The sequence below is a fragment of the Coregonus lavaretus genome (genome assembly GCF_964263955.1).
Source record: "Coregonus lavaretus genome assembly, chromosome: 3".
NCBI classification, from domain to species: domain Eukaryota; kingdom Metazoa; phylum Chordata; class Actinopteri; order Salmoniformes; family Salmonidae; genus Coregonus; species Coregonus lavaretus.
The window spans coordinates 50596079-50666745 of record NC_139990.1 but is presented as its reverse complement, the minus strand read 5'-3'; the positions used below and the strand labels follow the sequence as shown (position 1 = coordinate 50666745).

The 70667-nt window shown below is 43.7% G+C and overlaps 5 protein-coding genes across 6 annotated transcripts; 4 read left to right on the top strand and 1 right to left on the bottom strand.

Annotated features, from left to right (window-relative positions):
• Positions 1-3627: 3627 nt before the first annotated feature.
• On the top strand, positions 3628-22464 carry LOC311126481 (leukocyte receptor cluster member 8 homolog). Of its 2 annotated transcripts, none has more exons than XM_084158526.1 (15): positions 3628-3953; positions 8885-9017; positions 15259-15417; positions 15701-15757; positions 16362-16830; positions 16980-17136; positions 17407-17577; positions 17736-17981; positions 18195-18359; positions 18743-19034; positions 19132-19233; positions 19348-19416; positions 19560-19689; positions 19822-20029; positions 20156-22464. In XM_084158526.1, the coding sequence occupies exons 1-15, from the start codon at positions 3913-3915 to the stop codon at positions 20316-20318; spliced, it is 2562 nt and encodes an 853-aa protein (XP_084014652.1). In that variant the 5' UTR covers positions 3628-3912; the 3' UTR covers positions 20319-22464. The 2 variants fall into 2 exon arrangements, with proteins under 2 accessions (XP_084014652.1, XP_084014651.1); XM_084158525.1 differs by having other exon boundaries at positions 15674-15757.
• Positions 22465-32316: 9852 nt separating this feature from the next.
• On the bottom strand, positions 32317-43979 carry rbfox1l (RNA binding fox-1 homolog 1, like; the record flags this gene model as incomplete). The annotated part of the gene is made up of 12 exons (XM_084152974.1): positions 32317-32361; positions 32552-32633; positions 33376-33443; positions 33546-33585; positions 33709-33847; positions 34091-34150; positions 34546-34603; positions 34848-34940; positions 35067-35120; positions 35258-35437; positions 39057-39287; positions 43893-43979. The coding sequence occupies 12 exons, from the start codon at positions 43977-43979 to the stop codon at positions 32317-32319; spliced, it is 1137 nt and encodes a 378-aa protein (XP_084009100.1).
• Positions 43980-45752: 1773 nt separating this feature from the next.
• On the top strand, positions 45753-47656 carry LOC311108957 (small ribosomal subunit protein uS4). Its single transcript, XM_084151738.1, has 4 exons — positions 45753-45890; positions 45991-46113; positions 46442-46628; positions 47403-47656. Exons 1-4 carry the CDS (start codon positions 45794-45796, stop codon positions 47578-47580), a joined length of 585 nt encoding a protein of 194 aa, XP_084007864.1. The 5' UTR covers positions 45753-45793; the 3' UTR covers positions 47581-47656.
• Positions 47657-53473: 5817 nt separating this feature from the next.
• mboat7 (membrane bound O-acyltransferase domain containing 7) lies at positions 53474-59761 on the top strand. The gene is made up of 9 exons (XM_084158633.1): positions 53474-53598; positions 54277-54356; positions 54624-54753; positions 55269-55395; positions 55506-55662; positions 56164-56359; positions 56720-56872; positions 57155-57331; positions 57591-59761. The coding sequence occupies exons 2-9, from the start codon at positions 54281-54283 to the stop codon at positions 58000-58002; spliced, it is 1428 nt and encodes a 475-aa protein (XP_084014759.1). The 5' UTR covers positions 53474-53598; positions 54277-54280; the 3' UTR covers positions 58003-59761.
• A 1286-nt stretch (positions 59762-61047) lies between these two features.
• On the top strand, positions 61048-68407 carry LOC311115789 (transmembrane channel-like protein 7). The gene is made up of 16 exons (XM_084157340.1): positions 61048-61227; positions 61548-61731; positions 61925-62073; positions 62591-62746; positions 63139-63224; positions 63503-63648; positions 63789-63936; positions 64076-64234; positions 64385-64542; positions 64714-64834; positions 65036-65133; positions 65233-65416; positions 65581-65711; positions 65959-66114; positions 67173-67251; positions 67382-68407. Exons 1-16 carry the CDS (start codon positions 61188-61190, stop codon positions 67490-67492), a joined length of 2106 nt encoding a protein of 701 aa, XP_084013466.1. The 5' UTR covers positions 61048-61187; the 3' UTR covers positions 67493-68407.
• The last annotated feature ends 2260 nt before the right edge of the window (positions 68408-70667 follow it).

Below are 70667 nucleotides of genomic sequence, written 5' to 3'. Positions count from 1 at the left end.
ATCCTGGATCTAGGTCATCAAAATGCTGCCTGCTGCTGGAGGAAGACCTTCTGGTTGCTGTGGGACTGGAGGAACTGTCTCTCTCAGCTTCCTCTTTATTCAGTGCCATCTCACACATACTTCAGGGAATCACACAATGGTGAGGCATGGAAGTGACTCATTGTTTGTGGGATTTTGTCACCCAATGTTCACATAGCTGTGGGAGGATGTGTCCAAAGGTTAAATTGAATGGGGAGGCAAAGGGGAAATGAGGTTGAGGTACAACACACCGTAGGAATTGAATTCAATCCAGGGAAAAGTAAAGTGTCTTCTACTACCCATCAAGTCCCAAATACAACCCCTGGATGAACCAGTAAACTAACAGGAACCAGTGAAGGTGCTTGTGGTCACACTGATGAAACAGTATTGAAAAAAAATAGACATACAGTGCCTTCAGAAAGTATTCAGACCCCTTGACTTTTTCCACATTTTGTTACGTTACAGCCTTATTCTAAAATTGATTAAATAGTTTTTTCCTCATCAATATACACACACAATACCCCATAATGACAAAGCAAAAACAGGTTTTTAGAAATGTTTGCTAATTTATTAAAAAATTAAAAAATGTAATATCACATTTACATAAGTATTCAGACCCTTTACTCAGTACTTTGTTGAAACACCTTTGGCAGCAATTACAGCCTCAAGTCTTCTTGGGTATGACGCTACAAGCTTAGCACACCTGTATTTGGGGAGTTTCTCCCATTCTTATCTGCAAATACTCTCAAGCTCTGCCAGGTTGGATGGGGAGCGTTGCTGCACAGCTATTTTCAGGTCTCTCCAGAGATGTTAGATCAAGTTCAAGTCCGGGCTCTGGCTGGGCCACACAAGGACATTCAGAGACTTGTCCCAAAGCCACTCCAGCGTTGTCTTGGCTGTGTGCTTAGGGTCGTTGTCCTGTTGGAAGGTGAACCTTCGCCCAAGTCTGAGGTCCTGAGCGCTCCAGAGCAGGTTTTCATCAAGAGTCTCTCTGTACTTTGCTCCGTTCATCTTTGCCTTGATCCTGACTAGTCTCCCATTCCCTGCCGCTGAAAAACATCCCCACAGCATGATGCTGCCACCACCATGCTTCACTGTAGGGATGGTGCCAGGTTTCCTCCAGACGTGATGCTTGAATGAGACATGACCCAGCTAGCACATAACATTCTAAGAACCACATGTTTCTTAGAGCTTGGTGAGAGTGTGGTTGTCCTATGGTTATTTTGCATACAACCTTCCCACAACCTTCTAGGAATGGTGCAGGATACCAAGCTAGCACATAACGTTCTGAGAACCATATGTTTCTTAGGTGGGAATTTCAGTACTTCACTATAACGTTTACATTTTAGTCATTTAGCAGACGCTCTTATCCAGAGCGACTTACAGTTAGTGAGTGCATACATTTTAATTTTTTCATACTGGCCCCCCGTGGGAATCAAACTCACAACCCTGGCGTTGCAAGCGCCATGCTATACCAACTGAGCTACACAGGACTACGTTTCCCAGAGGTTTCCTCATGGTTCTATTTAAAGTAATGTTCTCAGAATGTTCTGAGGACATTAAGAAACAACGATCTTCTGTCTGTACTTCAGCATAAGGTTTCGTGCAGGTTTCCTCATGTTCTTAGAACATTAAGAAAACGTTCCATAAAAAAACACAAGAAAAGATTAGTAACGTTCAAAGAAAGTTCCAAGAATGTTATTTAAAAAGAACGGAAGTAAACATTTTGCCTGTTCTGGGAACATACGTTTTTAGGTTGCAGGGAGGTTCTGAGAACATTTTACTATGGTTCCCTGGAAGTTTTCGTGGGAGGTTTTATTAACGTCTGAGAACGTAAATTATAGGCTATTTGGAGGTTTTTGAAAAACGTCCTTAAAACTTTCACTGAATCCTATAATTTTCGTTCTCAGAACAAATTAAACGAACACCCCCACCTCTGTTTCATGGTAAAAAAAAAAAAAATGTTGTTGTTTTTTTGTTTTGCATAGGGCAACCAACCCATCATCAGCATCTGGCTCAGAGGCGCATTCCTCTGAGACAAGGCCATACCCCAAACTATTCAATAAAATTGACATCTGTGCCCAGTGCAGGTTGTCATCTCCGGACAGTCCCGTATCTCAGCCCCTTTTTAGGTGTCCCAACCTTTCTTTTTACAAAAAATGTATTAATTCAGGCTACAAGAGCGTAGACCCAATGACAATCGCTGACATGCTCTTGAACAGCTTCTATCCCCAAGCAATATTATTGATAAATAGCTAACCAAATTGCTTCACGGACTATCTGAGTTAACCTTGTATCTTTATTGACCTTATTGTCTCTATGTACATTCACAGGGCCCTACACACTCACACACACTGTCACTCCAACACACACAGAAACACTCACTCCATAATATGTTCACTCACACATAATAAGCACAGACATTTATACTGATTCTACACACCTGCACACCCACTCACATACAAGCTGCTGGTACTCTGTTTATCTTATATCCTGTTGCCTAGTCCCCTTACCCTTATACATATCTACCTTCATCACGCCAGTATCCCTGCACATTGTAAATATGGTATTGGAACTGACTTTTAAAAATATTCCCTGTATATTGTATGCTTACTTACTTACTTTATTGTGTATTTCATATTTCTTATTTCTTGTGTGTTTTTTTAATAGTAATACATTGTTATTGATTATTGCATTGTTCGGTTTTGAGTTTGCAAGAAAGGTATTTTACTTTACTTGTGCATGTGACATTAAAACATAACTCTTGTGAGAAAAAATAATCTTTATAATTTTGTACATTCTGATTTTTCAGGGGGCACCCTCAACATACCTACTTCCCGTGGCTATACACAGATCAATTTCCCAAAACTTAAGAATTATTATTATTATTTATTTATTTTTAATTTAGGAACTCGGGGTCTCAAATTACTGTTGAGAGTTAGAATAGTAGAATACACAAGGTGCCATTTTGAAATTTGGTTGTGGATCAGCAGTCTTTCTCTTGTTATGTCAGTCACTACACAGTCACTCAATTAACCCATGTCAGCTAACGTTTTTTAGATTGATAAATGAGTCTAGCCAGCTATCTAAACATGTAGTAATCATGGTCGAATTACCGACTGGGGGGCCCCTATTGATTTTGTTAGTCACTCACTTAGGGCCCCCAAAAGGCTAGGGCCGGCTCTGACTGCACCTGTGGGTATGGATGTGGGTACAAAGACCCACGAGTCACTGCGGCCAATCTTGATGAGTTCAGATTTTTTGTGGCCCCCACCCCCATCAAAGTTGGCCACCCCTGGTCTAGACAATCGTATCACATTCACCTTGCTTGACAGTTGTGTTGTGGAGGATGAAGAGTCTTAAATATGTATATGTATCTTTTTTTATATACTTATAACAGCTTTTCACCAGCAGGAAGAGTAAAAACATATATTATTCGGTAACAACAAGGGTTAGGGTGTTTAACAACAATAACTTCATTATCCAAGTGTAGTAGTTGTAATGAGAAGGCAACATTTACTGTGAAATCTAGGAACAAAGTTGGTAAGTATTTTCCTCCAATGAGAGGAGGCGAGGCAAAGGAAACGGAAGGCGAGGCATCCGTTTCATATCTAATGCAACTGCCATTTTGTTTCTCAAGTTGAAGATCAATTGCATCCACGGTTGTTCATGTGAAAATGGCATTATTCGACGTTTAGATATTGCTTTATATTGTGTTTTTCCTTACACTTAAAGACTGTCTTGTTGAGAAGTAGTGGATGGTAGAGTAAAAGACTGAAGGACCAACTTTCCTTGTATATTGTGATTTAATTGTTATTGTTTACGTTTGGGTCTAAAGGCCGACGACGTTCTATTAGCTTGGTACTGTAGCTAGCTAGCTATCTCGGTGGCAAAATGGCGGCGAATACGACCCAGACAGCTCCAGCTGCTAACTGGTAAGACCTTAAATTATCAAGTTTAACGTCATATCTAGTTTTCGGATATGTTCTCACTTTATTTTGACCTGTATTCTAGCTAGCTACTGTTGGACATCGATATTTAACGTTCGAAGAATGCCTGCGAATAGCCAGTGTTCGTCTCGTTCCCTTAGTTAACGTAGCTACGTTACCTAGCTAACGACAACGCGTAAGCTTACTGTCTAGTTAGCTATTCAACGTTAGCTAGCTCCTGATTTCCTTCAACTTCGTATCAGTTGGCATTCTCTACTAGCAAACACCACCAACTATGTAGTAAGTAGTTATTATGATAGGCAAGGTAATTAGCTAACTGGGTCACAGTCCAGTAACTTAACATCCATCCAAGACTCTCACTAAGTAACGATATCTTCCAGACCGGGTCACAACAACTGCTAGTATCAACACGATTTACTTGCTGCACTGCATGTTCTGCCCCATTTGACCATAGATAAAGTCAATCTGGAGAACATTGGTCCAAGAGTAGACACTTGATGACCCCTCCTGGATCTGAAAGAAATTGATGTAAACTTCACCTTGATTCGCGTAGCTTTCACCTAGGTGACACGTCTTGTCATGTCTACGATGGGTCATCAAGAACTGGTGTAATAGGGTAATGGGTTGATTCCGGACCGGGCAGTTGACCTACTCTTGTCTGACTTGTCATTGAATCACTTCTATAATATTTGGAAATGGTCTAACTAGTTGTCAGCAAAGTTACTGTCCCTTAAATATAGTCTGGGCCAGGCGATGACTGTTTTATTCTGTAACAGCAGGGGTTCTTGCTATTCTTCATGTGGAGTCAAAGCACTCTTATTTTGAGCTTGGCTAAAAATACCCTCTGCTAACAGAGACATATTTATCTCCCACCAATGAGAATGTCCCATTTTATTTAGGGGGCCACATAAATAGCAGGCATTTAATCTTGTGTGTGTGTGGCAAGGCCATGCTCAAGCAGCTGAGATGCTCCTTCAACAGGTTACCTTACTAAAATGTATTCATATACACTGAACAAAAATGTATCTAAAATGTTGTGCAAAAATGTGTTTACATCTGTTAGTGATCATTTTGCCTTTGCCAAGATAATTCATCCACCTGACAGGTGTGGCATATTAAGAAGCTGATTAAACAGCATGATCATTACACAGGTGCACCTTATGCTGGGGTCAATAAAAGGCCATTCTAAAATGTGCAGTTTTGTCACAACACAATGCCACAGATGTCTCAAGTTTTGAGGGAACGTGCAATTGGCATGCTGACTGCTGGAATGTCCACCAGAGCTGTTGCCAGAGAATTTAATGTTAATTTCTTTACCATAAGCCGTCTCCGACGTCATTTTAGAGAATTTGTCAGTATGACCAACAGCCTCACAACTGCACACCACGTTTAACCACGCCAGACCAGGACCTCCACATCCGGCTTCTTCACCTTCGGTATCGTCTGAGAACAGCCACCTGGACAGCTGATGAAACTGGGTTCGCACAAACTGTCAGAAACAGTCTCAGGGAGGCTCATCTGCCTTTATGGCGTCATTTGGGCAAGTGATTTGCTGGTGTCAATGTTGAGAACAGAGTGCCCCATGGTGGCGGTGGAGTTGTGGTATCGGCAGGCATAAGCTACGGACAACGAACACAATTGCATTTTATCGATGGCAGTTTGAATGCACAGAGATCCCGTGACGAGATTCTGAGGCCCACTGTCGTGCCATTCACCCCCCGCCATCACCTCATGTTTCAGCATGATAATGTCGGCCCCATCTGTACACAATTCCTGGAAGTTGAAAATGTCCAAGTTCTTCCATTGCCTGCATTCTCACCAGACATGTCACCCATTGAGCATGTTTGGGATGCTCTGGATCGACGTGTATGACAGCGTGTTCCAGTTCCAGCCAATATACAGCAACTTCAAACAGCCATTGAAGAGGAGTGGGACAACATTCCACAGGCCACAATCAACAGCCTGATCAACTCTATGCAAAGGAGTTGTGTCGCGCTGCATGAGGCAAATAGTGGTCACACCAGATACTGACTGGTTTTCTGATCCACACCGTTTTTTAAGGTACACTACCAGTCAAAAGTTTGGACACACCTACTCATTCAAGGGTTTTTCTTTATTTTTACATTGTAGAATAATAGTGAAGACATCAAAACTATGAAATAATATCTCCCGAGTGGCGCAGTGGTCTAAGGCGCTGTATTGCAGTGCTAGCACTGTCGTAGCCGGCCGCGACCGGGAGACCCATGGGGCGGCGCACAATTGGCCCAGCGTTGTCCAGGGTAGGGGAGGGAATGGCTGGCAGGGATGTAGCTCAGTTGGTAGAGCATGGCGTTTGCAATGCCAGGGTTGTGGGTTCGATTCCCACGGGGGGCCAGTGTGAAAAAAAATAATAATAATGTATGCACTCACTAACTGTAAGTCGCTCTGGATAAGAGCGTCTGCTAAATGACTAAAAATGTTTTTTTTAATGTAGGATTCTATATGTAAATTAGAAGTTGTCCACCAGATGGCAGCAGTGTGTGCAAAGTTTCAGACTGATCCAGTGAAGAATTACATCACTACACAATATTTTGTCTGCCAGGAGTTTCCCCAAATGTGCTGAATATGTTTTCAAGTACATAACTATAGAGAACATACAAAAATGCTATGGTAATACAACATTTTAGTTTGCACACACACAGGAATGTCATAAATGATGGATCATTACTTCCCTACAGAAAATACACTAATCTTCACACATCTAGATGGCAGGGTGGGTGTGGAGTCAGAGGTCAAACTGTAGAACCCAGTTCCTACATTCTAATATTTAAAAAATGATTTTTCAAACAAAACTACACTACATTTTATCCATGGGAACCTCAGGATGACAAATCAGAGCAAGATTACTGAATGTAAGTACATTATTTACCTTGAGGTGAATGTACCAAACCAGTTGCCGTGATGAACGTTTTTTGTTGTTGTGCACTATCCTCAAACAATAGCATGGTATTTTTTAGTTATAATAGCTACTGTTGGACACTGCAGTTTGATTAACAAGAATTTAAGCTTTCTGTCCATATAAGACATGTCTATGTCCTGGAAAGTTGGCTGTTGTTTACAACACCATTCTAGTCACATATCGCATATTGAGCAACAACCGTCCCGGATAAGGGACACCGATCCCGTAGAGGTTAAACAAATCAAAATGTAGTTTATGTTTGAGATTCTTCAAAGTAGCCAGCCTTGATGACAGCTTTTCACACTCTTGGCATTCTCTCAACCAGCTGAGCACTTGATGGCTGCTTTTCCTTCACTCTGCCGTCCGACTCATCCCAAACCATCTCAATTGGGTTGAGGTCGGGGGATTGTGGAGGCCAGGTCATCTGATGGAGCACTCCATCACTCTCCTCCTTGGTCAAATAGCTCTTACACAGCCTGGAGGTGTGTTGCGTCATTGTCCTGTTGAAAAACAAATGATAGTCCCACTAAGCAGATGGGATGGCGTATCGCTGCAGAATGCTGTGGTAGCCATGCTTGTTAAGTGTGCCTTAAATTCTAAATAAATCACAGACAGTGTCACCAGCAAAGCACCCCCACACCATAACACCTCCTCCAAGCTTTACGGTGGGAACTACACATGCAGAGATCATCCGTTCACCCACACCGCGTCTCACAAAGACACAGCGGTTGGAACCAAAAATTGCCAATTTGGACTCCAGACCAAAGGACAAATTTCCCCCAGTCTAATGTCCATTGCTCATGTTTCTTGGCCCACTACGCCTCTTCTTCTTATTGGTGTCCTTTTAGTAGTGGTTTCTTTGCAGGAATTCGACCATGAAGGCCTGATTCACACAGTCCCCTCTGAACAGTTGATGTTGAGATGTGTCTGTGACTTGAACTCTGTGAAGCATTTATTTGGGCTGCAATTTCTGAGGCTGGTAACTCTAATGAACTTATCCTCTGCAGCAGAGGTAACTCTGGGTCTTCCATTCCTGTAGCAGTCCTCATGAGAGCCAGTTTCATCATAGCGCTTGATGGTTGTTGCGACTGCACTTGAAGAAACTTTCAAAGTTCTTGAAATGTTCTGTATTGACTGACCTTCATGTCTTAAAGTAAGGATGGACTGTCGTTTCTCTTTGCTTATTTGAGCTGTTCTTGCCATAAAATGGACTTGGTCTTTTACCAAATAGAGCTATCTTCTGTATACCCCCCCCTACTTTGTCACAACCCAACTGATTGGCACAAATTAACTTTTAACAAGGCACACCTGTTAATTGAAATACATTCCAGGTGACTACCTCATGAAGCTGGTTGAGAGAATGCCAAGAGTGTGCAAAGCTGTCATCATGGCAAAGCGTGGCTATTTGAAGAATCTCAAATATAAAATATATTTTGATTTGTTTAACACTTTTTTTTGGTTACTACATGATTCCATATGTGTTATTTCATAGTTTTGATGTCTTCACTATTATTCTACAATGTATTTTTTTAAAGTAAAAATAAAGAAAAACCCTTGAATTAGTAGGTGTGTCCAAACTTTTGACTGGTACTATATCTGTGACCAACATATGCATATGTATTCCCAGTCATGTTAAATCCATAGATTAGGGCCTAATACATTTATTTCAATTTACTGATTTCCTTAATGAACTCATAAATCTTTGAAATTGTTGCATGTTGCATTTATATTTTTGTTCAGTATAGTTACTGATTTCCAAAAATAATGAATCTTATCTCTTGAGTAAAGAATTGGTGTGCTGTAAATATCGCTGGTTTGGTGGTATTATCTTCCAAGTTAACAAACCTGAATCTTAGTCACGTTATGTCGGTCATGTTAAATAGGCTGTATTCTCTTTTCAGAGTATTCCAGTGTATCGGACATTTGTTTGGTTTCCATACTGAATGACTGACAGTCAAGTGTCTCCTGTCTGTTGTAGGTCGTATGGAGCACCAGAGGCCCAGACAGTCTCGGAGAACCCAGAGTGGGAGAAGGCCAGACAGGCACTGGCCTCCATCAGCAAGACCCAGAGCGCCACCAAGACCGCTCAGGCCAACCGGACCACAGCACAGGTGTGTGTATGCTTATGTGCCCATGTCTGTGTTTTGCTTCTGGAATGTGTTTGTTCACTTACTGTAATGCAAGTTCCCTACGTTAATGAAGTGAAATTCTGCTTAGGAAAGGGGTTTCATATTTTCCAGATTTCAGTTATATCGGTCTAATCCAGGGGTTCCTAAACTTCTTGGCCCGTGACCCCGTTTTGTAATTTAATTTTTTTTGCAACCCAACCATGTAAAAAAAGTTATGTAATCAACCGCAAATGTTTACTTTTTAAATTGGGGCTATGACAGTCTTACAAATCAGTCTGACAGTACTTTTGACAGTATTTCAATCTGAAGGAAGTATGGTTCGAAGTGAATGAAATGCGTAAGAAAGGTATTGGGAAGTTCAAAAGATCATCAGGCAATAATTTTGTATGATATTCTGTGTAGAAAATAACATCAACATTAACCACGTTTCCATCCACAGTTTTCATGCAAGTAAAGTCATATCGTATAAAAAAATCACAACAGCTGTGATGGAAACATTTTTATAAATGCCGAAAGATCATTTGTTCATTCGAGGTGGGATATTTTTGTCTCGGTAAAATGTATAATGCGAGAAATGGCGGTGGAAACGTCTTTATGCGCAAATACTGATATAATAACCATCATATCGATGCAAACTTAGAGTCACACGATGATATGGTGTGTGTGGTCCGCCCACTACAACTCGGGAAACCATGCAGTTTGTTAGGCTACAGATGAAGGAAATGATTATGAACCTCACAGGCTATTGAAAGTGCACGCTATGAACTTACATTTACATTTTTTACATTTTAGTCATTTAGCAGACGCTCTTATCCAGAGCGACTTACAGTTAGTGAATACATTATTTTTTTCATACTGGCCCCCTGTGGGAATCGACCCCACAACCCTGGCGTTGCAAACGCCATGCTCTACCAACTGTGCTACATCCCTGCCGGCCATTCCCTCCCCTACCCTGGACGACGCTGGGCCAATTGTGCGCCACCCCATGGGTCTCCCGGTCGCGGCCGGCTACGACAGAGCCTGGATTCGAACCAGGATCTCTAGTGGCACAGCTAGCACTGCGATGCAGTGCCTTAGACCACTGTGCCACTCGGGAGTTAACTTGATGCTCCTTTCCAATAAATATCAAGGGTCTTATTCTGGTGACATGATGATCGATGCTTGACTGCCGTTTGACAAATACAAATATCCATAATAATCTCATCATGTAGACTGTCCTACCTGCACAGAATACCCGCACTGTATCTGCAAGCTGTTGGCTAGAGAGCATGTACCAAGACCAGAGTTGGGAAATTTGCTATTTAACGCAACAGTTTTTGTGACCAAACTATCGGTAGAGTTGAAAATGTGACGGAAACACATTGAGCTTTTGGTTTTGTGCACTACGTCATCACGCACAGATTTTTCTCCGCAACAAGTCAGTTTGGTGGAAACACACAACTGGAGGGAAAATGCGCATATTTTCTTTATGCTGATTTTAGATTATTCGCATGAAAATGTGTTGCCAATTGAATGGAAATCTAGCTAGTGATGTTCTTTGATTTAGTGCTTGGTCGTCCGTTCTGTTCTATTGAGTCCTGCGCGACTTGTGCGCATTGTAGAGGGAAACAGAATACACATATATGTTCCTGAAAGTCTTCTCTTTCAGTGATGGGGCCATAATATTTTGTAGCTTAAACCATTCCAAAAGAGTCACATTTTATAGGAAAAAAACTGAAACTACTCAGTTTATTACAACCATCTACCATCTAGCGCAGGGGTGTCAAACTCATTTTAGCTCAGGGGCCACATGGAGGAAAATCTATTCCCAAGTGGGCCGGACCGGTAAAATCATGGTATATATAACTTAAAAACAACAACTTCAGATTGTTTTCTTTGTTTTAATACTATCAACATAAAATATAAAGCTGGAGCCTGAGGACAGTGTGTCCAAAATAGTACAAGCACAACATCACTATTAATCATAAAACACCTCAAGTTTATTTGAAAATTCTAAAGAAAAAACACACAAACACACAATGCCTCAGTGATTCACAGAAGTATATCACAGATCACAGAACTATATCAGGGTGTCATTTCTCAGGCAGAAATGTAGATACAAATAATGAAATCCTGTTCCCCAAACAAGTGCAAGAACCACAGTCAAGAATAGGTTAAATATACAAATCAATTAAAAACAATAGCACATCAACATAAAAACATATAAACATAAAGCTGGAGCCTGAGGACAGTGTGTCCAAAAGCACAACATCACTATTAATCATAAAACACCTCAAGTTATTTGAAATTCTGAGGACAAACAACACACAAACACACAATGCCTCAGTGATTCACAGAAGTATATCACAGATCACAGAACTATATCAGGGTGTCTCATGCAGCACTTTAAGTGGGGTTGCATAGTTTATTTGACTCCTGATACCTGGCATCTTTTAGCTTTCACCAGCGCATCAATATCAGGCGTCACATCCTGAGTGGCAGCCAACTTCAGGATGTGATTCAAGTGCTTGTGCGTGAGCCTTGAGCGCAGCTTTGTTTTATTTATGCTCATTACAGAGAACTTGCTCACAAAGATATGTCGTTCCAAACATGCACAACCGTTTTGCAGCGAGGGCTGTCAAGTTGGGGTAACCTGGCAAGAGATTCTGATAAAATGTGTCCAAGACAGCTGCGGCAAATTTGCCCTTCAAATCCGAGTCACACTGCAAGTCTATTATTTCAAGTTGGATGCTGACGGGCAGATCAGAGGGATTCACGGTGAATGGCGAACAAAAAAACTTTGAAGTCTTTCTCCAGTTCACCAAAAATCTGAAAGCGTTGCTCAAACTCCCTTAACAGTCCCGTTATTTTATCTTTGAACCGCTTCATGTCTGCCACATGTTGGGTCGCGCACACATTTTTCAGACAGGGGAAGTGAGCTGCATCACCACCGGCGAGTTGCGTCTCCCACAATGACAGCTTCAACTTGAAAGAACGTATTTTACATTTACATTTTAGTCATTTAGCAGATGCTCTTATCCAGAGCGACTTACAGTTAGTGAATACATATATATATATTTTTTATACTGGCCCCCCGTGGGAATCAAACCCACAACCCTGGCGTTGCAAACGCCATGCTCTACCAACTGAGCTACATCCCTGCCGGCCATTCCCTCCCCTACCCTGGACCAATTGTGCGCCGCCCATGAGTCTCCCGGTCGCGGCCGGCTGCGACAGAGCCTGGATTCGAACCAGGATCTCTAGTGGCACAGTTAGCACTGCGATGCAGTGCCTTAGACCACTGCGCCACTCAGGAGTATGCTGTCATAATACTGTCATAATACTGCGTGGCAACTTTGTTGCGCCCTTGCAGCTGTTTGTTCAAGTTATTCAGGTGCTCTGTAACATCCACCATAAATGCAAGGTCCTGCATCCATTCTGCGGAATTAAATTCTAACACTGGTTTGCCCTTTTCTTCCATGAACTGTTCAATTTCTTCTCGTAAATCAAAGAAACGCCTCAGCACAGCACCTCGGCTTAACCATCTTACCTCAGTGTGGTATGGCAGGCCATAGATGTGGTCTTTCTCTCTGAGAAGGCTGTCAAACTGACGGTGATTCAGGCTTCTGGATCGGATGAAATTAACAGTTTGGATGACCACCTTCATGACGTTATCCATCTTTAATGACTTGCAACACAAAGCCTCCTGGTGCAAAATACAGTGAAAAGTCCAAAAATCACGTCCTCCATTTTTCAGATTGCACTTTCTCTCTGAACTTTGTCACAACGCCTGCTTTTTTCCCGATAATTGAGGGCGCACCATCTGTAGCCATGCTGACAGCGCGGGACCAGTCCACTCCGACCCTGTCCAGCGCGCCGACGAGTGCAGTGAAAATATCAGCTGCTGTCGTTGTATCTGTCATCGGCACCAACTCCACGAACTCCTCTGTGACGGTCAATGTGTCATCAACTCCGCGGATGAAAATGGCCAGTTGTGCAACATCTGTAATGTCCGTGCTTTCATCAATTGCAACCGAAAACGCAATAAATGACTTTACTTTTTGCTTCAACTGGCTGTCCAAATCCACTGAAAGATCGGAAATCCTGTCTGCAACTGTGTTTCTTGTCAGGCTGATATTTGCAAAAGCCTGGTGCTTTTCAGGGCACACAATCTCTGCTGCCTTCATCATGCATGTTTTTACAAATTCACCCTCACTAAATGGTTTTGAAGCCACTGCGATTTCATTAGCAATGAGGTAGCTAGCTTTCACTGCAGCGTCACTGATGTCTCGGCTGTGAGTAAACACAGACTGCTGTTTCTTCAGACCCACCAACAGTTCATTCACCTTCTCTCTTCTCCGCTGTCCTTGAAAGTTGTCATATTTGTCGGCATGAAGACTCACATAGTGGCGACGAAGGTTATATTCTTTCAGCACTGCAACATGCTGTGAACACACCAAACATACAGCTTTCCCATTCAATTCCGTGAATAAATAGAAGGATGACAATTTTTCTTGGAACACTCTGCACTCTGCGTCCACTTTTCTCTTTTTTGACAGAGACATATTGGGGCAATGAGGGTGCCAAAGCACATAATGTTAAAAGTAGAAGCCGTATTAAATATCGCGGGCAAAACAAAGTAGCTCATCCGGACTGGCTGCACTTGCTTGACCTATTTGCTCTGCCCCGGTATAAACAGTTTTCTTGCTTAACACAATTGCTATTGCGCCATCCAGTGGACACAATTGGAACAGCAGTTTATTTTATTGAAAATTTGCAGCTAATTTTTATACTTTACAAAATCATCTCGCGGGCCAGATTAAACCCGTTTGCGGGCCTGATCCGGCCCGTGGGCCGGACGTTTGACACCCCTGATCTAGCGGCTACCGGACGTTACTGACGTAACCTCGGTTCTATGAACCAAGCGCAATTGTTAATTATTTTTACTTGAGAATTTCTCCCACGACCCCATTTTGAAATGAAATGATGGTCTAATTGTTGCAATTATTGGTGCCTATTCTAAAGCCGGGTGTACACTACACGACTTTCAAAATCCTAACATCGCTGAGCCTCTCACATTAAACAACTGTCTTTCCTGTCGTTTTTTTTTGTCTTGCCAACGTAGTGGTGCGCACAATAAACGATGTGGCACAGACTGGGTCACACACTACAAGATTCTTCACCTGGTTGTGAGGATTCTCCATACCACGCTGTCTCGCCAAAACAATGATATTATGTGATAACATTTAACGTAGCTACAACGAGTTGTGGCTCAAAACAGCCTCATAAACGTTTTCAGTCAGGCATTAACAATTCCCATACAAAGTTGAAATATCTAGCATACATTTTGAATTGAATAACATTGCTTGTGAACTTCAGAGCTGTAACGATTTTAAGCTTTGGTTAAAGGCAAATACAAACACATACTAGTAGTAGTCATCGCTCCGGCTCCAGAGTCTACAAATTCTGGATGATGCAAAACAACGTCATCTCGCTGGCTTCTTCTCTGGCGAGCTCTCATTGGCTATTGCTGATCATCGTTCTCAAAACTTGTCATTTCACAGCTCACACTACAAGAACATTGCGGATTTTGTGCCGATAAAATCAAACATGTTTGAAAATATTGGGACGTCTGGAATTGCTTAAAGACGAGATCGGTAGCCCTCAGATTGAGTCTGACCCGCTCACATTAAACGAGCGTCGGTGATGGCCGCGTGCCCAGAGTAGGCAACGACATGGGGATTTTGTCTCCGATCTCCAAAACATGTCTGGGACAGCTAAATCGGGCCCAAAATCGTGTAGTGTACACCCGGCATTAATCTCACAGGCGCTTGTTATTGGATACAATGTGTTACCTCAACAGTTATCTTACCTTGACGAGCTGTACAGCATGGACCATTTTCTTCCTGATACAACACACTGTCTGATCTGGGCCCGTATCCACAAAGTGTCTCAGAGTACGAGTGCTGCTCTAGGATCAGGTCCCCACCTGTGTATGTAGTCTTAATAATTACGATTCTAAAAGGCAAAACTGATCCTAGATCAGCGCTCCTACTCTGAGGCTTTGTGGATACGGGCCTAGGTCTTCCTGACTTTTCCCCTGAATATGATTCAAATGGATGAGTAGGCTTTCGTTTTGATTTTCTGTGTTGTACACGCACATCCCTCCAGAATCCAATGTGTTTGAGGGGTGTAATCTCTCCCATCTCTCTTCACTTAGTTGTCTGTTTGTGTGTGTTTCTAGGCTGGTCAGTTTCAGCCTGCAGTAACTGAGTCCACAGCCATACAGCAGCAGCAGCAGCAACAACAGTACTACCAACAGTGGTACCAACAGAACCAGCAGCAGCCGTATCCTGGGTACACCTACCCCTACAATTACTACTACCCCATGGCCCCGGGCCCTGTAAGTGTACATATCCTCCACATTTCAGATGAACTGTAATGTAGTCCTTGGCAATGATTTCACCGACACTGATGCCGGCTTTATGCCCTATAGCGTTTAGATAAGGAATTGGAATTGTTAGATTTAGCCTACACATTACAAAAACTGCACTTTGCTACTATAAATGAACCGTTCACACAGAATGCACAACATAAAACCATTTATTGAAGCCAAGCCAGTACCACATTTTGAAGTGTGTTTTCCTCTAATTCTCCAGTATGGTGGTGGTGGCTATCCTCCTCAGGGCCAGTATGGTGTACCTCCAGGACCTTACCCCTCTCCCACCACTCCAACTGGACAGGTAACCATCAGAAAACTGCTGCTGTTGCTACTTCATCAATCACGTTTTCAGTTAACTTCACTGACTTCCTCTATTGCAGTTTATTTATGAATCATTGACTAAATTATTCACCAATGCCAGACATTTGTGTAAAAATTACTTTCTGTTTCCAGATAGAAGTGCACCATTGTATGAATTAAGATGTAATTGATGACCGGCATTTGAATAATGTTCTATTTCTACCCTGACAAGCGTCCCTAATTATCTCCCATGGTCAGGTACAACCCTACACTGTTGATTGGTCAATGCATCTTGCTGCCTTGTTGACAAAATGACAGAGCGGCACAGATTACTGTTTGATTTGAGAAGGGCGCTCCTCCCTCCCCGCTTTCGTCTGATGACGTAACAGGCCTTTGCCGGTGCCCTGCGGTTCAGCATAATCAAATCCGCCCACTGAGAATCTGTCTTGAGCTGAAGTCTCTTGCAGTTAGAAAGCTTTAATCTGCATTTCTCCTTTCATATTTAGATATTCTCAGTTTCAAGTTTTTGCAATCTCTGCGGTTTATTACCTTTCTTTCACAATAGTCTATTTTTCCCCATCTATTATTTTCCCCTACCTTCCCAGCCTCCATCCCTGCCCGTGATGGATGACAAGTCCTCCAGCTACCCCCCTCAGCCTCAACCCCCTCCGCCTGCTGCCCCTCAACCACCCCCCCAGAGCCCCACGAGCTCTGAGCATCCCCCACCCCCTCCTCCCCCAGCCGTCCCTCCCCCTCCCAACTCCCAGTACCCCCTTCCTCCAGGGCAGAACTCCTACAACTCCAACAACCCCATGCCCTACCCCAACAACGACCCCAACCAGATGAGAAGTTACAACCACAACCAGGGCAGGCCCAGCTATGGGCAGAGCTACCAGACTCAGAACTCGTACCAGCAGCAGCAGAATAACAACCAACACCAGCAACCAGGACCGGGTCAGTATGGACCAGGAGCTGGGAGAGGAGAGGCCAACAAAAACAAGAACCATCAACAACAACAACAACAGCCACAGCAACAAGGAGGACAAGGACAGCAGCTCTGGCACCGCATGAAACGTTAGTGTGTGAGGGTGTTGACGTTGTGTGTTTGTGTTCAGGTATCTTAAGCATAGTTTTTCTGTTAACTTATCTTCAGGTTTGTGTTTGTTTCCCATCACTTGGTGTTATTGTCTTTGTTTCAATGCCTTCTTTATTGTCTTCCACAGAGGCACCTGGAGCAGGTGCAATGAAGTTCAACATTCCCAAGCGACCCTACGTCATGACCAATCAGAGTTTCCCTCCTGGGGAACAACCCACCGGATTGGCTGCTACTCCTTCCTCCCCAGCTGCTGCTCCTGCTGCACCTGGCGGTGCCCAGACACGGTGAGGAGACAGCTACTAATGACACCAATATATGTCTTTACTATCCTTACTACCTACTGGGGAAGAATGATTCTTCTTAATCATGTAATTCAATGCACATCAAAGACCCTTGATGTGTTTAAAATCTCCATCCAATAGGCTTCTGAAGTACCATGTCCCTCTTTCTCAAACTAATCATTAGTCACTTCAAATTGACCTAGTACCCCCAAACCAGTTTCCTTCCCCCCCGATTTACTGTTGCGCTGCTGATTATAAAAATGTTGCCCTCAGGCCCCAGGACTGGCCCCAGGCGATGAAGGAGTATGTTCAGCGCTGCTTCACAGCCTGTGAGAATGAGGAGGACAAGGACCGCACCGAAAAGGGGCTGAAGGAGGTCCTACAGAAAAGACTACAGGATGGGTCTGCCTACACCATCGACTGGGACCGCGAGCCTCTGCCTGAGTGAGTGGAGCAGTTGTTCTTGAAAAAGCCTGATGTTTCACTGTCTGGAACTTATAAAGCCTGAATCCCATTTTGGAGACCAAATGCCTCATTTCTGCCTAAACCCTATCAAGAGGTGCTAGTCATCCTAACCCTTTCTCTCCTCTCTCCCCATCCAGACTGAAGGCCAAGCAGTCTCGCTGGGAGGCTGTATCCACCCAGAGGACTCTGGAGAGTTCCTTGGGCCGAGGTGGGGGTACAGGTGGGGCTACGCGGGGCAGGGGTGGTGGGGCCAGGCTGGGGCACTACAGGAACGTCTTCTCCCAGAGAAGCCCCTCATCCAGCTCCTCAGGCTCCTCCTCTCGCTCCCCCTCCCCCTCTCACAGCCGACACAGGGACCGCAATGGCCAGAGACACAGGCGCAGGTGAGAGACAGAAAGAGTGTGTATGTTTTGGGCTAGTCCAGTGATTTATGTTTTTTCGTCATAATTGGCCAGGTGTATTATTTGTCCCAACCTGCTTTATTATAGGTCAAATATTCCCCTTAATATAGTATAATGATAGCCACTCTAAAAAGAGAAAGTATGCTGTGTAGTTTTATCTGTTGTTGTAATGTCCTGTTTGTTCTCCTCTTCCAGTGACTCTGAGTCCCAGTCGGACAGCAGTATGTCCAGTGACCTCCGAACCCAGCTTCCCCGGCGCAACCAGAAAGGAGGGCGTGGCCGTGGGGGCGACAGGGACCGGGGCAGAGGGGGTGGAGAGAGGGGACGAGGAAGGGGCGGAAGAGGCAACAGAGGGCGGAGGTAAACAAGCATGTTTTGGCCTAAAGTAAAATTCCACTCAATGTTTGTGCATGTCAGCAATCAAGTTTTCAGGATGTATAACTTTCAAAATACAGAAATACAGCCTGTATGATGCATTTTGCATCATATTGTGCAAAACTCGGCATCATATGATGCTAAATGCATCATATCGGCTGTATTTTGAAAGTTATATATATTGACTTTATTGCTGACATGCAAAACATTCTGGGACTTAATCAACAATGGACTAATGAAACAAATACCAAAAGTTAGTTATTGGATGATTTTTTTTTAAAAAGTCATTGGCATTGATCCACATACCAATATTCACCTTTCCCTGATTCTCATTGTGCTGATCACATTTCTGCTTCTCTTCTCCTCAGAAACATGGATGACGCTAACTCCACTGTCCTGGGCAAGAAGAGGAAAGGTGGGAACGCCGGCCTAGACTTCCACGACCCCCACCGGGAGGCCAAGAAACAAAGCCGAGCAGCACGCTTCCACAACACCAAGATGCGCTCAGAGCCTCTGGTGCTGTCCATCAACAACCTGGAGCTGCCCAAGGAGGACCTGAGCTGGGACGACTGTCCCATCGTGGGCACCTGCCAGGAGATCACCAAGATCTACCTGAGACTCACCTGTGCCCCCGACCCTGCCACCGTGCGCCCCGTATCTGTGAGTATCGCCTGTCACCTGGAATGAGATGATCCTTATTTGAGACCCATCTTCAGATGTAGTGATACTCGTCTCCTAATCCCCGGTCTCTGGCCAGGTGCTGAGGAAGTCTCTGTTGGCGGTGAAGGCCCACTGGAAGACCCGCCAGGACTACCCCTACGCCTGTGAACAGATGAAGTCCATACGACAGGACCTCACGGTCAGTTTACATGTCCATTTTAGTTTTGTCTAACAGGCACTTTGTCCTCACTCTGTATTTGAGTCCTATTGTATGAGGATGTGAAAACCGGAGGCGTCTCTCTTCTCCTTTCAGGTCCAAGGAGTTCGTACAGAGTTCACAGTGGAAGTATACGAGTGCCACGCACGCATCGCTCTGGAAAAGGTGAGAGGCCATCTCCATACATTGTCCCCCTTTTAGAGACAGTCATCTGACATCATATTTGATGTCAGGTGTCGTATTTGAGTTTAAAGGTGCGGTGTCGTGCTAGATGTGCATTCTTCTCTAAATGTTTGCGTGGTTACCAGGGCGACCACGCAGAGTTCAACCAGTGCCAGATGCAGCTGAAGGCCCTGTATAAGGACAACCCATCAGAGAACATAGGGGAGTTCACTGCTTACAGACTACTCTACTATATCTTCACTAAAAACTCTGGAGGTAACTTACCACCTGCCCACACCTTCCTAATATTACTCATCAATCATTATATTTCTGCATTGGATTTTGGCTCGCATTGCATAGCATTGAGCTTAATGTCCTGATTTTTTTGGTTGCGTGTTGCCCCCCCAGACATCACAACTGAGCTGGTGTACCTGACTCCGGCGCTGCGGGCGGATGAGTGTGTGTCCCACGCTCTCTCCCTCCGCGCCGCCTGGGCTCTGGGAAACTTCCACCGATTCTTCCAGCTCTACCGGAGAGCCCCACGCATGGCATCCTACCTCATAGACAAGTTTGTGGAGAGGGAGAGGATGATCGCTCTCAGGGCCTTATTCAAAACGTAAGTCAGAGGCCTTTCATTGAAGTCCATGGTTCCTAACAATTCATCATTTTACATAGTTGTATGTAGGATAGAAATGCTCCAACTTTAAATTGCCTCTCCCTCTCTTCTCTGTGTTTTCCCCAGATTCAGACCAGACTTGCCGGTGGAGTATGTGCAGTCCAGTCTGGGCTTCCTTTGTTTAGACTCTTGCATGGCCTTCCTCACAGGCCTGGGTGTCACCTTCTTCCCCTCTGACCCCAGCAAGATAGACTGCAAAACCAGCTCAGCCTGTCTGGCAGCCTCCTGAGGGGGTGGGGGGTTTACCAGGGAGGGGGGAAAGCACACTAAAGGGAGATACTAAGGGATAGACAGGGTGAAGAATGTACCCTACAGTTCTACTGCACTGCACTTCAGACCTGTCCAATCATTATATAGAGGGAGACTAGTGGTTAGACTGAAACTACAATTAAGTCCTGTAGAAAGAGGGAGATATGCACTAGGACCCACTAAATCACTTAATGGTAGAATGCAGTGAGAATCCCACCCACAGATGCACTGCACTCACAGATATGGACTGTATAACAAGCGTGCGAGGGAGATTATCTGCATACATGCTGCACATCAAATACATTTAGAGTAGCTTAGCTCCACACATCTCTGATCAACTCAAGATATTAATTATACCATCGACTTAGAACATTTTAATGACGAACAGATGATGTTAGGGATTACTTCAATTTAAGACCCGAAGATCAAGCGCCAACTCACACAGATCAGGGACGAGCGTAGCCTCAAGGTCTCCCATCCACTATCGCTCTCAGAAGTTTTAAGCTAACAGTGTTCTGTTATGTTTTTCCTTCCCTCAAGTCAACAGCCTCAAACTCAAGCGAAGACGAGCCTTGAGAACCCAAGAGAGAAATGAAAACTAAAGGCGCTAAAGTCATCCCTCAAGCCCTCATCCAACAGGCTGCTCGTCTACTCCAAAACCAAACCAACAACCAGAGAAGAGGTTCTTCTGTTCAGGTGTTCAGCTCTAGAGACTGTGCTATCCCTTTGCTGCTTTCAGGAAGCCTCCGGTGATCCAGCGTCCAATCCGGGAGAAGAGGAGATGGTGGTTTGTATGTCCTGTCCTGCCCCCCCTTCCCCAAAGCTGTCTACGATTGGCCATCAGGTGGGGAAAGTTAGCCCCACCTCCTGTTCCTGCCTAGCCCTGCACACTTGGCCCCCCTGAAAGGTATTGACTGAGAAATCTAAAGGTTCTGATTGGCTCCTTGCCCAGTTTGGCCACAGCCATCCTTACCCCACAGTTGTCCACTACCCACAGTCCCCTGCTTCATCCTTCAACAGTCGTCACCCAGAGTTCATCAAAGTCTGACCACAAAGTTTACATCACAGTTATATCTGCTCTCCAATATAGTAGACCTCCAAGCCTGGCGTCTAGTCCCTTCTGGTAGGCATTGACTTATAAAGTGTGATGGTGGATACAGTCCCCTAGTGTTTACCAAGAAGGGCCTCTGCAATGCCTCGGTATGTGTCCAGGAGGCAGGATATCCACCTATAGTCCATCTATCCCCTGAGAGCAGGCAAGGAGGTAGTCTCCCACCCCTTAAGAGTACCAAATAACCAAGTTGAGGCTCTGGATGAGCCTGTGGTGTTTCCTGAGTTACCCGATCAACAGCCCCCTCAGCTGCAGCTGCATGGAATATCGGTGGTCAAGCGCCAAGGAGAATTCAGCTCCACCAAGATGGTGGCAAAGTCTCCACTTTCAAATGTGGCGGCTGGATCAATTCCACCATACAACAGATGGAGATGAGATCGCTGTCTGCAGATGGAGATGAGATCACTGTCTGCAGATGGCGGCAACGTCTGGGTTTGTATGCTCCACGCTCTGTTCAACAAGGCTGAGTATGTGTGGCTGGTAAGAAAAAATGACTCTTGGTGTGCTGGAAGGAGGTGGATGACAGCACGGCAAAGATCACCTGGTATTCACTATGGGCTCATTCACAAACACTAACCATTGGTTTGGATTAAGGTGTATGATATGAAGTCTATGGTAATTGCTTAACTTCCATTCACAGGTGATGATAGTGTGTCTGAAATTGTGCTGTAAAATTAAGGGCGCCAGTATTAACCCTTGGGGAACACCCTTCATTGGCAAGACAATGATAAAGCCAAACTGTCAAATTATCCAGGTGCAGATACCTTTTAAACCTGAATTTGTGTAACTATCTAGTGTAGAAAATTGAACAAACTGTCTCAATTGTAAAAGAACATTCTGCCACAAAAGGTTAATTTAGGACATTAATGTTGACTGCAAAAGCACTCCACTCTGCTTATCAAATGTTTGTAATCAAATAATCTGGTTATATATTTAAAGCTAAGAAATCACCATGTGATATGTTTAAACCCCATTGCAGACATTTTGGTTTTCAATAAAGAAAGGTAGGAGTGAAGGATTGTAGAGTAGTTATTTTGGGGTCTGGCTGGAATGCGGTTTTAACCAATCAACATTTAGGATTAGACCCACCCGTTGTATAATAGGCTACATCGCTGTGTATTCTCTTGATAAGATCTGAAGAGAGGAGACTAGTGTGGAGAGTTAATTGTAAATCAACATAATTGGCAATACATAAATATAACCTAGAAATGGAACATGAGTTGGTGATATCAGTTTACCTAACATCAACATATATACCCCTTGTTTTCAGGCATGACCTTGAAGAGTATTAACTTGATTCAGATCTTGAGCTTGAGGTATTTTAGTGCGTTCAGCCATTGCAGAGATATCACATTTTGTCACATGCGCCGAATACAACAGGTTCAGACTGAAATGCTTACCTACGAGCCCTTTCCCAACAATGCAGAGTTAAAAAGTATGAAAAATTATCAAAATAAAAAGGGAAATGGTAAAGCAATAAAATAACAATAATGAGGCTATATACAAGCTAGGACTCTACTTTCAGGATGAACAGAAGTCGGTGTGCTGTAAAAAATGTCCTGTGTGCTCATCTATAGAGTAGATGTGTCAGTATCTAATGTACATTGTTGTGGATTCAGTTGACCTTTTTTTCTTCTTCTCAGTAACTAGTATTCATTGATCATTTTGATATTTATGTTCACCAGGGTAAGTGTAATTTTGACAAATGTATATGGTGAATGAGAAGCTGAAACATTTTAGATATGGGTAATAAACAATTAATTCTAAAAGACAATTGATGTAAATATGTAAATTTTAATTACCGATCTAAAAAGTCGGATGATTTGCAATACATTGCCTATCACCTTTTTGATATTGCCGTGGATTAAAATGGGGAATTGATAGTCACTACTTTTTGTAGTGCAAACACTTGCGTGATTTCTACCCTACATTTTTGACAAGGTTTTACAGGGATTGAAAATGGGATTGCTGTATAAACCAAATATTTTCTTGCCAAATTTCCCTCAGATATGCTAACTTGGTTGACCCCTTTAATTTCTTACTCATTTTTTAAATGCTCATCTTTTGTAAACCCATTTTTTCGTATTTTTTAGTTCATGCATTTCTGTGTCATCCTTTCTGGCTATCTGTACTCATGAACCCCTTAGAGCAGTGGTATTCAAAGTCGGGATCGTGACCCCTAGTGTATGGAGGACTAAAAGTGCCACAATTAAATAAATAAATACACCATTAAATAATTACTTAAATGTGTCATTAATTAATTAAAATTAGAATTAAATACATAAATGTGTTATTAAATGTGTCATTAATTAATTCAAATACCGATTCATTTTATGTAAAATACATATATAATAATTTCACTATTTACATTTACATTTCATGGTCCTGCGTTGGAGTGCTTCCTGAATTACTTAAAACTGTCAAACTGACCCATCAAAAGTTGGTAGGCGGAACCTAACGCCTGATTGGTTACCCTCTGCATCAAGCCAAGACAAATCAATTCCGGATAATGTCAGCAGGTCCTGCTTCTACATCCTCTGCTAAGTTTAAAATGTCTCTAACCAACTCCCTGGAAAGTTCACGGAGATCCTCCATTGTCTCTATCCAGGTTGGCCTACTCTACTTCAGACCAAAGCAATGGATCAGACTAGATTCGCGTTAGCCCCGCCCACTGACTTTGATGGGTCAGTTTGACAGTTTTAAGTAATTCATGAATCACTGCAATGCAGGATCATGAAATGTAAATGTAAATAGTGAAATAATTATATATGTATTTTACATAAAATGAATCGGTATTTGAATTAATTAATGATACATTTAATTACACATTTATGTATTTAATTCTAATTTGAATTAATTAATGACACATTTAAGTAATTATTTAATGGTGTATTTATTTATTTAATTGTGGCACTTTTAGTCCTCCATACTAGTGGGGTCGTGAGGGAACTGCAGTGGGGGTCGCCAAAATGTAAAAAAATAAATGCAAAAACATAGTTCATATTGTATGGGACAATATAGAAACGTTTTTGAGAAATATCATTTGAAAAATCCAATTTTATTGAGTAAATGTATTTATTGGTTTCTTTTCATTTTGATGAGATGAACGTGTAATGAATTGAAGGTTATTTGTTGTCAAATAACCTCTTTTTTGGGGGGGTTGTCAGTAGATTTGGGGTGGGTGGGGTCATGAGAAATTATTCCGGGATAGAACATTTGGTCCTCAGAAATTCTGGTGGAAAAAAATGGGGTCCCCGCTGAACAAGTTTGAATATCACTGCCTTAGAGATAAGTAATGTACTAAAACCACCACACAGCATCCTGATGGCAAGAAAAAGGTTTGGTTGTAGGCACTGCACTCCCATCAGCCAAGAAACAAACTGTTACTGTTTGTGTTTGTGTTGCTCAAGTCTCCCATTTGTCAATTTCTTTGGAAGTAGTTTGTCATAGGGCAAACCCAGACCTGTTTCAGATTAACGGTGACTTGGCTGTTCTTTGGCTGGTGTGAGTCAGTGTTTTGATATGGTAACATATCAATATGGTAACGTCATTATGTTATTATTATTAATGATTGGATTGAGAGAGCCTGTAATATAATCCTATGACTGCAGTATCAGTTTCAATATGAATGTCTGGATAAATAATCTGTCTTCTCAGCAACCCGTCTACCCATTTATAGATGCCTTTGTTTCATTTGACTGGCAGTATTTTGTGTGTTATGTGCTCTTGTTTCGGTCACTAAGATCCTTAATTTCAGAAGTTGTACTCATGACTCAATGTGTCTCTTCTCTCCTCCTCTTCACCTTCCTATCCTCTGTCCCTCTCTTTACTTTTCCCCACTCCCATCACCAGTCCTTTTCTCTTATTTTCTTCTTGCAGTACTGCATTACAGGAGCAAAAGGAATGTGAAAAGAGAGCACCTCCTCCCCAGCCTCCAGAAGAAAGCTGGAGAGAGGGAAAAGTGTGAGAAATGCAAGACTTAATACTGCCAACTCAAGTTCAAGCCATTTTGTCGCTATGACCTGAAATGTTGCAGTGTCTTATACATGGGAGCCTGACTTGAATTGTATTATGTTTTATTTCTGAAAATACATTTTAATCAAGTCTTTTGAATGTATTTTATTTGACTATTCTTAACTCGAATCAAGAAAACTATTTTCCACTCTAGTTTGCAAGAAACCATTTTGGAACATTGTTGCAATTTCCGTCTATAGTTAGGAAGGCCTATACCTGTAAACCATCAAATGTGTTAATGTATACTGTTTGTCCAGAAACATTTGCATGTGTTTTTGTTTTTCATAACCAGTATGTTCCTTAGAAATTGCTTTATCATTATGTCAACTTCTCGAGTACAGATCAATATTTGGTAAGGCAACCTTTTTTGGCCAGTGAATTCTTGGCGTCTCTGTAACCTCTTGATGTATTTGTCAGCTGCCTCTCATGTTGTCTACTGGTAAATTAATTTGGCCACATTTTGGTATTTGTCGTAACTTTTCACCTGCCAGATACAACAGGAGTTAATTTAACTTGGTAACACAGTAATAAGTATCTCTAGCATGTAAACTACTTTTTGGGATTTCAAATGGATCTGGACATACAGCATACAATTTCCATTATATCAAGGATAATACTCAATTCCATTCTATACTTTTTTTTCTTGTCTGCTTATATTTGGCTACATTCCTGTCTGTTTTGAGTAGTCCGGTAGAAGTTGGCTCCCATATCAGAATATTTGAAATGTGTTTAACACAGGTTTGTTGACATGCTCTACTTTGATGTTAGATGGATTATGGTTTATAGTATGATTGTCTTGCTCTGTAACTTTCCTAAACAGGATGCTGTTCTGTCTTGCTTGTCACAGTTGATTTCAGACACCTCTTCAACAGTGAAGTCAAGTTTATGTAGTGTACTATCTCCTGGTCAGATTTGTTTAACATTGCAGAACCTCTCATATCTCACGTTGATGCTTTTAATTCTGATACATTCATTTTTTTGTTCAATAGCGTTTCCAACTATATATTTCCATGTAACTAAAAATGCTTCTCTTTAAAATCTGCTGCTCCTTCTCTCTCAACTGTTCCTTCTGACACCCTATGTTTTTTTTTTTCTCACACTTCTTGAATTTCTTGAAGCCCATCAATGTGTAACTCCTGCCTCCGTTTTGTCCTGTTAGACTGCACTTGAAGAATTCCCTTTTCTTACTTCAGCCTGATGCATCGGTTCATTTTTCATCTTTTCATTTTTCACTGTATTTAGTGGACTTGTTCTTTTGCTCCTTTTCACTCCTCTCTCTCTCCTTACCTGCATGTGTCCCCTCCCTCTTCCCTTTTATCAGAATCTCTTTCTCCTTTCTCCACCCTCTTCATTTTGAGAATCTGTTTGCTAGTGACTGTTTTTGCTGAGTAACTATCCATTCTCAGTAGTAAGTATTGCTTCTACACTGCTTAGGTGGTTTCTGTTGCAGCAAGCTGAAACTAAAGGATATACCTGCAAAATATCTCCTCCCCAGTCTCATCCCTCCCTGGATTGTATTTGAAATGAAATACTCCCATTTTGTAAATACTGTGTATATGCATTTTCTTTTCTTAAACCTAATAAAAAAAAAAAGTTTAGAAATAAGTATTGTTTGTCTTGAGTTATTGAAGTGACATTTTACACTTATACTTAATCATAATATGAAAATGGATGCTGAAGATTGATATTGTATCAAACCCAGAAGACTACTCACACTGAACATTGACAAAAAGGCATTTATTGAAGAAAATAACTATGATCAGAACTGAGAGACAGCAATGACGAGTGCTGCAGCAATGGACAATCAATCATATTACAGGGACAGTTCAGTGAGTTGATAGATTGACATTCATCACATTCAAAGTCCTGATTTTTTTCTCAACTCATCTGAAATTCCTGCTTTCACATCACTTGACCATCAACATGATTGCACTGTTTCTAGGGATTGGCACTGAACTTTATTCAAGGAACAATATTAAATGTCAAAAGAATATGACAGAAAAGAGTCTAAAGAATAGCTCACTATGACCAGAGAGCAGTTTTAAAGGCATGCAAAGATGGAAGCAAAATAATGAAGAGGAAATTGAGTAGGCTAAAAGCTATAGGGTAAAGAAGCAACAAGCACTGTTAAAGCTACAAGCCTAATTAGCATGTATTATAGAGAACTACAGATAGGTAGACAGGAAGTTCTACAAGATACACTACTGAAGAGAAGTTCATAATGAAGGAAAATAAGTTATAGGGAGAGAAAATGACTAGTTTGTAAAAGCACACAGGAATAAAAGGTGACAGACTTGAAAGCAGGATTTGAAAAAATACATGGAAGGGTCAATATAAATAGAGAAGAAGAGGTACACGAGAAAAGAGCCGACTTCAGAAAAAAATGAAAGCTATGGGCATAGAACATGACAGAGAAAAAGGAGAGGAGATGGAAGATGCTGACTAGACTACTAAAAGATGAAAGCAGTTTTTCAGAGCTCAGCAGAAGACAGGAAAGCATTCAGAACAGTGGAATGGAGAAGAAGAAAGAAGAAGAACAGCATAGCAGATAAAGACCTAAACAGAAAGCCTAGAGGGACAGAGAGGAGCAGAGGGAAAGAGGAGGACCTAAAGAGGGACAGAGAGTAGCAGAGGGAAAGAGGAGGACCTAAAGAGGGACAGAGAGGAGCAGAGGGAAAGAGGAGGACCTAAAGAGGGACAGAGAGGAGCAAAGGGAAAGAGGAGGACCTAAAGAGGGACAGAGGGAAAGAGGAGGACCTAAAGAGGGACAGAGAGGAGCAGAGGGAAAGAGGAGGACCTAAAGAGGGACAGAGAGGAGCAGAGGGAAAGAAGAGGACCTAAAGAGGGACAGAGAGGAGCAGAGGGAAAGAGGAGGCCCTAAAGAGGGACAGAGAGGAGCAGAGGGAAAGAGGAGGACCTAAAGAGGGACAGAGAGGAGCATAGGGAAAGAAGAGGACCTAAGAGGGACAGAGAGGAGCAGAGGGAAAGAGGAGATCCTAAAGAGAGACAGAGAGGAGCAGAGGGAAAGAAGAGGACCTAAAGAGGGACAGAGAGGAGTAGAGGGAAAGAAGAGGACCTAAAGAGGGACAGAGAGGAGCATAGGGAAAGAGTAGGACCTAAAGAGGAGCAGAGGGAAAGAAGAGGACCTAAAGAGGGACAGAGAGGAGCAGAGGGAAAGAAGAGGACCTAAAGAGGGACAGAGATGAGCAGAGGGAAAGAAGAGGACCTAAAGAGGGACAGAGAGGAGCAGAGGGAAAGAAGAGGACCTAAAGAGGGACAGAGAGGAGCAGAGGGAAAAAAGAGGACCTAAAGAGGGACAGAGAGGAGCAGCGGGAAAGAGGGGTATCTAAAAAGGGACAGAGAGGAGCAGAGGGAAAGAGGATGACCTATAGAGGGACAGAGAGGAGCAGAGGGAAAGAGGAGGACCTAAAGAGGGAAAGAGAGGAGCAGAGGGAAAGAGGAGGACCTAAAGAGGAGCAGAGGAGCAGAGGGAAAGAGGAGGACCTAAAGAGGGACAGAGAGGAGCAGAGGGAAAGAGGAGGACCTAAAGAGGAGCAGAGGAGCAGAGGGAAAGAGGAGGAAATAGATTTACAAAAAAGAGAAGAAATAGACAGCACAGTAGAGTGAAGGAAAGCAATGAGCTGAGAAATAAAGGAAGATGGTCAGAACATTTAGAAAACTTTAAAATAGAAGAGATACATAAATGACAGAAAACAGAAAAATAATAAATAGGAAATTAGTTATAGCTTAAAGCTAACAGAAAGATAGAACTCACAAGTCAGGTAAAAGAATCAGAAGGTTGTAATGTTAGTATTATGAAAGAGTTTATATTAATAGAGAAAGTAAATACCAAAGCATAGAGTGAAGCAGAATTACAGAAATGATCAAAGCCAAGAAAAGTAAAAGTGGCACAGCTAGATGACTACAAGACAGCTAAGAGGACAGTGTGTAAAAAGCAAAAGGAGAGTTTAGCAAGAAAGAGGAAATATGAAATAAAGAGAAAAGAACTGCAGAAAATCAGTAGCAGAGGAAAAGCGCAATAAAATTCAGAAACCGAAGATGGGAAAAGAAAAAGCAATATTGAGTAAATAGAAGACAGCAAGAGGAAAGATGAAGCTAGGAAAAGGAAAATAAAGCAGAAATGCTGTTGGGAAAATAGAGAAGAGGGCAGCAGAAGTAAGACGCCAGGAAGGAAACATTACAGTGAAAGAATATAGGACATGTACAATTTAGAGAAAGACATGATGACATACGGAGTCAAGATGGTGAGGAAATTATTTGAAAGTGTCAAAGCAGAGAAAGAAAGTTTAGAAAATGAAGACAATAGCATCAGGCAAGAAGAGGACAGGAAAATGTTAAGAAAGACAGAAAGGGTGAAGAAAGACAGAAAAGGTGAAGAAAGAAAGCCATAAGATAAATACAGAAAAGGTGAAACGGATAAAGAGTGAAGAAACATGAGAAAAAGTTTAGCTAAATAAGTAAAACATTGCTATTAGATTGAAAGAAGGGGACATTATAGATATGATAGCCATGCATAAAGAAAATGGAAAAAGAACGACGTGAAAGCAGAGGAGTTTGAAATAGAGAGAGCGAGAGAGAGCGAGTGTAATGTTTACTGTTCATTTGTTTATTATCTATTTAACTTGCTTTGGCAATGTAAACATATGTTTCCCCATGCCAATAAAGCCCTTAAATTGAAATTGAATTGAGAGAGAAAGAGAATGAGAGAGAGCGAGAGAGCAAGAGAGCGAGAGAGAGAGAGAGAGTAGAAGTAAAATGTCTCTTTTTCCATATTATACATTGTTACTAGGTGTAAAAAATACCCTGATGAAGGCATCACAGTCAAACCGTTGTTGAAATTGAATAATGAAATGAATCAGTAAACAAAGCAGTAAAGAAAGAGAGGGGAAAACATACAAAAACTAAAGATGAACTTTGCATAAAGAAGAGGTACAGCCCATAGGTTGAAACATGCAATAAGACCACACAGTAAAGCAAGGCAGGCACAGGGCTGGGTGTCTAGGTACTATACTGCAGCATCCCTAGAACCAAGCATACAACATTTGAGATACTAAACTCTAAAATGAAGTTACATGCGCTGATCTTAAATTAGGATTCAGTCCATACAGTACAAAGGTACTAAACCAGAAACAGTTGCATAAACATATGCAGACAGTAATTTCTGTAGTGCACTCACAACCTTCTTGCACTGGTATCAGTCAGCCTCAGAGCTTACAGTTATAGTAGAGAAAAGGAACACAGAATATAAGTTTGAGCAGAAGAAGGAAGGACTGCAAAAAGAGGCATTGAAAAAGAGAAACGAAAATTACAGTAATCAAAGAGAGGAGAGGAAAGGGAAACGTAAACAAGGTTTTATTGAGAGGTCAACAGCAAACAGACAACAGTCAATCTAAAGTACAGGATAGAGAAGGAGAGATGGAACCATAGAATTAGAACTCATCTGATTCTTTCTATGGATAGAACACAGATTCTCAAACAGAATGGAGAGATGCAGGCGAGAGAACAGGAAGAGGAAACCGGACACAACATCATAGAGTTTAACAGGACAGAGGAAATAAGGGAAAGCACCATAGAGGTTACATGCTCGTCAGGCAGAGCAAAATAATACCCAGAATGAGGCTGCCATAGAAAAATGATAGAGTGGGTTAGGGAAGTTTGGCGAATAGCTAGTATTTAACATTGAGCATTATGCAAAGCAGAGAGAAGATAGAAGCTCAACAATGAAAAATATAAATAAATGTTTTGTTACAGTTAATTTGTTGACAGAGAAGTAATGGCTCCTGAATGCTCTTTTGACAAGTGAAAAATGTTTAGAATCAGAGGTAGATTGTTAGGAAAACAAAAACAAATGTACATTTTATGCAAATTATAGTTTTAGGGATCTAGAAGCATTTATGGCCGGCAGGGATGTAGCTCAGTTGGTAGAGCATGATGTTTGCAACGCCAGGGTTGTGGGTTTGATTCCCACGGGGGGCCAGTATGAAAAAAAAATACAAAAAATAATGTATGCACTCACTAACTGTAAGTCGCTCTGGATAAGAGCGTCTGCTAAATGACTAAAATGTAAATGTAATTTAAAAAATATTACTGTGCACATTAACAATACCAGTACCATTGCTGTCTCTCATAGCTTGTGCTTTGTTAATTGAGTATTGATGTCGTCACATACTCCCACACACAAGCACACACACACACACTTCAACGTCCTCAAACAGTGCGCTACATCATTGACAAAACCAGTGTCATCAAAAATAAGTAATTTAACTGTATAAAATGTCATTGTACTCTACAATTTCATTCTTGAAATGTCGAAAGCTCAGACGTTGATAAAAAACGTTTTTTTACAAATGTCACCATGTAGAGAAACCAGTATTGTTGTGCCACTTGAGTTGCAGTATTGCACCATGAAGTCCAGCCAATGAAAAATAAAATGGCTCACATTCAACTCTCTCTGTTAGAATATTGAAAGAGTAGCTTATAAAGCAGGTACGGAGGCAGAAATCTTTACATTCTTAAACCCTGGAACAAATTAGTGGCACAAACAATACAAATGAAGTGTAAAATAAAGGTTTTAAATAACTGTCTATAAATTAGATCAGGCTCTTTATCCTATATGTATTCTCCGATAGAATAAATAGTGAATAGCTACTACAGTATTTACACGTTCAGTCGGTTGGATTTTACAGTCTCCCAAGGGAGGAAGGGGGTCAGACAGGAAGTGACACAGAGCTCAGTGATATCATAACCTGTCCTGCATTGTTGTCCTGGGACTGGCCAATCCTGGACGAGGTGGCGGGGTCACAGAGCGGCTTCCAGGCTCCCATTGGGCAGCTCAGTAAGGGGTGAAGCGGTTGTATCCTCCTCTGTACAGACTGGCCTAGAAATAAGTAGAAGATATGATAAATGATGGTGGATCGGTGCCCACTGGCGGGTTGAGGCTGATTCCTTTTTGAGGCTTGATTAAAGTCTGGCTCGTGGCTAGAAACAATGGTCTGGATGACATAGTGGGTCACATGAACACTTTAAAAGTTGGAGTGGTACTGCTTATGAGTTTTAAAGAGGCTCACCATTGTTCCGACTCCGTATGCTGTCGTGGGTCCCACTGAATGGTGGTAGGGATCCGTTGCAGCAGCATAAACTCGGCCATATCTGATGGACCAACAAAACAAAACCCAAATGAGAAAACATACTAAACCAGCCTAGACGTTACATAGAAAACAAAAATCCGGGAAACTCAAATTAGTATGATATGTTAAGTTTGGTATGGTTACATAAGACAGCAGGATACTTAAGGCAAAAATGAAAGGAGGGTGGGCGGTTCGGAGTGGATGGATGGGCGTATTACGCAAACGTCATGTTCGAATTTCATCACGGACAACGTTGCAACTACTTACTACTTTTTAGCTACTTTGCAACTACTTAGCATGTTAGCTAATCCTTCCCCTAACCCTTTAACGTAACTCCTAAACCCTAACCTTAACCCTAACCTTAAACCCTACCCAATGTTAGCCACAACAAATTTGAATTTGTAATATATCATACGTATTGCAAATTCGTAACATATTGAACGAATTGTTGTAATTCATAACATATCATAGGAAATGGATGATGGACGTCCACTAATTAATGCATACCATACCAAATGTAACATATCATACTAATTTGAGTGTCCTGGATGTTGGTTTACTATGTTAGTCCAGGTTACTAAACAGGTGTGCTAGTACTGTGTTAGAACAAACAGTGAGCCCCTATAGAACAGACTTGAAGACCACAGAACCTCAGCATCAGAGTGCTGCTTATCTCATGTTCTAAGTCCCATTTGAAGGAAAAATTCCTTCAAATCCTCATTCAAACGGAGTCACATTGTCAGTCATTGGGCGCTGCTGCTCACCCATCACTGTACGTTGCTGTGGCTGCGGATGCTGATTGGGCGACTCTGTACGCTGCAGGATACCCGCCCTGATAGGAAAAAATATATTCAGAGACAAGATAAGCTTTTAGCTAAACACAAGGCAGACAGCCTGAAATTAAGATGAAATCAGAAGAAAAACGTTAACTTACATAGACTTCAGCTCCATATAATCCATCTTGGTACACCACACTGAAAGGAGACATTCTATCATTCATACATTAAACAGTGAAAATTAAAACATTTACTTACACTTACAATGGAAATTGTTATTAATTATTCAAATATATTTTTTGAAGATAGAAATGATCTTACCCAGGGTAGGCGGGCATGGCAGTGGGTGTGGCTGCAGCAGCTGAGCGAATTGTGTTGTAGACAGCCCGGCCCCGCCCACGCAGCGGTGAGCCCCGATAGGCCAGGGTGGGAGTAGCTACGGGGTAGGGGAAACTGGCAACTGAGGAGGGAGAGAAAGAGAGAGAGCTTACAGTACCCACTAGGATATGTACTGTAGCGACCCTGCCTTCATAAGCGTGTTTATTGACTCCCCCAAGGGAGCATGCTTTCTTAGAGCCATCTAAAAGAGAGTTGAGTATCACAGATGGGATCTGAACACGGGTCTCCCACTCTGGAAACCCATGTCTTAACTATTGATTGATGAAATAATCAAACTCACCCGAAAACTCACATTGAAACTCACCGGTGTAGAGTTCAGGTGCATACATCGCTCCCATGACAGGGTTGATCTTCCATCCAGGGGCTACGAAGAGAGAGAAAGAGAAAGAGAGAAAGAGAGAGAGAGAGAGAAAGAAGGAGAGAAGGAGAGAGAGAGAGAGAGAAGGAGAGAGAGCGAGAGAGAGTGAGAGAAAGATAAAAAGAGAGGAGAGAGAGAGAGCGAGAGAAAGAGAGAGAAGAAGGGATAAGTTGAGAGAAGGAGAGAGAGAGAGAGAGAGAAAGAGAGAGAAGGAGGGAGAAGTTGAGAGAAAGAGAGAGAGAGGTTAAACAACAAGTAAAGGAGAAAAGAGACAGTGGAGGTCATGGAGAATAAAGGGAACACACAGACACAGTTCAGAAGTACAGAGTGCATGTCCAACCCCTCCCACAGGCCATGGAAAGGTGTCCAAATAACTTTAGGTATCTTACTTGAAACCTCACCATTCACAAGAGGTGTTTGGGGCTTCTTGGTAACTATTCTGGCTGTAGCATTGTTCACCTGCACAGACAGAGAGGACAATTTCTTAGACAGACAGACAGACAGACAGACAGACAGACAGACAGACAGACAGACAGACAGACAGACAGACAGACAGACAGACAGACAGACAGACAGACAGACAGACAGACAGACAGATAGATAGATAGATAGATAGATAGATAGATAGATAGATAGATAGATAGATAGATAGATAGATAGATAGATATTCAAGATAGCCATACTATAGATAGTTATTCCTCACCTCAACCTTCCTCCCCTCAACGATCGTTCCGTTCAGTTTTTCCCTCGCTCGGTCTGCCTCCATTGCGCTCTCAAAGGTCACAAACCCAAAGCCCTGAGAGACGGAAGGAGAAACATTTCTGATCGTCCAATTTGTCATTGTCTTGGTAAGGCAACAACAACATGGCAACCAGGTGTCATTCATTCAGTTTGTAATTTCTGATATTGAGTGGTCTCTCACCTTTGACCCTCTCTCATTAAAGATAATCTCCACATCCAGGATCTTGCCAAATTGCTGAAAGACAAAACCAGATCACAATCTTGTCAACAGGTTATCACTGAGGTTATAAGAGATTACATAATGTCTCGTAGGATGACATCATGTCTCGTAGGATAATAAACCCTGACATAACCACTAGTTGTGTCTCTCACCCCAAACATCTGTCTGAGGTCTGGGTCTCTGAAGCGGAAGGGGATGTTGGAGACGTGGAGGCGTTTGGGCTGAGCCTTGCCTGACACCTCCTCGTCGCTACCACTTCCTGTTCCGCCCCCTGATGACACTGACACGCTCAGAGCCTGGGAGTCAGAGGTCACCGGAACCAGGGCATCGTCCTGGGAGATAGAAGAGGAGGAGGAGAGGAAGAGAGGAAGAAGAAGAGGAGGAAAAGGAAGAATAGAGGAGATGAGGAGGAAAGAAAGGAAGTGAAGGAAGGGGAAAGGAAGGAAAGGAGCGAAGGAAGAAGAGGAGGAAGAGAATAGACAGAGGAAGAGCAGAAGAAGAAGAAAAAGAAGGAGAAAAGGGTGGGGAGCAGGAGGAGGATAGAAGGACAGAGAGCAGGAGAAGGATATAGAAAAGGTTTCAAGGGAAAGGTAGAGAAAGAATGGGGGAGATTACAGAGGAAAATAAGGACATGTTGCCAATTGGTCCATGCACTTGTACACCTCTGAATAAACAACTAATTTACAATTTAGTAAAAGGATTCTGAGATAAAGCAGATTTTTTCTTCAAATCTATCAAAACAGTTCACATGTTCTGGTACAGTGTCCAATTACAGAGGCATCACATTGCATTAGAAAAATGTTGATCATTTTAATTGAATCAAGTGATCACAACTCAGTCCAAATAAGCATTCAGCACCCAGTGATCCTTTTCAGGCAGGAGTGTGGAGGTGTGAACAGTACCTCATTTTAGTGAGGCGTTTAAATACATGCCCGTTAGAAAATATCAAAAGATATGTACACAAGAGGAGGCTGGTGGGAGGAGCTATAGAAGGATGGCCTCAATGTAATGGCTGTAAAGTTGTTTCCATGTGTTTGATGTGTTTGGTACCATTCCATCGATTCCATTCCAGCTATTACAATGAGCCAGTCCTCCTATAGCTCCGGGCACCAGCCTCCTCTGATGTACACTAATAAAATATTAGACTACATAGTCATGTTGATTCAGTTATAACAACCAGCAAATATAGAAAGTAGCAGCTCCCCCAACAGAAAGACTTTGGAGGAACTGTAACTAAATACAATATCATACTGAACATAATTGTGATGAATTATACTTAGAAATTCATAATAACTAGGTAGTTCAGGTGACATAGATTATATAGACACGTAAACAGTAAGCCTGCAGGAATACATTTTCATAATATAATCTCATTAAAATGCCCCCATGCAAAACCATACAGGATATAGTAATGTGCTTCAAAACCAAAACATTCACTATCCCACAATGCACCACGATGCCACGATGTGTTGGTCCTCCAAAAACCAAGGGATTATATGAGTCCAAACCAGAAAATTAAGATGAAAAATATTGCACAAAAAAATCAGTGAGCGAGAGCAGTGGGGGAGAGAGGAGAGAGAGAGCAGTGGGGGAGAGAGGAGAGAGAGAGCAGTGGGGGAGAGAGGAGAGAGAGAGCAGTGGGGGAGAGAGGAGAGAGAGAGCAGTGGGGGAGAGAGGAGAGAGAGAGCAGTGGGGGAGAGAGGAGAGAGAGAGCAGTAGGGGAGAGAGGAGAGAGAGAGCATTGGGGGAGAGAGGAGAGAGAGAGCAGTGGGGGAGAGAGGAGAGAGAGATCAGTGGGGGAGAGAGGAGAGAGAGAGCAGTGGGGTGAGAGGAGAGAGAGAGCAGTGGGGGAGAGAGGAGAGAGAGAGCAGTGGGGGAGAGAGGAGAGAGAGAGCAGTGGGGGAGAGAGGAGAGAGAGAGCAGTGGGGGAGAGAGGAGAGAGAGAGCAGAGTGCAATGTGAAAAAAAATAGCAAAAGTGAAAAATATCTTTCAATTGAAAATCTAAGTGAATGCAGGCTTGAAAGAAGTCAGATAAATATTAATGCAATTCAAAATACAGATCCTAATATGCAGAACTAAAAACACAGGTATTATTAGCATTATAATATAGGAAGGCTGATAGAAAGAGATAGAGAGTGCACAATGTCTTCAGAGCAACGATAAAGAATAAATTAAACAAAAAGATAAAGTGAACAAGGCAGGAACTTGCACAAAAAGCTTGGGTTGGGGTGAGGAGTGGGAGCTGGGAGGCATAGTGCTGGGCAGGGTCAAAGTTGAATGTTCTAAATGTCAGTTTGGGGTCACGGTGCTGCTTTTTTCTGCCAAAGGTTAAAGATCATTACTCAAGATTCCGAGGGGGCATGTATTAATGGGGTAGAAACAGAGGGAGGGGGATAGAGAGACACATTCACGCGGAGAGAGAGAGAGAGAGAAAAAAAGACAGAGAGAGAGAGAGCTTCACACAAACACATACAGTACATACTGTACAGGCTACTGCTGTGTTGTTATATACTGGCTTCCCATGGCAACCATAGTTAGGACAGCATGGTTCACACACACACCATCAGAGTCCCATCCACACACACACACACCAGAAACAGGCTTTGGGGAAGTGGGACAGTGGAGAGAGGGTGGGGGGGGAGTGGAAGAAAGGGTTGGGTGGGTTGGGTTGGATGTTGGTGTCATGTCACGATGCAAAATTGATTTCTGAACCTGGCCGATATTTCGGAGGGGGGGGGGGGGGAGGGGGTCACCAGGTCGGCCTCCCCCGTTGACCCCACCTCCATGATGTGTGGCGGCGTCTCAACTTTCCCCCGAAAATCAGGATGGACCTTGTAAGTCAGGGGCTCTAGTGATGGAATATATAAACGTGGCCATAAAAGTCAGTTATGACATGAGAAAGAGCTGCTGAGGCAGGGAAAAGGACTTCACAGTCACAATGCATTGACCTTTATTCACCATTCACCTCTGTCTGTGTCTAGAGTAATGACCTACAGTAAATGAAGCCTACCAGGACACTGGACATAAACATACAGTACATGTACATGTTTTCCTCATTATAAGTTCATTAACTGGCCATTGTTCCTAATGAAAATACACAAGTTCCCCATCAAATACATGTCATTTTGTGCTGTAGGCTATATGAAAATAAATACTAGGACATTTTACATTGAACCCTGATAACTTATGCCATAACATATACCAAAATACATTTCAATTATAATCCTACATTGAAATACTGTGTTGTTCCATTCTCCTGTGTTGTTAACTTTTCCTTTCTCAACTTTCTTTACCCCAACCCCCTACCAGTAACCTGATGCATGATCTTACACAGACATACTGCATGTTAACAACTTTGGGATTACCTGCTCTATTTCCAGATAAATGGGAGAGGGAACGAGAGAAGGAAAGAGAGAGAGAGATGGAGGGGATTCACTTTCAAAAACGAATCCCCTCTCAGCTGCCCCTATCTGCTCTGCTGGGTGTCAGGGGAGATTCCCCTACATGGGCACAGGAGTGGAGGTGGGGAGCTAAACATAGAAGTACTATGGTACTCTGTGTGTGTGTGTGTGTGTGTGTGTGTGTGTGTGTGTGTGTGTGTGTGTGTGTGTGTGTGTGTGTGTGTGTGTGTGTGTGTGTGTGTGTGTGTGTGTGTGTGTGTGTGTGTGTGTGTGTGTGTGTGTGTGTGTGTGTGTGTTTGTGTGTCTGTGTCTGTGTCTGTGTGTGTGTGTTCCATGTTACTAACAAAGAATTTCCTCAAACTTTGTATGACATGTTGTCGTTGATTAGAATAAAATCCCCTCCTAGAAATATGTTACAAACAACATGTGATTCCCCCCTATACACATACAGTATCTACATATCTTGATTAAAAGGTATCTCTGTCTCTCTATCTTTCCTGGACACTACTTCTATAGTCACACACCTCCAGTCTATTATGTTGTTCTTACCGTGCTATTGGCTGCCAGAGTGTCAGCCCCTTCGTGTTGTGGGCCCTGATAGACTCTGAGCTGGTGATGCTCCTGGTACTCTGAGTTGGGGTGGGCGGGACTATAGTCTAGAGGAGGAAGTCTGCCTGCAGGTGTGGGAGGAGCTTGTCCTGGTGGAGGGTATGAGGGAGGCTGTGCATAGACCTGGGGGAGGGTGGGGTCACCACTGCCGGCCTCCTGGCCTGGGCCTCCCTGTGATTGGATGAGAGAAGGGAATTGGTCAATAATCAATCAAAATAACATTGTCATAGTATCTATCCAACCTAGCTGTAGGATAAACCATATTGAAATTATAATAGTGGGTGTGACACTTGTTATAAGAAACAAATTATTCATTAATTACATTAAAATAGACCTTTTTGATTCACAGCATACATTCATTGACAATGTGTGAGTGTATCATGTAAGCACAAAGACCTCAGGCTTCATAGAAGTCATTTTCTCTGAGTCTTTGAGTGTGAAATATCACCTGGGAAATGTCTTATGGTTAAGTGGGGCTGGGCAGCTTAGATTTGCACAGCTGGTACAAAACTAGAGGCCCTTAAGAAAGATCCACACTACAATCCCATACCTACAGTACAGCTCATTGTGATGCGTATACTATTCCTTTTGAGGATTCATTCACGATTCAGCATCCTTTGAAAAAGAGTATCTGGCAAATACTCAATACTTTACCACTTATGCCAAAGCAGTGCACCTACAAACACTTCATGTAATGAAAAAACAACTCAGCACGGAACTGATTCCAGACTAATACCTTCAACGTCATCATAATCATCTAATCAATGTACCAAATCCATTCCAATCCATTGATTCTTCAATGTACCAAAACCAACAGCAAGTAAGCAGAGAGTTCACACAGTGAAGTGACCAATTATCACACAATGAAAAGTGATGGTGGTGACACAGACACACAATAGGAGAATAGATGATTGTCTTACCCCGTCACTGCATATCTGATGCTCTGGTACATTGTCCAACAACTGCCACATGTTTTAATGCCAGCTTCCACCCGCCCACTACACCATAAATTCGACTCAACCACCAATCACATCACAGGAGTGCTGGGGGAAGGGGGAGCAGGGGGGGGCTATGCCAGCTGTGGTCATTTGTACCTGTCAATCACTTTTAACCCCTCCTTCCCCTCCTCACAGAAACACACACTAAAAACTCAGGAGAGCTACCCACAAATCAGGAATTTCTACATTTAAAAGCTAATACTGTAGCCGTATTTCAACTTGCCCACTAAAAGGTCACCTCTAAGAATACTATCCTTATTAATACCCTGTTATTGCTGACATATTGCCTTGTAGACATTCCTATGCTTTGTAAATATTCATATCATTCCAATACCTTCTTTTTGACCAGACTCTTTGAAGAGACAAAAACAGGTGGGCAACATTTGAGTAGTTTTATATCGTTCACATTATAACACAGTAATAAACCCTTATATCTCTACTCTGAAACCTAGGTCAACCAGAAGATCGGCAAAGCCATTAGTAGATTTTTGTGTTGTCCTTTACAGTTGTAAACATAGTTAGTGTCACAAGGTCTAAAGGCCTATATATCAGACTGGCTGTAATTTAATACAGATTCATGTTGTTCTCTCCAACCTCTTCTCCTCCTCCCACCTCTCTCGCTATCTGTCCATCAGCTGTTGCACTCATCGGATGGGGGGAGATAGGACTGATTGTGAAATTGAAGAAGGCGAAGTGGAGGGAAGGTGTGAGAGCTGAACTGATCATTTAAACCTTGTATGATAAGCCGATTCTGATATGTAACCCAAGGAGAGTGTCCTACATTCTCATAGGTCTAATAAAACAGTGTGTCTACTGCAGGTAAAACAGCATCATCAAAGGTCTTACTATACTAAGATATGAACTAACACTCGCACTTGTCTTTTCCTAATAGTACTGACTTTGCTGATAACTTCATTTATTGAAGAAAAATGTAGTTGCTATGATTGTGATATGTGGTTGTCCCACCTAGCTATTTTAAGATTAATGCAGTCGCTCTGGATAAGAGCATCTGCTAAATTACTGAAATGTAAATGTAATGTAAAATGTAAGATATACTATCTTAGTTCACTATAAGTGGAACAGGAACACCTTGTCTGTGTAGGTCTCAGATTCTTCCTATCAAACACTTTCAGTACAAAGGACACGATTTCTCTTCACAGACCACACATGTGTTCCTCCTTTACCTCTGAATTCTTAATTTATAAGTTCCACTGGGAGATGGTCAGGAGTGAGACTGATAACATCTTGAGTTTATTAGGTCTCTAGAATAGATTTACAGACATATCATTTACAAGGTTAGTCATTTAGCAGATAATCTTATATAGTGTTTTCAAATGGGCCGAAACAACAACCATATCAAAAAACATCATAGTAAAACCTTAAAATATAAAATTGTATTTACATGTACTACTCTGCATCCGGTCTGCTAATATTGGAAGGCATGGGTGTTGTATATTTGGGTTTATTCCAGGGTTGGCGCATAATAATTCAGCAAACTGTCCTTTTAGCTTTCACATGGCAGGTCCTGGCGATCATGTTTTAGTACACACAGTAACTGGGCCATGTTAGAGGACATGTCAACACAGACACACATGCCTGTATTGTGTCCCTCGCCCCACCTCACCCCCAATATCTGACCTTCCCAAGCTCACACCATACATGGAGAGTGCCAGAGAGGGGGTAGATAATATAATCTATTTGATACTAGCATTGGCCAGCTTCACACACACAAACTATCTCTCTTTGTCTCCCACTCCCAGTACAGTATTACATTGTCAGTAAACAAACATTATACACAGTATCTCTCCATGTGTCTCAACATTTTTCCTTGCAGTCTTTTTTTGATTGCCATTTGTTCCCCTCTGTCCTTCCTCCCCCTATTCAGCTGTCAGGTTTCAGGGTCAAAGGCTCTGAGACAGGTGGTTGCTGGGACAGCTGCTGGAGGATTTACACTCCGAAGACGACATCAAACTGCAGATGTGCCCTTTAAGAGGGCTCATATAGCCGAGGATACAAACGCACGGACAAAAACATACGCACACACCCTATGGCCTACTATATTCAGTATGTTTACAATGAGTGTACAAAACATATTTCCATTACATAGACTGACAAGGTGAATCCAGGCAAAAGCTATGCTACCTTATTGATGTTAAATCCACTTAAGAGTGTAGATGAAAGGGAGAAGACAGGTTAAAGAAGGATTTGTAAGCCTTGAGACAATTGAGACATGGATTGTGTATGTGTGCCATTCATCAGAGGGTGAATGGGCAAGACAAAATATTTTAAAATATTTAAGAACGGGGTATGGTAGTAGGTGCCAGGTGCACCGGTTTGAGTGTGTCAAGAACTGCAACGCTGCTGGGTTTTTCACACTCAACAATTTCCTGTGTGTATCAAGAATGGACCACCCCCCAAAGGACATCCAGCCAACTTGACACAATTGTGGGAAACATTGGAGTCAACATGGGCCAGCATCCCTGTGTAACGCTTTTGACCCCTTGTAGAGTCCATGCCCCGACAAATTGAGGCTGTTCTGAGGGCAAAAGGGGGTGCAACTCAATATTAGGAAGGTGTCCCTAATGTTTTGTACACTTAGTGTATATTACATACAGTATACAGTAATATGGAATAGGTAATATGATCACAAACACAGATCATCAGACATTTTACTCCGCTGGTATGTTCTGATCATAGCACAGTACACTGGTCCTCATCCCCCTACTCAGGCTACACACTATCAGGATATCAGGATACCCCCTTATCTACAGACTGCATGACAGGGCAGCCATCTCTCTCTGTGTTAATCTACTTTTCAAGGAACAGGCTAAAAATACAGGGGCTGTGACACAGAGAGACAAGGAAGACAGTTTCCAGACACACATCATATCTGTGCTGGCATTCACCAACGGGTTGTCAGGGACTCACACACACAACACACACACACACACACACACAAAACAACCTGTTGGCACCACTGAGACCTGCAGACTAAATATAACTGCCAGTATGTCCTTGCATTTGAAACAAATGGGTTTGGCGCTATCAACAGTATTTAGGCCTAGATGCAGCTGTTTGCAATCTCATCACACAAATATATGCTGGCAACCAGTTGCTGTGACCCACCACTACATTTTGCTGTGAACTACTCTGAAATAAACATAATATTTTTTTTTTTTTAATCCAGTTCAATAAACCACTTTGCTATCATCATCGCGACAAACACAAACAGTGTTATTTATATTGCGTAATACTGTGCCTGAATACATTTCATCTGAATGTACCTTTTGATTTCACAGGCCCTCCAACCTGTTGTTTGTGTCATGATGACATGTCATTCCACGGGCCAGTGATTCAGCATATTCAGTGATTCAAAACCATACTATCTCAATGACGCTTGAAATGAGAGCCATGTATACAGAATTAATAATAATAATATGCCATTTAGCAGACGCTTTTATCCAAAGCGACTTACAGTCATGTGCGCATACATTTTTACATATGGGTGGTCCCGGGGATCGAACCCACTACCCTGGCGTTACAAGCGCCGTGCTCTACCAATTGAGCTACAGAGGACCACATTCAATGGGGGACATGTTTGCACCAACAGCTATGCAGTATAGTTTGCTGATCTCTGTATGTGGTTCTGGGTCTACTGACAGAGTACCAAGAATGACTTTCAATGCTAGACGCCAGACCTAAAACATGGTAGGAATAGGGAGAGAGAAGGAAAGGGAAAACAGAGGGATTGAGAGAGAGAGAGACAGAGGTAGATTACCTGTACTAGGCTGGGGTAACATTGGGCACCCTGGGGATAGACGGGCAGTCCGTAAGGCTGAAGAATCACTGTAGGAGAAGAGAGCATGGTGCATAGCCTGAAAACCACCAGGAGAGAGGGAACGGTGGGGAGATGGGAGGACAAAATAGGGTGAAAGGGAAAAGGATGGTATGCTCAGAGGAGATGAAAAAACAAGGCAGGAAAATCTAATAAGAGAGAGTAGAATCCAAGTGAAGAAAACACAGAAGGTCCAAGTGAATGAGAGGAAGAGCAGTAAAGTCAGAAGGATAACTGTCAACCATCAACCTCTCAGCTTTGAAAAAATAAAAACAAACTCCCTTAACCAAGAAACAGTCAGCCCATCTAGGTAGGAAGACAGGATATGGCAGAGAAATTAGAAAGAGCACTGCTGTGTGTCTGTCAGCCTGTCAGTTGGTCGGCCTGACAGACAGAAACACATGTAAAGGGTCCCGTTTCAGGGTGTTATAAATAGTCGCTGTCTCTCTCTCTCTACCACCTCAACCCCCCTCTCTCAATCTGTCAATTAGCTACTAGGTACCATATGCACACTCTTCTGTTGTGAGTGCACATGCAACATGTTGTTTGAGTGTGTGTGCTGGTTAGTAGGCTATCACTATTCTAAAAGCATTAGCTACCCTTGCAAAAAAAAAACGAATAAAACAACACACTCAGACTGGTCCATTTGTTGTGTGTAAATCTCTGCTCTCTGTCTCCCAGTAGCACTGACAGTGGTGGCTGTCAGAGATTTATGTGACAGCTGGGTCTCACACACACACACAGCCCTACATAGGATGCCGGGCTAACACACACACACACACACACACACATTTTTGGAGACATTTTCTAAACAATGTTCAATATTCGAACATAGGCCTACACAAAAGCTCACATTTACATTTTAGTCATTTAGCAGACGCTCTTGTCCAGAGCGACTTACAGTTAGTGAGTGCATACATTTTTTCATCACAAAATAATACATGGTATACCTAGGTGATCCAACGTTCATTCCGTGTAGTACACTAGACTAGATAGTTGTTTGAAAAGTTCGTTGTTCTTGTTCAGCAAGTGAACAGAAACGGTTTTGGTTTAACTAACAAAGTCGTAGTTTTAAAGTTGAACAACAGAGGGAGGTATTTCACCAACTGCTGCTTTGAAGTGGGTGTCGTCACATATTGATGGGACATGTAGTTCGCGGGATCCCTATAAATACAGGAGAAATCCAATTTGACTTCCTCTTTATCGCACTAGCCTGTGGAATACAGGTAATAATGGACTGTGTTCTTTAGTGTCTGTATTTCCATAGAAGTAGGGTCGCAATGTTGTGAAGTATTGAATGTATACGTTTAGTTGTGCATTTCGGTAACAACGACGAACATCTTTTGTATATTTTTTGGCATAACTTCTGCCTTATTCGTTCATGTCAGTCGGACACGCACTTTACAACGTGGTTAGCACGCTAACGTTAGCTAGCTAGCAAGAGTGACATGGCGCCGGTGAGGCCAAACGTTACTGTGCCGTAGTAGTCGATACATCTTCTCAAAGCAATCCTTAGACGCTAGTTACTTGGCTAGTTAAATAGCTAACATGTTCCCAGTGTTGGTTTCAACGGATTAGTTACACTACTTACTTAGTAACTACAAGGATAACCACTAGCGGAGCCTGTCTCAGTAAACTGACCATGATCCATACAATTACATCTACTTATATCTTGCTAATAGCATAACTGCCTTATTACACGTGCTAGTATTAATGGGTGTGTGACTTATATGATGGTCTGCAGACTATTTAACATGGGTAGAAATTCAGTATAGCCACTTGTGTAATCGCTATGTGGGAACTAAACAGCCATATCAATTATTCCTCAGGCACGTTGACCAACCATGCCCGTTGCCAGGAGTTGGGTTTGTCGCAAGACATATGTCACACCCCGCCGCCCCTTCGAGAAGTCTCGTCTTGACCAGGAGCTTAAACTTATCGGTATGTGTGCAAATAGCAGGTTTTGATTCATATTTATATTGAAACTGTTGGTCTCTAAATACCTTTATCTTTATTAAGTAAGTTAACTTTAATCTCTCAGGGGAGTATGGTCTGAGGAACAAGCGTGAGGTGTGGAGGGTGAAGTTCACCCTGGCCAAGATCCGCAAGGCCGCCAGAGAGTTGCTCACTCTGGATGAGAAGGACCCCAAGCGTCTCTTTGAAGGTACACCACACCTAGATTGTGCTTTGAGCTATATTTTGACTGCTCATAGAAATGCTTTGAGCTGTTAGCTAGTAAGACATCGGCCAATGATTAAAAAAAATTGATATTCAGATTGTCTGTGGTGTCAAGAATTCCTCGTGAATGAGGCCGTCAGTCAGATTTCCAGATGCCCTAAGTCAGGGTTATTCAGATCATACCCTACGAGGTCCAGAGTACTGCTGGTTCTGTTCTACCTGAATTAATTGCACCCACCTGGGGTTTCAGGTCTCAATTAGGTCCAGATGTAGTTGAGGGCCCTACCTTGTGATTGAAAATGGTTGTCTCCTAGGTAACGCCCTGCTCAGGCGCCTGGTGAGGATCGGTGTGCTGGATGAGGGCAAGATGAAGCTCGATTACATCCTGGGCCTGAAGGTGGAGGATTTCTTGGAGAGGAGGCTGCAGACGCAGGTGTTCAAGCTGGGCCTTGCTAAGAGCATCCACCATGCCCGCGTTCTCATCCGCCAGAGGCACATCCGGTAAGCTGAGGGAGAGGGTCACTAGATTGCCATGCTAGAAAGGACAAGTCGGTAGATCATTACACAGGTCTGTTACTTTGAATTTCGTCTATGATACATTTGTGACGGGTTGGTGATAAACCGTTTGTAACATGTATTTTTCTAAAATGTTGTCTTTCTCACATGGCTACACTAACCGTTCAGGTGACTATTGTTGTGAGGTGACTCAACTCATGGGATACTTTCTCAATCCTTAGAGGGCCTCCCAAACGATAGCGCATCACTGAGCGTAGTTTAACGTTTCAGCAAGGTCAATTCGGTAACAAACCGTATACCTTGTCTATGACTGCCCAGAGCCAATCCTGCTGATCAAGAGTGGGCAAACAGTTTCAGGAAGGTCAATGCAGTAACAAACTGTATACCTTGTCTATAAGACTGCCCAGAGCCAAGCAAGAGGCAGACTGCTACCATGGCTTATTGGCTGACAGGTAATGTATGGGGGATTGCACCTCGGGCAGATATGTGGACCAATGGTCATGGCAAACTCAAGTGTATGCTGTGTATTTGACTTGTAAGGCAATTGCAGGGTCTTCAATTGAGTTTGGTAAGAGTAGCTTACTCATCAGGCAGGCCGATGATTAAAATGAATATTCAGACTTCCTGTGGTGTCAAGAATTCCTCGTGAATGAGGCCTGTCATTGATGCCAAACTATTATCCCCATCTAGATGGTTATTTGTTTAGGCTATTAAATGGGGGTGGAACATCACTCATTCATCTCTCCTTTCTCCCTCCAGTGTGCGCAAGCAGGTGGTGAACATCCCCTCCTTCGTGGTGCGCCTGGACAGCCAGAAGCACATTGACTTCTCCCTGCGTTCACCATACGGTGGTGGACGCCCCGGCCGTGTCAAGAGAAAGAATGCCAAGAAGGGCCAGGGTGGTGCTGGAGGAGCTGATGAGGAAGAGGAGGATTAAAATGGAGGCTGACTGGGGGTGTTCGTGTCTGACACTTCCTGTTTTTCAATAATAATAAAAATTATTTGACCACAAATTGAAGTGTCATTTTTACTTGATATGTGGTGGAAACTGACGCTAGTTTTACAGCCTCTGCAAAGAGAATTTTTTAAAAATCAAAATAACTTCACAGATCTTCATTGTAAAGGGTTTAAACACTGTTTCCCATGCTTGTTGAATGAACATAAACAATTAATGAACATGCACCATACCGTAGGCAATTAAGGTCAGTTATGAAAACTTAAGGACACTAAAGAGGCCTTTCTACTGACTGATACCCAAAAAAAAGATGCCCAGGGACCCTGCTCATCTATGTGAATGTGCCTTAGGCATGAGGACTGCAGATGTGGCCAGGGCAATAAATTGCAATGTCCGTACTGTGGGATGCCTGAGACAGGACGGACAGCTGATCGTCCTTGCAGTGGCAGACCACGTAACCACCTGCACAGGATCGGTACATCCGAACATCACACCTGCAGGACAGGTACAGAATGGCAACTGCCCGAGTTACACCAGGAATGCTCAGACTGTCCGCAATAGGCTGAGAGAGGCTGGACTGAGGGCTTGTAGGCCTGTTGTAAGGCAGGTCCTCACCAGATGTCGCCTATGGGCACAAACCCACCATCGCTGGACCAGACAGGACTGGCAAAAAGTGCTCTTCACTGACGAGTCGGGGTTTTATCTAATCGGGTGATGGTCGGTTTTGCGTTTATCGTCGAAGGAATGAGCGTTACGCCGAGGCCTGTACTCTGGAGCGGGATTGAGGTGGAGGGTCCGTCATGGTCTGGGGCGGTGTGTCACAGCATGATCGGACTGCGCTTGTGGTCATTGCAGGCAATCTCAACGCTGTGCGTTACAGGGAAGACATCCTCCCTCATGTGGTACCCTTCCTGCAGGCTCATCCTGACATGACACTCCAGCATGACAATGCCACCAGCCATACTGCTCGTTCTGTGTGTGATTTCCTGCAAGCCAGGAATGTCAGTGTTCTGCCATGGCCAGTGAACAGCCCGGATCTCAATCCCATTGAGCATGTCTGGGACCTGTTGGATCGGAGGGTGAGGGCTAGGGCCATTCCCCCCAGAAATGTCCGAGAACTTGCAGGTGCCTTGGTGGAAGAGTGGGGTAACATCTCACAGCAAGAACTGGCAAATCTGGTGCAGTCCATGAGGAGGTGATGCACTGCAGTACTTAATGCAGCTGGTGGCCATACCAGATACTGACTGTTACTTTTGATTTTGACCCCCCCCCCCCTTTGTTCAGGGACACATTATTCAATTTCTGTTAGTCACATGTCTGTGGAACTTGTTCAGTTTATGTTTCAGTTGTTGAATCTTGTTATGTTCATACAAATATTTACACATGTTAAGTTTGTTGAAAATTAACGCAGTTGACAGTGAGAGGGCGTTTCTTTTTTTGCTGAGTTTAGATGTTTGACATTTTATGGGAATAATGTAATTCGGTCCTTTGCTCTGCGTTGGATATTGGAGTGACAACTAGTCTAATTTTATTTGTCACATGCTTTGTAAACAGGTGTAGACTAACTGTGAACTGCTTACTTATGGGCCCTTCCCAACAATGCAGAGAAATAGCTGAAAAATAACACTAGGAATAAACAATAACACACTGACTAACCATAACTTGACTAGAGACACAGGGTACCGTGTCCATGTGCAGGGGTACTAGGGAATTGACATAGATGGTAAGTGACTAGGCAACGGGATAGATGAACGGTGACCCGTCAAGAGGGCAAAAAAGGGTCAATGCAGATAATCTGTAGCTATTGGTTAACTATTTAGCAGTTTTATAGCTTGTACTCTCAGGTACAGCCGGATATAGGGAGGTCGTTATTTGCAGATGATGGGGCATTATGGAAGAGGGGAAGAAATGTGCCATACATAGTCAGATGAGGTAGAGCAGTGGGCATTAATGTGGAGATTCAGGTTCTCTGTAGAGAAAACTCAAACAGTGTTCTTTACCAGGAGGAAGGTGGGAGATTAGGTATGCTTGAGGTTATATGGGAGAAACTTGGAGAGGGTGGGGGCCTTCAGGTTCCTTGGGGAATACTTTGACACTAGACTGACCTGGGCAGAACACATTGAGAGAGTGGTGGGAAAGTGTAAGAAAGTGCTAAATGTGATGCGCTGTCTGACGGTGAAGGGCGTTCCTCATTGAAGACCATGTATGTTGCATTGATCCGATCTGTAATAAACTATGGCAGTATAGCATATGGTTCGGCAGCCCGGACCTCATTGGAAAGACTAGATGTCATACAGGGGCAAGGACTCAGAATATGTAGTGGGACGTTTCGGACGTCCCCAGTGGCTGCATTACAGGTGGAGATGGGGGATATGCCATTGCAGATTAGGAGACAGCAGCTGGAAATGAATTATTGGGTCAACCTACAAGGACATGGGGTGTCTCATCCTGCGAAAGGGATTTAACAGGCATGCTGGGAACATGAGCGAAGACAGAACACGAGCTTTGGGTGGTTGGGTAATACCCAGGCGAAGGAGATGGGACTGTATGGAAGGGAGTTTAGTCCAACGGTAGCTATTTCTGTAAATCCACCATGGCTACTCCCGCCTCTAGTAGTTGATCTAGAAGTGTTGGAGAGACTACAGAAAGATAGGGAGAGTGTTGATCCATCTGATTTGTTTAAGAGACATCTGGATACTGTGTATCAGGATTTTGTGGCCATTTACACAGATGGTTCAAAAGATCCAAGGACAGGACGTACTGGGTCAGCATTTGTAGTGCAGGAATGTGGGGTGGAAGTCAGGAAACGTATTACAGATCATCTGGCTGTATATACAGTGAGGGAAAAAAGTATTTGATCCCCTGCTGATTTTGTACGTTTGCCCACTGACAAAGAAATGATCAGTCTATAATTTTAATGGTAAGTTTATTTGAACAGTGAGAGACAGAATAACAACAACAAAATCCAGAAAAACGCATGTCAAAAATGTTATAACTTGATTTGCATTTTAATGAGGGAAATAAGTATTTGACCCCCTCTCAATCAGAAAGATTGCTGGCTCCCAGGTGTCTTTTATACAGGTAACAACCTGAGATTAGGAGCACACTCTTAAAGGGAGTGCTCCTAATCTCAGCTTGTTACCTGTATAAAAGACACCTGTCCACAGAAGCAATCAATCAATCAGATTACAAACTCTCCACCATGGCCAAGACCAAAGAGCTCTCCAAGGATGTCAGGGACAAGATTGTAGACCTACACAAGGCTGGAATGGGCTACAAGACCATCGCCAAGCAGCTTGGTGAGAAGGTGACAACAGTTGGTGCGATTATTCACAAATGGAAGAAACAACAAAATAACTGTCAATCTCCCTCGGCCTGGGGCTCCATGCAAGTTCTCACCTCGTGGAGTTGCAATGATCATGAGAACGGTAAGAAATCAGCCCAGAACTACACGGGAGGATCTTGTCAATGATCTCAAGGCAGCTGGGACCATAGTCACCAAGAAAACAATTGGTAACACACTACGCCGTGAAGGACAGAAATCCTGCAGCGCCCGCAAGGTCCCCCTGCTCAAGAAAGCACATATACAGGCCCGTCTGAAGTTTGCCAATGAACATCTGAATGATTCAGAGGAGAACTGGGTGAAAGTGTTGTGGTCAGATGAGACCAAAATTGAGCTCTTTGGAATCAACTCTACTCGCCGTGTTTGGAGGAGGAGGAATGCTGCCTATGACCCCAAGAACACCATCCCCACCGTCAAACTTGGAGGTGGAAACATTATGCTTTGGGGGTGTTTTTCTGCTAAGGGGACAGGACAACTTCACCGCATCAAAGGGACGATGGACGGGGCCATGTACCGTCAAATCTTGTGTGAGAACCTCCTTCCCTCAGCCAGGGCATTGAAAATGGGTCGTGGATGGGTATTCCAGCATGAAAATGACCCAAAACACACAGCCAAGGCAACAAAGGAGTGGCTCAAGAAGGAGCACATTAAGGTCCTGGAGTGGCCTAGCCAGTCTCCAGACCTTAATCCCATAGAAAATCTGTGGAGGGAGCTGAAGGTTTGAGTTGCCAAATGTCAGGCTCGAAACCTTAATGACTTGGAGAAGATCTGCAAAGAGGAGTGGGACAAAATCCCTCCTGAGATGTGTGCAAACCTGGTGGCCAACTACAAGAAACGTCTGACCTCTGTGATTGCCAACAAGGGTTTTGCCACCAAGTACTAAGTCATGTTTTGCAGAGGGGTCAAATACTTATTTCCCTCATTCAAATGCAAATCAATTTATAACATTTTTGACATGCGTTTTTCTGGATTTTGTTGTTGTTATTCTGTCTCTCACTGTTCAAATAAACCTACCATTAAAAGTATAGACTGATCATGTCTTTGTCAGTGGGCAAACGTACAAAATCAGCAGGAGATCAAATACTTTTTTCCCTCACTGTACAGGGGAGCTGATGGCCATACTGTTGGCCTTGCAGTGGGTGGAGGAAGTCAAACAAGACAGAGTAGTTATTTGCTCTGATTCATGTGCAGTGTTAATGAGTCTCCAGTTCTTTAGCTCACATAGCAGACAAGACCTGCTTTATGAGGTGCTACAAACCCATGGCAGGATTAGACAAATGGGTATAAAGATAAGATTTACTTGGGTCCCAGCCCACGTGGGGGTGGAGGGGAACGAGGCAGTAGATGTACTGGTTAAACAAGCACTTAGTAGTGGGGATGTTGAAGTTGAAGTTTCAATGAGCAAGGCAGAGGCAAAAAGACTGATATATACAGTGATGGTGCAGAGATGGCAGGAGCAGTGGAATAGAGATAATACGGGAAGGCATTTATTTCAAGTACAGAGGAAAGTCGGGGAGGACGGCAGGAAGGGACAGAAGAGAGGAGGCTATTTTTACAAGATTAAGGGTGGGACACAGCCAGTTGAATAAGACATTAAATGTGATAGGAAAGCATCCAACAGGAAAGTGTGATTATTGTCAGGAAACAGAGACCGTGGAGCATGTATTGCTACAGTGTGGGCAGTATCAGAGGGAAAGAGAGAGGATGAGATCTAGTATGAAGGAGAAGGGGATACAGGAAATTAGTTTAAAGAGTATATTGAGTAGAATGTCATTAGATATAGTCTTAAATATTTTGTTATCTTTTTTAAGAGCAACGGGACTGGTAGGTAGGATTTAGATTCTCCCTGTCTCTGGCCCACACTCCAGTACAGTAGGTGGCGGTAATGTACCATAACGTTGAATGCCAACCACCGATAAACCCCACTGAAGAAGAAGATGCTGGATATTGGCGGGATCTGGTACACGCTGTCGTACACATCGATCCAGAGCATCCCAAACATGCTCAATGGGTGACATGTCTGGTGAGTATGCAGGCCAAGAAAGAACTGGGACATTTTCAGCTTCCAAGAATTGTGTACAGATCCTTGCGACATGGGGCTGTGCATTATGCTGAAACGTGAGGTCATGGCGGTGGATGAATGGCACGACAATGGGCCTCAGGATCTCGTCACAGTATCTCTGTGCATTCAAATTGCCATTGATAAAATGCAATTGTGTTCGTTGTCCGTAGCTTATGCCTGCCCATACCATAACCCCACCATGGGGTTATGGTATGGGCCACCATGGGGCACTCTGCCACCATGAGGCACTCTGCTCACATGTTGTGTTTACATTTTTGTTCAATGTATACTATATCATTGGTTACGACAGTGGAACTAAGCTTATGAGACATTAAGTAATATTCCTCAAAAATCAATGGGGTTCGCTGTATTAATATAACATTCCAAACCATTTCAACCAAAATGATTGGTTCTTCTTGGAATGTACTGCCTCATTTATGGAACTGGGCAGTGTCCATGGGCGGGGTTTTGGTTGTGAATGACGCGTTGTTGCGGTAGTAGGAAGTGGGATTTACCAAATCATCAGTGCTGACATAAGATTCAAGATTTGTTCCAGGGATTTTTAACTATATTGAATGTCGGCCTGATTTTAAACGTGAGTACATGTTTACTCTAGAAGTTTAGCTTCATCCTTTGAACACAGATGTACAGCTACTGGGAATACAATCATTGAGCTAAGAGCTAACGTTGGCTGCTAGCAAATTAGCTTGTGGTCCTGGGGATAGCTAGCCACATTTTTGCGTTTCTAAAATGAGTAACTTATCGCCTATATAAGTTCCAATAGAACGAATATCTGTCTTCTGTCACTGCAGTACTTGCTCTGGTGTCACGCAAGGCTGCAGTAGCTAACTAGCTTAGCGTGGTGCTAACATTTGTAACGCGTATGTTGCAATTCTGTGATTACTCCATCCATGGCATGATCAGGCGAGCTCTAATTCAGCCCACACACTAGCTCTTATCAGTGGTGTAAAAATGAGCTCATGATGTTCTGGCTGTTTAGGCATGTGTATGATATTAACTATTTATTATACTGATTACTAGCTTGTACCACTATTTGTGTATCGAGGGACCAACATGCATAGCAACGTGGAATAGAACATACATTACTTTGTCAATCACAGGCTCTCTCACTTTCATAGTGGTGCTGTATGCAAACTGCAGTCAAATTCCTCATAGCATTTTTCCATGCAACACAGAGGGCCTATTTAAGTTCCCATGATCATACCGTGTGTGTGTGTGTTGTGTACCTTTGTGCAACTGTGTGTGCGTGCAGAGGAATGTCTCCTGATGAGCTGGTCTACTTGGGAATTCTCGCTGCTTCCATCCCCATCGGGTTCCTATTCCGGTACCTGAGTGAGTATTCTATCTGGGCCGTCAAAGAAATTCACCTAACCTACACGGTATCTCCTAGAATAGATTAACACTGAAAAACACAATGCTTTCTCTGGATTTTTTCTTTTCAAGACATTCTGGTAACAAGCAGGACAGAAGAATGAAAAGGCAGTTGCAGTCACGATAACATGTCTACAAAAATGTTAACACATGATGTAGAATAGGCCTATCTGCTCTGCTCTCAAGGTTTATTGTAAGTGTTGTGTGTGGGTGTTATTGTTGCTGTAGGTCCTCCAGTGAAGCAGGGGGCAGCGTTGCTCTTGGGCCTCTCGATCACCATAGCAACCTGTCAGGTCCATGCGCTCCACTCACTGGTGACGGTGCTCGGAACATGGATCATCATCAAGAGCAGCTGGCGGTGAGAGACATTAGCGATGGGGGGAAAAATCGATACAGTTACATACCGAGATATTATTTTTGACGATATATCGTATCGTTTTGACAATATCGCAATATTATTTTTGCGCTAGTTGGCTGTACCTGCACCAAAACCCCAGTGTTTTTCCTTCATAGCTTGTTCTCCATCTTCTTTTTAAATACGGAGCCAATTTGTTTTCAGCACTTTTATTTCTCATGGCTCTCTCTTGTCCCTTTGCAGCAAACATATGGTGAGCAGTATGTTTGGAACATCCAATCGCAATAAAATCACAGTATCGAATCGCAATACATATTGTATCGGCACCAAAGTATCGTGATAATATCTTATCGTGAGGTCCCTGACAATTCCCAGCCCTAAGAGACATTATTCAAAATATACAAATTATATATCAACAGACACCGTAGAACACTCCTGTGTCTTAATGTTGTGTCACTATTTAGTGTGACAGTCAGGAACTTCTCTCTCTCACCCACTCCCCTGTTTACCTTCCTCAGGAGTGCCCCAGCTCTTTCTCTGGCCTGGACCTTCCTCTACCTCCTCTTCTTCAGACTGGTCACATGGTTCGGCCTGCCGCCGCCAACACCCTTCGCCAACGCCATCCAGCTACTCCTCACTCTGAAGGTACATCTACAGGAAGAGATGGAGGACACACACATACACGATTACTGAAATGCAATGGCATTATGCATCATGATGTTGTTTACAGTAACAACCCACTTGTTTTCATTCAGATGGTCAGTCTGGCCAATGAGGTGCAGAGTTTTCACATAGAGAAGAAACAGGAAGTGAGCTCATTCTCCAAGTCTCCTGTGGTTGGTGGACTGTCCCAAGAGCCCTCCCTCTATGATATGATAGCCTATAGCTACTGCTATGTGGGTATAATGACAGGTAAGGCTGTCTAGCCCCATTCCCTAGTTTGTTTCATCATACAGGGCTACTGTCAACATATCCACAGTTCACCCATTTCTCTGGATCTCTTTTTGATATGGAGACAGATGAATGACTTCAGTGTGTATGTGTGTGGTGTAAATGTATCATGTATTTAGTATGATTTGCCACTAATTTGCTTTTGCACCCATTTTAACTGTTGTTGTTTCTCTCTGTCTTTCTTTCTATCTGCCACTAGTAAAATATTGTGTGAGTCTGCTTACGTTTTCTCTTCCGCTACACAACCTTCCTGTAACTCTCCCTCCTTTTTTTACTCATCCCCTTCGTCCATCACCCAATAACACTCCTCCTCCTTACAATCTATCCCTTTTTTGTCCTCCAATGATCCCTCTCTCTCCTCATTATGTTTTCTAACTCATACCATCCCCTTTGTCTATCCTACCACTTCTCCCTCAATGCTCTCTCTTCATCCCTTCATTTTATCCCTGCATCTCCCTAAAGGCCCGTTCTTCCGGTTCCAAACCTATGTGGACTGGCTGAGGCAGCCCAGCTCCCTGGACCTTCCTGGCCGGGTACCCTGCATGCTGAGGCTGAGGTTGGTGCCCGTCTACGGAGCTCTGTTCCTGACCGCCAACGCGTACTTCCCCCTGGCATACGTCCTCACTGAAGAGTTCCTGGAACATCACTTCTTCTTCAGGTAGCAAAACAGCACTCCTGATTTTGGGAAAAAAATATATAGTTGTTTGCATCAAAAAAGGTTGATTTATTTTTCATGTATTTCTTTCTTTTGAGTTGGCATAACAAAATTGTGAATTCATTCACCGCTGTCTTTCTCTCTCCAAAGAGCTACGGGATTTTAAACCATAAAATAATAGAGGGCAAAATGTCTCTGAATGATTTCCCAGATGACTGAAAACAATCTAAGGACAAGCGCCAATTCCAGTGAAACAGAATGGAGACAGAACTCTCTCTGTTTAGTATTGCAGACCAACAGCCTTTCACTTGTAGTTATATATTAATGAGGTCTCTCTCTCTCTCTCTCTATCCCCCCCTCCAGGTTGTTCTACATGACGGTGGTGTTCTTTGTGTTCCGGATGCGGTTCTACGCTGCATGGTGTGGGGCAGAGGCTGGTTGCATCAGCGCAGGACTGGGCTGTTACCCAGAGGGGGCGCTCTCCAAGCCGGGAGGAGGTCCCACTGTCAACTACAGGCAAGTCTCACACATGATATTCAGTCCAGTTGGGGAAAACAGTAAAGTACATTAATTCATAATTATTTGTGTTTAATTACATTTTAGTCATTTAGCAGACGCTCTTATCCAGTGCGACTTACAGGAGCAATTAGGGTTAAGTGCCTTGCTCAAGGGCACATTGACAGATTTTTCACCTAGTCAGCTCGGGGGTTCGAACCAGCAACCTTTCAGTTACAGGCCCAATGCACTTAACCGCTAGGCTACCTGCTAATCTTGGTTTTGATTTTTCTGTCTCTCTAGCCCTGACCCTGACAGTCCGGTTTTGTACGACTTCAAAGCCATCCAGAACATTGACCCATACAACACTGACTTCTGTGTGAAGGTCCGGCACGGGATGCGCTACTGGAATATGACTGTGCAGTGGTGGCTGCATCACTACATCTACCCCAACTCCCCCTTCAAGGCTTACGCACTCAAGTAAGGGCCCTATTCAGGTTCACTAGAGAAGGCATGTGTATTGTGTAAATAAACTGTCTCATAGCAGTCTGTTAAAAACTACAAAACTACAGTCAACTTTCAATGTATTTGTAACTGCCAGATAAGATGTCCCCTGAATGTCATTTGATGCATGTTTCACAGTACTACCTCTCTCTCTCTCTCTCTCTCTCTCTCTCTCTCTCTCTCTCTCTCTCTCTCTCTCTCTCTCTCTCTCTCTCTCTCTCTCTCTCTCTCTCAGGGCTGGATGGACCATGTTCATCAGTGCATACTGGCACGGGCTTCATGCTGGCTACTACCTGTCTTTCCTCACCATCCCCCTGTGCATTGCGGCTGAGTCGGCCATGGAGTCGTCGGTCAGGGCCAAGCTGGGGCCCCGGGGCCAGAGTGCCTTCGACTGGGTCCACTGGTTCCTCAAGATGAGGGCCTATGACTACATGTGTATGGGCTTCGTCCTGCTGAAGGCCAGCGACACCGTCCACTACTGGACCTCCATCTACTTCATCATCCACATCATCGCCCTGGCCTGCATTCTGTTCGGGAGGCTGATGAAGGGAGGAAAGAGGGAGGGAAAGAAGAGTGAAAAGGAGGAGAAAATTGAGGGGGAGAAGAAAGAGGTGAAGCAAGAGGACGTGAGAGAGAAGACAGAGTGAGAATGGATTGATGGGGGGAGATGGGAGGATGTCCTGTATGGGGAGTATTAGTTTACTAAAGAACTACAATTCCCACAATGCACTGTCTGTCACTGATCTGTATGGGTCACTTTTGTCAGTTAGGTCCAGTGATGTCTCACCTGGTAGAGAAGAGTTATGTTCAATCCCGAACTGACCCCTAGACCCTACTAGGGTTTGATTTGGAGTTGGGAGGTAGAGTAGATTAAGTTGTAGGATTCCTATCCAGGAGACATCATTGGACTGTTAGCTGAATACAGTGAATCCTTATGAACATTGTTGTAACCCAGTAACAGTTGCCATGTCGATATTATATTATAAACCACGTATACATACAGGTATAATTGGGTGAAAGAATGTTTGAGCTTAATGAATGTCATTTCTGATGCGTGAGTGGCAAAAAAGTTCAGGGGGAATGTAGATTATTCAGCTACTTCACTTGTGCTTATGTATATATGTGTGTGACTATTGCAAAACACAAAGCCAATTTTCATAATAAATATACTTAAATTAGTTTAGAGGACACAACATTGGATGTTCTAAGGCTGTAGGTTCAAGATGCTGTCTTGAAACAGAATAGAAAGTACTGTAAAGCCACATCGGCACGTCACTTGAATCCATTCATAGAGCAAGGACTGAATTTGAACTGGGATCTAAGTATGTTACTCGGAGTCTGTACTTTTGCCTAAATCTCCAATCCCATTGATATCAATGCACGATTTACTCAAAGTTAAATACAAGTTACGGGCATTTATCTCAAGTCATGACCAGAGCAACAATATATTATTTTTCCGGGGCAACAAGACTTTCCGCTTCTTTATATTTTCACGTTTTCATTGATCAGGTTGTTCCTATGATACGTTATTATAGAATAGTGCAGAAAACGTAACTTTGGATGACCATGAGCACATACTGAGTTATACTTGTCTAGTTTTAAAACGCATATCACTCCCAAGTGGCGCAGCGGTCTAAGTTACTGCATCTCAGTGCTTGAGGTGTCACTACAGACCCCCTGGTTCGATTCCAGGCTGTATCACAACCGGCCGTGATTGGGAGTCCCATAGGGCGGCGCACAATTGGCCCAGCGTCGTCCGGGTTTGGCCGGTGTAGGCCTTCATTGTAAATAAGAATTTGTTCTTAACTGACTTGCCTAGTTAAATAAAGGTTAAATAAAAAAATATATAGAGGATCCATTCATAATGAATGTGGCAGTTGTACATGTTCTCTTATCCTCAACATTCTTATTATGTTCTGTGTTGTTTTGTATTATGGTAAGAAGATTATAATTTCTCCCTTAGCTCCAAGTTGAGAGGAAAACAAATGCTCTGTCATTATTAAGTGGAACCATCCTCAGTGATTTATTCTCAGAGGAATGCCATGAAACTTGAAATAACATTCACTGTGTCGAGGAGGGGCTACTGGAACCAAAAAGACCAGTGCAGATTTCATAATGGAATTATGTGGTTTAGAAAAATACATGAAAATAACTTGAGGCATTTGCTATGTTGATTTGAATCTGAATGTAATTTTCAGCATTATTTAAAATGTTGTTTTGGGTGATCTTCTGAAATGTTCTCTTTTGATTTGACTTGGCCTGTAAATGAGCATTTTACTCTTATCTTATCTCTTCTTCTTTACAAAAATGATCTGTCCTGCATTCCATAGTCATTATTTAGTTATTTGATTAGTAATCTCTTGTGGACAGATGCACGTAACATAAATTGAGCATCTGATGCAATTATGCGAGAATTGAGTTCTGGGTGTCAGAGATTATTTGATTAGAGATGTAATTCTATACTGTATAGTGAATATTTATTTATTTATTGTTCTTAATTGTTGTCAGTGTGTCACATGCTAGTTCTCAAATGACACCCGGCTATTCCCCATACAGTGCACTACTTTTGGTCAGACCTGGGCCAAAAGTAGTGCACTATATAAGGAAAGAAGTTCCCACAGTCAGTCTATTTTGGCAGTGACTGAGGACTGACTGCTAAGGTAAGGTTGTAGACCAAGCTACTACCTTACCGGTCAGTCCTCAGTTACTGCCAAAATGTTTGACTGCCATCTTATTATAAATGTAATGGTATTACTATATAATTTAAAAAATATATATTGTGCTGACAGTAGAATAAAAAAAGTTATTTGGAATTATATTTATTGTAATTTAATTTACAAGTTAGCATGGAAGCATTTTTGTTATGATTGTTTACCACAATCTGATATAGCCTCCATTGTTCCCACTGTTTCAGTCAAACCCTCCCTCCTTTTCCTTGTGCCAAAACCCTAGCCCCGAAGAAACAACTCCCTTGTGTTTTTTATCAGCCAACTCATTTCAATACATGACCAGTATAGAAAACATTCCTTGATGGTTGCTTCTCCATCTTTCTCTCTCTCTATCACATGCAATATTTTGTTTTCTTGTGTATTTTGTTTGTTTCTAATTGGTTTCACCTTGATACTATGATGATTGTAACTCTCCCTGCCTTGTAACAGTTCACAGTGTTACCAACGGAATACATGTCTCAGCGATTCAACACGTCTAAAGTCTTGTTCCTTATTGATGTTTTGTTCATGGATGTTGGCTGTAGTTTTTTTTATTAGTGTACATTTCTCTTGCCATTTCTGATCTGACATGGTTCATTCTATGGGCTTTACTTACTATAGGAAAATGGTCAACGTTCCCCTATCCCCTTACACATGCTCACACGCACAGCCACAAACACACAAATCCCACTGTTCACTGGCTTGCCTCTATGGTTACCTAACAACATGTCGCATCAGTGCACAGACAGGTTTATGAACTGAATCACATACAGTAAACACTCATACATGATTAAGTAATGGGTCTTCCCTGTAACCAGTCATCAAATGTCTTGTAACACCCCAGCTTGTCGTGTTCTGTTTGACATAAGCGGAGTGGAACCTAACGGTCTACCGGGAGTAAATGGGTTAAACGTACAAGGAAGTACCAGTGGCAGAGATGGTTATTTGCATGGAGCAAAGTCTGAGGGGGAGTGATTCCTGGATATCTACTACCTTATAAAAGAGCTAGCCCTGTATGCTGGATTAACTATGTATTAGCATTGTAATCAGCAGTGAGATACGGAGGACTGGTTGTTTGATTGTAGTGTTTCTGAAGTGTTGGTGGAATCCTCTCTGATTGTCTCATGGAGTTCAGTGAGCTACAAAGACAGAGCTCCACTATAGGTAAGCTGTGTGACTACTGTTTTGTAGGTGTGGTATGTTAGGTCTCATCGGTACAGGTGTTCTTTGTGTTCAGTGATTTGCTTCCTGGTCACCTAAGATTACTTGTTTTGTACTATACAAAATATGCTATTACATGGTAAAGGGAGATTTTCCAAGAATGTATACTTTAAAATATGCTTGAATTATGTGTACCACACAAGTATAATGCACCAACAGATTGCAACTCTCCCAAAACTACAACCAATCAACTACATTGACTCTTTGGACTGACTCATAATTTTTCTCTGTATATATCCTTGCCCTCCTCTGCCCTCTCCAAGCCCACGGTTACCATGGTGCCCAGCAGTCGGTGAGGTTACGGAGTAAGTCGGTAGTGTCCAATCAGAATGGCCCTCAGTTCAACTGGGGTTCTCCCCCCTCAGAGGGGGGAGAGGAGGGTGACTCGGGACCCCCTAAGGACCTCAGAGAGCGGCCTATGCCCATGCGCCTGAAGAGAGCGATACGGTATGGGACCTCAGTGGTCATAGTGGTCACTAGCGTCTCTGCCTCTGTGCAATTCCTTTGTTGTTGTCCTGAAGCTGGCAAACTTACTATGCTATAATGAGCAAATGTATTGTACACTCTCTCCCTCACTTCGCTTCTCTTCTCTCTCAAAATACTTCCTCTTTCTCTTCCTCCCCCCTGCTCTCCCTTCCAGGGAGGTGCAGCAGATGCGTGTGCCTGTGGTGACTAACTGGCAGTCGTGGAAACGGAGCAAGGCCAAGTCCCTGAGCAGGTTCAGAGCAGATGCAGGGGGAGCCATGTCCTACATAGCTCTGTGGAGAAAGGCTCTGCATAAGATAGGAGGTGACAGATTCAATCACACTGTCACTCAATCAAATCAGGCAATGGTTAAATCAATGCAATATGAACTACATACACATCTATATCCTGGGCTGTATGTATGTGACATATACAGAACTTAACTATATGCATTTGTTAATGCATACACACTCACCTCACATATAGATTAAGTTTTCCTCTAGGCTTTCAGCAATATCTAAAAGGTCTCGGTTCCACACAGTGGGCTAAATCAGGGTCACACATGTTTCATGGTAGTCAAACAAATCGACTTTGAAACAAAAGCATACACCTCACACACATGGTTATGGTCTTAAAAAAAGAAGACACCTGTATCATGTCACATATAGAGTTTAAATGTATTACATTTTGAGATTGCATCCCAATATCACCCTTTATATACTTTTTTTTCTTTTTCTTTTATTAATTCTGAAAAATATTAATAACATTACAGGGCTACTGTCGTTGTCAATGATGTTGCCTTCACATTCACAACATGGCCCTGTGGCCCCTGTCTTTGTAGGCCACTTTGGCGGTGGTGTCCAGTCCTACTTCATGTTCCTGCGCTTCCTGGTGGTGCTCAACTTCCTGTCATTCTTGCTGATCGCTGGGTTCATCTTCATCCCCAGTATCGTGTTCAGATCCACCAGCAACAGTAACATGACAGTGGACAGCACTGGTAAGGCCAGCACTGGAGGATGCATTTTCAAACCAGGCCTATGATTGGTTAAAGGGTGATGGCATTGGAGTGACATTCACAATCTCCATTCCAGTCCAGTCTATTTACATTATTCTGTCGGTCTCTAATATAAAACAATGTCTTCTCACTGTTCCCTGTAACAGTATCATAGCAACATATCTGCCTTAGAGGGTGGGGTTTTGATTTAATTGAGTGATTGAAACTGAAAATATTGCAGCAGTTGTTACTGGTATTCTCTCAGGGGTTTGAGAATGGAGGCCCTCACAAAGTAGCAAGTTATAGAACTCAGGTACTCTGTGCCCAGGCTGCGGTGGGAAACTTGATCAAACGTGACCTTGGAGTATCTTCAAACAACTGTGTGTGTGTCTCAGGTCCAGAGGCGTGTAGGGTCTATGATCCAAATCTTCAAGGTCTGGTGGTGTTCTACCAGTATTTCCTGGACTTACTCTCTGGAACGGTGAGAAAACACAACATGTGTAATCTAGTCCTGGTTATAGATATACTGAATACAGCACAGAGAACAACACTTCTCTGAAGTTCAGTTTGCAAAACAATGCTGATGTTTTAAGTGGCCTTGGCCTTTCACACACTTGTCTTTCTGTCTGTGTATAACATGTACAGTCTGTGTCTGCTTGTGGGTTTGTGTCATTTTGTGCACTTTAAGATTAGTACGCTTCTAATCTAGTAGGCTACACTCTCACCACTTCACACCCTCCACCTCTCTCCCTCTCCCAGGGTTTCATGGAGTACTCCTACATGTTCTATGGTTACTATAACAACACCGTGGCAGAGAGCAGTGGCTTCCACTACAACCTGCCCCTGGCCTACCTCCTCACCTCTGTCTTCTACTTCGCCTTCTGTCTCATCTGCATCATCGCACGGTACCTTCTGGAATGCCCTACGCTTCCATCTGCATAGAAATAAAATGGATAGAATGGACATAACCATTCTGGAAGCGAATTAACCCTAATGACTCACTGACCCCCCCCCCCCACCCCACTCCGATTGGTCCCTTATACAGCATGGGGAGCGCACTTCGAATTGCCGTGGCAACAGGCAGTGGCGCTGCCGGCAGTTACAGCAAGATGGTGTTCACTGGCTGGGACTACGGTTGCCAGGGATACCGGGCCACCAAACTCAAACAGAAAAGCATCCACTACCAGCTACAGGTAGGAGCTCTGCCTCTTACTGCAGTCTCTGAAGATGCACTCCTCTTTCCTCCCCTCTAATTTCTCTGTATGATCTCTCTCCTCTATTCCTCCCGTCTCCACTCTCTCCCCTCCTCTCTCTCTCTCCTTCCTCTGTCAGGTGGACCTGGAGGAGGAGAGGCTACAGAAAAAGGCTTTGTCTCTAACCTTAGGTCAGACAGTGGGTCTGTGTTCTCTACGCATCTTCCTCATGCTCGTCTCCCTCGCCCTCATAGGAGGAGCTTTCTTTGGCATCTTCCAGGCTACTGTCTTCAGCCAGGTCAGTCAGAAACAAAACAAAAACTATTGACTGGATGTTTGGCCTTTCATCCTCTCCATGTCATATTGAGTCAGTACAGGGAGGTGGGTATCCTGGGGCTGTTTTAACCTTTTCTGGCTGACCTTTGCCCCCTCTCCCTGTGGTTTCTAGGCAAAGGTTGGAGCAGAGGGCATTCTGGGCCTGTTCTGGGTTTACCTTCCTTCCATCGTCATCACAACAGGAAACTTTGTTGTGCCCTTCATGTGTGACCAGATAGCCCTGTTTGAGAGATATTCTCCTAGTACCACCATCATCATGGCACTGTTCAGGTGTGTGTGTGGGCAGCCTCTGCCGAGTCCCTAGTTTCAGGCGTTTATTTTACGCCTGCTACGTTAGGTTAGCGTGTGTATGACCTTATCACTCTGCTAGATCTTCACTTACCCAGTGTGTGTGCGTGCGTGCGTGTGATTATTTCCTGTGTCCCTCCCTCCTATGTTCAGGTCAGTGTTTCTGCGTATGATAAGTCTGGGAGTGCTGCTGTTTACTCTGTGGAGTCAGATCACCTGCTTTAGAAACAGTAAAGACTGTCAGCTCTGCCAGTACAACAACAAGGAATATCCGGTAACCACTCTCTTATAACAGCATGGGAGCCTGGGTAGCAGTCAGGCTCTACTTTAGCAGACTTGTCTTCAGAAGGCTAAATAGATTATATCTCCATTCGATTATACCTACAGTACAGTACATGCATCAACCATATTGCATAATCTTTTCTTCTCTTTTACCACACATGCTATGTCTGTCTGTCTTGCTGCTGCCACCCAGTGCTGGGAGACGCGTGTGGGACAGGAGATGTACAAACTGGCCTTGTTTGACTTCCTCATTACCATCGCCATGCTCATTCTGGTGGACTTTCCACGCAGGTAGTGTACACTGTACACCCTACTGTGGTGTAACTCAATCTATGAGCAAGTCATCCTCGATCACATTTATTGATAACCTCTTCTTCCATACTGTGGCAGGTTGTTTGTGGACCACTGCTCCTGTGCATTGACCCGGTGGGTAGGTCGTCAGGAGTTCTTGGTGCCTCCCAATGTGCTGGGTCTGGTCTATGGTCAGACAGTGGTGTGGACCGGAGCTCTGTTCTGCCCTCTGCTGCCTCTCATCAACACACTCAAGTTCTTCATCCTCTTCTACTGCAAGAAGGTCAGGCTGCTCTCAATACTGTACCAATAATGGAAATGTAATCAATTCATTTTGTGAAAGGTTTCTCAATTTAAAGTTTGGCCTCAGAAGAGTTTCCCTTCACTACACAACCACAGTAACCCCCTTCTCTCCCCCCTTCCTCCTAATCTCTCCTCCTTCTCCAGGTCACTCTGTTTTCTAACTGTCGTCCGGCAGTGAAGACGTTCCGCTCCACCACCTCCACCATCTTCTTCCTGGTGGTGTTGCTGTTCGGTTGGGGCCTCGCCCTCGTCGCCATGATCTACAGTCTGGCCCAGTGAGTGCCTGACTCTGGCTATGTCTGAAATGACACCCTATTCAGTATATAGTGTACTACTTTTGACCAAGGCCTATAGTCAAAAGTAGTGCCCTATATAGAGAATAGGGTGTCACTTCGGACGCAGCCTCTATCTCTACTGCAGTAGGAAGGGAGCCAGTTATACAGTGCAGGGATAGTAGAGTGGCAAATGGACCAGGTGTAGTAGTGGTGGTAGATGGTGATGGTGTTGATATGTCATCCTCAGGATCCATCCCTCTATGAGCTGTGGTCCATTCCGCTCTCTCACTATGATGTGGAGTATCGTTCCCAACACCTTCTACACTCTCTCCCTGACAACACAGGACTTCATCTTCTACATGGGCTCCCAGGCCTTCTCCATCCCCCTCTTCATTTTCTCCTGGTGAGTCCCCTTGTCTTACTGATCTCTTCTTCTCCTGGTGAGTCACCTTGTCTTACTGATCTCTTCTTCTCCTGGTGAGTCCCCTTGTCTTACTGATCTCTTCTTCTCCTGGTGAGTCCCCTTGTCTTACTGATCTCTTCTTCTCCTGGTGAGTCACCTTGTCTTACTGATCTATTCTTCTCCTGGTGAGTCCCCTTGTCTTACTGAACTCTTCTTCTCCATGTGAGGCACCTTGTCTTACTGATCTCTTCTTCTCCTGGTGATCACCTTGTCTTACTGATCTCTTCTTCTCCTGGTGAGTCGCCTTGTCTTACTGATCTATTCTTCTCCTGGTGAGTCCCCTTGTCTTACTGATCTCTTCTTCTCCTGGTGAGTCCCCTTGTCTTACTGAACTCTTCTTCTCCATGTGAGGCACCTTGTCTTACTGATCTCTTCTTCTCCTGGTGATCACCTTGTCTTACTGATCTCTTCTTCTCCTGGTGAGTCACCTTGTCTTACTGATCTCTTCTTCTCCTGGTGAGTCGCCTTGTCTTACTGATTTCTTCTTCTCCTGGTGAGTCCCCTTGTCTTACTGATCTCTTCTTCTCCTGGTGAGTCGCCTTGTCTTACTGATCTCTTCTTCTCCTGGTGAGTCCCCTTGTCTTACTGATCTCTTCTTCTCCTGGTGAGTCCCCTTGTCTTACTGATCTCTTCTTCTCCTGGTGAGTCCCCTTGTCTTACTGATCTCTTCTTCTCCTGGTGAGTCCCCTTGTCTTACTGATCTCTTCTTCTCCTGGTGAGTCACCTTGTCTTACTGATCTCTTTATCCGATTGTCCATTTATTTTTTACTCACCTTGCAGGTACATGGGTCAGTGTGTTACTGTCTCTATGTAGTTGCTGTCTACCTTGTGTTTGATGATTTAATATTGCTTTGTAACTCTACATATGGGAGGACCATATCTGCATAGACCCATATGGTAAGCATGTGTTATTTCCATGTGTGCTGAGTGCTGTACATAAGACTCTGACTGTGTTTGTTGCATAAACATGGCTCTCCTCTCTCTCCCTGGCCTGATAGTGTGGTGCTGTGTTACGTAGCAGCTCTAGCTGCAGTCTATGGGAAGAGTGTTGATCTGCTAAAGGCCCAGCTTAAACTGGTAAGTGATGGATGGGGGAGAAGTCCTACATGACATGATCATGATGCAAAAAAATATGTTTGAAACAAAACCATGTCCATGACCCATACTCAAGCTTAACCTTGTATAACAGTGTATTTAACTCTAACAGGAGGGACGTGATAAGCAGTTCCTGGTCAAGCAGATTGAAGAGCTGAGTAGAGAGATGGGGGTTCCAACAAGGGCCCAAGCGGACACCTTTGACACTGGTCCAGCAAACTGACTCAGTCACCAGGCTCAAACCCACAGCCCATATCCCGGCCCAAGGCACTCCTTGTAGATTTGATAGGCTTAGATAGGTTTTGCATGTGGCAATCGCACAAAGCACATATCTACACCTTCACAAAGCACTTTACAATTGTCACTCTCTAGTGTATGATAGCTACGTTTATTGAGGATTTTTTAAAACTTATGACTGAGTGGTGGTTGTCTCACCTAGCTACAGAATCTTAAGATGAATGCACTAACTGTAAGTCACTCTGGATAAGAGCGTCTGCTAAATGACTCAAATCTAAATGTGGAGATTACCATGGGGTTTATGGTTAGTATAACAAAGCTTTAGATGTGTTTACCCTATTCCTCTCTCATAATACCTGTAACATCAATTGCCATGTTCATTGCCTTTGCATCCTCTTCCTCACCTCTTGCCTAAACGTCACTGTTACCATGGTTACCCCATGGTTATTCAGTGTGAAAGAAGTCGCCCTAAAAAAAGACGCAAGAGTCTCTACAAGCCAGAATGTTGAATAAAATGATATTGTAGCGACCCGCACAGACAGCGGTGTGTTATGTGTTAGGCTAGTAGATGGTTGTGTTGTACCTACCAGTACCCAGTGTTCGCGGGGTCCGACATGTCAATCAACCTGCTATCTTCCAATCACGGGAATGCCTGGAATGTTCTGATGCCGGGCATCCTGGCGGTTGGCGGAGTGGCGTGGAGGGGGGTTGGGCAGGGGGATGGAGCATTGGAAGTTAAGACCAGGGTTAGCCTTTGTTCTCTCTTTTTTTACGTCTGGGCTTCACAAGAGAAGGTCACGATTGGCTTGTGGGTTATCTTACATTTTTATTTGGCGTGGGCTACGGCCAAACAGTAGCCTGTGTAAAGTTGGTTTAATAAACCGTCCATTCGTAAACTCAAGCCTCTGTCTGGACAGTTGTTCTTTTATGATCTAGTCAGGTCATTACATTGGTGTCAGAAGTAAAAAAAAAAAAAAACGTTGATAAAAGTTAGCCAGCTAGCTAGCTGACTTCTGTGGCTAGCTACCGGAGGTGAGAACGGGGGTTGAAGATGCTTCGAGGGAATCCGAAAGTGAAGGTGGAGGTAGGGGACGATTATGGCCAAGGAGGTGCGTGTGCATGGACGTCGGGGGTTCTGGCTGAGGAGATCGCCAGGGCATCGGAGCCCAGAGGCCGCTTGAGGGAGGATGTTAGAGTGATGGCGGCTGAAGCGGGCATGAGTGCTTCGTCCACTGTGTTTCGCGCGGATTCTGGTGGGCGGACCGAAGGGGTGACGTCGACGCGGCGGGACGAGGAATCGGGGGCTCAGAATGTAAACAAACATGGCGGCGCCCAGTTCCCGGCTGCGCCCGTATCTATTAAGACCCCGAAGTATTCCGGTAAGGCGGATTGGGAAGCATTTCATGCTCAGTTTGAACTGTTAGCTCATTGTAGGGGGTGGTCGGATGAAGAAAGGGCACTGCAGTTGGCTTTATGCCTCACGGATGAAGCTCTGGCCTGTTTGATATTGATTAGCCCCGAGGACAGACGTGATTATGGTGCTTTAGTGGGAGCACTGAGGAGGCGCTATGGACAGTGTGTACAGCCCGGGCTACTGCGCTCCGAACTGAGTAATAGACGCAGGCAGCCTGGAGAGCCTCTACGGGTGCTAGCTAATGACATTGAGAGCCTCTCTCGGCGGGCATATGCTCACATGCCCCCCTCCGTGCAGAGCGAGCTAGCACGGGACCAGTTCATACAGGCGCTCTCTCCTACGGAGCTGCGCATACAGACCCAGCTGGCTCATCCTGAGTCATTGCAGGTAGCCTTGGAGATGGCTTTAGAGAGGGAGCTGGTGTGGGCTGGGGCTTCAGCTGGGGCTTTGGTGGGGGTGCAGGGAGACAGACCCTCTGTGCGAGCTGGGGGGCAGAACAGCCCGGAGCCGGAAAAGCCTGCATGGGTGGCTGAAATGACAGAACTCATTCGTGCTGTGACGCTACAGGCGGCACGAAACACATGCCCTGGTCCCAGGGTCTGCTGGGGTTGTGGCCAGCCAGGCCATCTGCGCAGAGATTGCCCCATGTCCTCCAGAGCTCAGGGAAACGGCTCGGGGTCCGCATAGACCGGGTAGTGCGGACCCCTGGCTTTCTATCCCAACCACCATCTTCTTCAGGAGGAGCCCACCGGCACAGACGGGGAAGCAAGGCTCCACTTCCCCCAGAAGCAGACGTGGACAAGCGGATGGAGCCTGTTGTTGTGGTGGGCCGGACCTGTGTTGGGGACTTTTGTCATGTCCCTGTCACTGTGGAGGGGGTGCCCTGCTCCGCCCTGGTGGACACTGGGTCCACAGTAACCCTGGTGAGGCCAGATATTGTGCCAGGTTGGACTCAGTGTGAGCCTACAACTGTGCAGCTCCGCACAGTCACAGGTGAGCTGGCACCCATGAAAGGGAAGGGAATAATGACTCTGACAGTAGGGGGCAGGACTGTGCGTCATCCTGTGTGGGTGGCGGCGGTGCAGGACCCTTGTATCCTGGGGTTGGACTTTCTTAGGAGCACAGGCTGCCAGTTAGACCTAAATAGGGGCACACTGAGCTTCCAGGGAGGGCCGGAGGTCACCATGGCCCCTAATGTCACATTCACTCAACCCAACAAACCCTTTACTCCAACAGTTAAAGCAGCAGAGACTCATGGCTGCCCCCCCTCCCCCACATCTGTGTGTGACTTTTCCCCAGCCCCCCTGTCACCTACGGCGTTGCGTTACATTCCCCCAGCTACCTCCACGACACAGCCCTCTGTGAGCCCGGGCCGCGCCCCCCCAGCCCAGCTACCCCAGATGGGAGGGGAGGGGACACTGTCTGCAGTGAGGGAGATATGGGGGAGGAACTGTGTTGGTCTTGACCCCGAGCAGCAGGAACGGTTGTGGCAGTTGCTGTTTGAATTCAGAGACAGCTTTGCGCTGAGTGAGGAAGAGGTGGGTCAGACTCATCTGGTGCAGCATGAGATCGACACAGGTGATGCTCGACCTATCAAGATGCGTCCCCGCCGTATCCCGCTGGCACGCCAGGAGGCGGCAGACAAGGCTGTGTTGGAGATGCAGCGGGCAGACTTCATTGAGCCCTCAGACAGCCCCTGGGCGGCGCCAGTCGTCATGGTTCCGAAGAAGGGGGGCAAGCTGAGGTT

Coding starts and splice junctions, on each gene's coding strand:
- LOC311126481 (XM_084158525.1), top strand. CDS start 3,913: ATGGCGGCGAATACGACCCAGACAGCTCCAGCTGCTAACTG. Junction 18,360..18,742: donor AGAGGCAACAGAGGGCGGAG/GTAAACAAGCAT, acceptor TCTTCTCCTCAG/AAACATGGATGACGCTAACT. Junction 19,417..19,559: donor CACGCATCGCTCTGGAAAAG/GTGAGAGGCCAT, acceptor CGTGGTTACCAG/GGCGACCACGCAGAGTTCAA.
- LOC311108957 (XM_084151738.1), top strand. CDS start 45,794: ATGCCCGTTGCCAGGAGTTGGGTTTGTCGCAAGACATATGTCACACCC. Junction 45,891..45,990: donor CCAGGAGCTTAAACTTATCG/GTATGTGTGCAA, acceptor TTAATCTCTCAG/GGGAGTATGGTCTGAGGAAC. Junction 46,629..47,402: donor ATCCGCCAGAGGCACATCCG/GTAAGCTGAGGG, acceptor TTCTCCCTCCAG/TGTGCGCAAGCAGGTGGTGA.
- LOC311115789 (XM_084157340.1), top strand. CDS start 61,188: ATGGAGTTCAGTGAGCTACAAAGACAGAGCTCCACTATAG. Junction 61,732..61,924: donor CGCCTGAAGAGAGCGATACG/GTATGGGACCTC, acceptor TCTCCCTTCCAG/GGAGGTGCAGCAGATGCGTG. Junction 67,252..67,381: donor TAAAGGCCCAGCTTAAACTG/GTAAGTGATGGA, acceptor TAACTCTAACAG/GAGGGACGTGATAAGCAGTT.
- mboat7 (XM_084158633.1), top strand. CDS start 54,281: ATGTCTCCTGATGAGCTGGTCTACTTGGGAATTCTCGCTGCTTCCATC. Junction 54,357..54,623: donor GTTCCTATTCCGGTACCTGA/GTGAGTATTCTA, acceptor TTGTTGCTGTAG/GTCCTCCAGTGAAGCAGGGG. Junction 57,332..57,590: donor TTCAAGGCTTACGCACTCAA/GTAAGGGCCCTA, acceptor TCTCTCTCTCAG/GGCTGGATGGACCATGTTCA.